The sequence below is a fragment of the Anolis carolinensis genome, chromosome 2 (genome assembly GCF_035594765.1).
Source record: "Anolis carolinensis isolate JA03-04 chromosome 2, rAnoCar3.1.pri, whole genome shotgun sequence".
Taxonomy (NCBI): domain Eukaryota; kingdom Metazoa; phylum Chordata; class Lepidosauria; order Squamata; family Dactyloidae; genus Anolis; species Anolis carolinensis.
Genome location: NC_085842.1, coordinates 99,094,559 through 99,166,647, shown reverse-complemented (window position 1 = coordinate 99,166,647; position 72,089 = coordinate 99,094,559). Strand labels below are relative to the sequence as shown.

General features: G+C 40.3%; 1 protein-coding gene across 2 annotated transcripts; it reads left to right on the top strand.

Moving 5' to 3' along the window:
• Positions 1–36,050: 36,050 nt before the first annotated feature.
• On the top strand, positions 36,051–70,297 carry hmgxb3 (HMG-box containing 3). 2 transcript variants are annotated; one of them, XM_062970285.1, is made up of 20 exons: positions 36,051–36,234; positions 38,522–38,669; positions 39,532–39,706; positions 41,823–42,386; positions 43,268–43,366; positions 45,201–45,332; positions 49,342–49,769; positions 50,074–50,249; positions 50,676–50,773; positions 52,140–52,238; positions 53,094–53,243; positions 59,094–59,395; positions 60,869–60,996; positions 61,232–61,363; positions 64,136–64,320; positions 64,641–64,860; positions 65,638–65,771; positions 65,998–66,114; positions 67,389–67,598; positions 68,499–70,297. In XM_062970285.1, exons 2-20 carry the CDS (start codon positions 38,524–38,526, stop codon positions 68,964–68,966), a joined length of 3,963 nt encoding a protein of 1,320 aa, XP_062826355.1. In that variant the 5' UTR covers positions 36,051–36,234; positions 38,522–38,523; the 3' UTR covers positions 68,967–70,297. The 2 variants fall into 2 exon arrangements, with proteins under 2 accessions (XP_062826355.1, XP_062826356.1); XM_062970286.1 differs by lacking the exon at positions 43,268–43,366.
• Positions 70,298–72,089: the final 1,792 nt, after the last annotated feature.

The window sequence follows — 72,089 nt, the reverse complement described above, 5'->3', positions numbered from 1 at the left end:
CCGAGATTAAAGGCAGCGGGTACCTATCCCGAATGGTGTATTTGTTTAGGATCCGATAATCGCAGACCAACCTAAGTTCCCCAGTCTTTTTGGCTACAAAGAATACCGGTGCCGCAGTTGGAGAACTAGATGGGCGAATAAACCCCTTGGCTAAATTTTCATCTAGAAACTCCCGCAAAGCTTGCCTTTCCGGTACAGTCAAGGCATACAGCCTCCCTGCTGGCAGTTTCGCACCTTCTGCCAACTTGATGGCGCAATCATATGGCCTGTGCGGTGGTAATTTGTCCGCTTCTCTTTTACAAAATACATCAGAGAACTCCCCATACTCAGCAGGCACTCCCTCCATATCAGAATGAGTAACATTTAGAGTGCAACAATCCTGCCTCTTTAAGATCACTTTACGTGTTGCCCAATCTACTTGTGGGTTTACTACAGCTAGCCAATCCATCCCCAGGATCACATCATATCTAGGCAAGCTCGTAATATCCCACACAAACGTTCCCGTTACTCCCTGCACCTCCCACGTTACTGCTGAGGTTTCATGGTTAACCACCCCAGTCTCCAGCAGTCTCCCATCTGCTCCTTCCACCCACACGTCGCATGCCTTGCGCACTCTAGGAATGCCATGCTTCTTAGCAAACTCAATATCTACATAGGAGACCGTAGCCCCTGAGTCCAGCAGTGCCAAAGTAGAAACAAGTTCCCTTCCCCCAACAGATAATGTAATGGGTACGAAAACATGCTTCCTCCCCTCAGTTGACTGCTTGAGGAGCCCTAGTGCGTTGGACTCACGTCGCACTAGGGCTGGCCTTTTCCCGAAAGCTGGGAAGGTTTCACATTACAATTTTTGGCAAAATGCCCAGCATTCCCACAGTACAAACACAAGCCCAGCTGCCTCCTACGGCTCTTTTCCTCTGTAGACAGCTTTTTAAAGACCCCAAGCTCCATGGGCTCTTCCCCCATCACCACAGGTGCCCTGGTTACATGCATGGGTGGCGCACACATTGCTTTTGAGTGTTTACGAGCCTCGAACCTTGCGTCTAAACGCAGCACCTTAGCTACTAAGGCGTCCCAGCTTTCAGCCGGCTCCAAGCGTGCTAATTCATCCTGGAGCATATCACTTAACCCGGCAGTAAATAAAAGCATGAATGCATTTTCCCCCCAATCCAGCTGGTGGCGATACAGGTTAAACTTATTTAAGTAATCCAAAACAGTCCCCTTTCCCTGTTTCAACCGATACAGAGCCCACCCAGCGTTCTCCGTGCGGAGAGGATCCCCAAAAGTATCAGTTAACAACTTTTTGAAATTATTCAAATTGTCCTTGACTGGGTCATTTCCCAAAATTAAATTAGTGGCCCATTGTCCTGCGGGACCGGTCAACAAACTCAAAATAAAGGCCACCTTGCTAGTGTCTGTAGGAAAAGCATGAGCACTGAGCTGAGAAAAATAAAGCTCCACTTGTGCCAAAAAGGTTGGCAACTTGCACCTGGTTCCGTCAAAGCGTTCAGGAGTCAAAACATGTCCTTTCACAGCCTGAGCTGTTTGGATAACGGTAAAAGCCGTTTGCAATTGGTCTACTTTGGCCCTTAACTCATCCATCGTCTTCCTGACGGGTTTATTGCTGCAATAAACTTTTTATAGGCGTTGGGCAATCTGTCAAGGACAGAACGCCACAAGATTCAAAGTAACAGAGTTTATTAGATTACAGAACTCAAAAATGCCCGTAAAACACAAGGGCCAGGCAGTTTTTGCCTTTAGGAGCAAAAAGGGGCAAAAGTAAATGTTCAAAAGATAAACCGGATTAAACCGGAGTTTAATCCGGGTAAAAACAAACTGCTTGCTTCAGCCTGGGTATAAACGAAACGAAAGCCAAGGAACAAAAGATACAAAGAATGCAACTAATTGGCAGCAGATTCCTCTCTGCTGCCAACACTGTGCTTAGAGTAACTTGCGTCGCTCCCCCACACACACAGCAGACAGGATCTCCAACACGAGTAAATCAGCCAAGGATTGTAGCAGTTGAGTAGACCAGTTCCGTTCCGTAGATCAAAGCCAGAAGCAGACGTTTGTAGTTTTTCCAAGTCCAAGAAGGGGGGAAGACAAGCCGTGGTCAGTTCAGTCCGAGTTCTCAAAGCAGGAGATGGCGTCCGTCAAGAAGACGACGGAAGGTCAAGCTAATAAGAGTAAGCACAGGTTTGCACAAACAAATGCCCACACAATCCCTCCCGCCGTCTGACCCTGGATTCCAATCAACTTACGTCACAGCACAGGAAAGCACACAAGTCTTCAGGGAAGCGTCCCACACACACACGGATCCCAAGCGTTTGCCCAGATTACCTTGCCCAACGCAATTTGCAATTGCTCTCAAGCCCCATTTTATGCCAGTTACAAATCTTCATCACTGTCAGCTGTCCTCCTTAACCCGGGCGTTTCCTCATCACTTCCCTCGTCAGAGCTGGAACACCTCTGACTACGCCCAACAGCATCTCCAGCTGTGGATCCCGTCCCATCCCTCCAGCTAAACCATGGGTCTAATCCTGAAGGTCCCCATTCATCTTCTGTCCCATCATGGCCAGTGGCACCCACTTCCTCCCTTACCCGAGTCCAATCCATCTCATCCTCCTCTGAGCTAACCAGCCCCTCCTCCATTCTCTCCGTAAACCCTTCGAAAGACTCCTCGTCAGATGGTGCTGCAAATATGTCTCGCAGTCTTTTTCTCTCTCGCTCCTCGAGAGTATCTGACTCTCGAGGAGTCTTACGCCCACGTCTGTCAGTAACAGAGCCATGAGGCTCAATCATAACAAGACCACATGAAGTAAGGTTATTTGAAAGTTACAGGAGGCAAGGGAAAGGAGATTGCACAAATCTCTGGGACCGCACAGTCTGAAAGAGTCCTTGGGTTCACATATGTTGCATACTTTTTTGTATTTGTATTTGACATCCATTGTAAAATAAGGGAATTTGAATAATAATAATAATAATAATAATAATAATAATAATAATAATATACAATACAGTAGAGTCTCACTTATCCAACATTCGCTTATCCAACATTCTGGATTATCCAATGCATTTTTGTAGTCAATGTTTTCAATACATCTGATATTTTGGTGCTAAATTCGTAAATACAGTAATTACTACGTAGCATTACTGTATATTGAACTACTTTTTCTGTCAAATTTGTTGTATAACATGATGTTTTGGTGCTTAATTTATAAAGGTAAAGGCTTCCCCTGACGTTAAGTCCAGTCATGTCTGACTCTGGGGGTTGGTGCTCATCTCCATTTCTAAGCCGAAGAGCCGGCGTTGTCCGTAGACACCTCCAGGGTCATGTGGCCGGCATGACTGCATGGAGCGCCGTTACCTTCCCGCCGGAGCGGGAAGCCATTTTAGATGCGGCTCGGGCTCGGGCTGTGGCGCAGGCTGGAGAGCAGCTGCAATGAATCACTGCAATGAATCACTCTGACCAGGAGGTCATGAGTTCGAGACCCGCTCGGAGCCTACGTTTGTCTTGTCTTTGTTCTATGTTAAAAGGCATTGAATGTTTGCCTATATGTGTAATGTGATCCACCCTGAGTCCCCTTCGGGGTGAGAAGGGCGGAATATAAATGCTGTAAATAATAATAATAATACTCACATTGGCATGTTTTCGAACTGCTAGGTTGGCAGGAGCTGGAGCTAACAGCGGCCGCTCCCGCTGCTCCCGAGGTTTGAACCTGGGACCTTTCGGTCTCCAGCTCAGTGCTTTAACGCACTTCGCCACCAGGGCTCCTATTTGTAATTTGGAAATTAATTTGTAAAAATCATAGCCTAATTTGATGTTTAATAGGCTTCTCCTTAATCTCTCCTTATTATCCAACATATTCACTTATCCAACGTTCTGCTGGCCCGTTTATGTTGGATAAGTGAGACTCTACTGTATTTGAAATCCCATATAAAGACTTTTGGATGATCTGCCAGGGCTCAAAGTTCCTGCTAGGCAAGTCCTCACAAATTAACATATTTATTTTATTTTATTTATACCCCCTTTCCCATAAAATGGGATTCTCTCTCTTTCTCATTAAGATGAAAGCAAACCACTGAAGCCTTTCCTGGCTTGTGTGTTGTTTCCCATTAATAATGTTTCTAATTTGGACCGCACTCTGATTTTACTTGTACAAATGTGCACTGTTTATCACATATAAAATGTTGGAAGGTGTGCAACTTCACTGACAGGGACACTCTGACAGCATCAAAGGAATTGTGGCCTTACTGTGCTGGAAACAGATAGAAAAGAACATACTAAGAAGACTTACCTTAGGGCTTTCTTTTAAAACTGATCCATAGCAGTCGAGACTCCCACTGTGTTAGCTCTGCATGCCTGTCATTTGCTGCCACCTAAGATTAGTTTTCTCTATTTCTCTCCATTCTTTCTGTTTGCATCCATTTTCCTTCAGCCTGTTAAGAAACAACAACACAAACACAACGTAACCTCTCTCCATACACAAATGTATGTAGAAGGATACTGTGATATTGCTCTGGTGTTTCCAAACCCATAGCTGGAAATTTGGCGTAGGAAATCAAAGAAATTAAAAATGAGATGACCATGAAAAGAAGTAGGTACATTGCAATATCTGCAAGACATGATGTACATGGCGGAGCAATTATGCTGGTTCAATCTTTCACTACCACACCTGCCAGACCACAGGCAGTGATGTGGTATCACTTCTGGTATCATTTTCAAACATTTTGGGTTGGGTATGGGGCATCAAAACCACACTAGCTTTTGGTGGTTTTGAATCTTTTTGTGTGTATTTTGACCCAAAATCATCATAAATTAGGGGATATCCTGGTGTGTACCAAAGTTCACAAAAAAGAGTTATAGGGTTGCATGTGGTCATGGTCTGCACATTCTACACCCCTGCTCGGTCAAGATCAAGAACCACCTAGAGATAAGGTTCACAACCATGTTGACCAGGACTGGAGACTCTCTGTCCGTTCCAATCTTTTGAACTATAGTTATCACCATTCCTTATCACTAACAATGCTGGGAAGATCTGTAGGCTGAAACATACAGGAAGACAAAGGTTTCACACTTTGCCTGTTCTTGTATACATTTTATATATGTATGCAGATTGTTTACATCATCCATTGATAAGTCTACACCAGACTTCCTCAAGCTGGCACCCTCTAGAGTTTTCAACTCCCCATTCATTGGCTAAGGCAGATGGAAGCTGTAATTGAAAACATATGGAAGCAGGCACCTAGATTGTGGAAAGCTGCATTCCTGGTTAACTCTCAGGAATGCTGGTGGGCAGTATTGCTACAACTTCCTTTACCACAACAAATTTTGTGGAAGGAGAAAGAGAATGAGAAGGAGGAGTTCTGATGGGAATTATATATTCTTCCTAATTTCTTTTTGTAATTTTACTGATCCTTGGATCACACACTGCAAGGAAGACAGGAAGAAATCTGAGTTACATATTATATTGTAATCTTCAATACAGCTACAGAATAAGCACATAAATAGTACAGGTAGTCCTCAAGTTATGAACAATATAGGTTCTGTAGGTTTCTTCTTAAATTGAATTTGTTTGTGAGTCAGAACAGGTACATTTCTTAAGTGTAACTCCAGCCACATATGGGTCTGATAGCATAGAGAAGGGTTAACACCCCTGTAATGTTTGTTTTTCTGTCTGGATTTTGAAGAATTTGGATTGTTGTGGAAACAAGGATTGGTGAGATAGCTTCAGTGGAAACACTTTTTCCCCATGAAAACTCTTCCAGGAGTGCATTTTCCTTCCAACTGGTAGATTTCTCTCACTTCTGTTGTCTCACCCTTGAGCTTAATGATGAGTCATTTGTAAGTTGGATTTGTAACTTGGGGACTGCCTGTATAATGTTTTCTTAAAACAGAAACCACAGAAACAGCTATTGTTTTTCCAGGGGACTTAAAAAGATGTACAAACATTTCACAAAGCATTTTAAAAGTGACAAAAAACATGTCAAAATAAAGCAGTAAATCTATCACATCTATAATGGATCGGAGAGCTGCTTTCCCTCAGATCTGATGGATGGGGAATCAAACCAGTTTCTTATGAGCTTGCTAACAGCCTTGTTTTTGACAATATATACAAGGCAGCTGGATGTACAACAGTATGGTAAGGATGTTAGGATTGAGTGTGTAACTTCCTTCCCTTTCTTCAGTCATTAGGTTCAAGTTTAATCAGTTTTAATCTATCTGTAGCCTTCATAAAGGGCAGACAGTGGAAACTCACTTAAGTAAGAGACCTCAAGTAAGTTATATTTTTTCAGTCTCAAAGGGAGACAGAGGCAACCTGCCCTCTGAGCAAATCTTTCTCAGAAAACCCAATAAATCACCATAACTCAGGAATGACTTGAAGGCACACAACAACAACAACAACAACAAATTATATGGAGATCAGCGTAGTGTAGTGGTCTAAGTGTTGGACTAGGACACTGGAAGAACCCTGACTCAGCCATGGAAACATGAGAGGACCTTGGGAAAGTTACATTTTCTCATCACCTTCTACACTGCCATATAAAATCTAGATTATCTGCTTTGAACTGGATTATATGGCAGTGTAGACTCCTATAATCTAGTTCAAAGCAGATAATGCGGATTATCTGCTTTGATGATCTGGATTGTATGGAAGTAAAGAAGGGGCTTCTGCTTCAGAAGAAGGCAAGGGTAAACCCCCACCTGAACAAATTCTGCCAAGAAAGCCTTGTGATGGATTGTCATTAGTCAGAAATGACTTGGAGGCACATAGCAACTAGCATACAATACCATCTTCAGCACTAAAGGCAGACTTTTATAACCACTGCACAGCGATTATTTGAGAAAATGGCCCCTGTTTAAAGAAGGGCTTCATTTTGATAGGAGTGGGAATCATGGGCCCTCCTATCAACTCTATGTGATAACGCTGCTGCTGCTGCTGCTCAGTCGTTTAGTCATCTCCGACTCTTTGTGACCGCATGGACCAGTCCATACCAGAGTTCCCTGTCAGCCGTCACCACCCCCAGTTCCTTCAAGGTCAACCCAGTCACTTCAAGGACACCGCCCATCCATCTTGCCCTTGGTCGGCCTCTCTTCCTTTTTCCTTCCATTTTCTCCAGCATCGTGATCTTTTCCAAGCTTTCCTGTCTCCTCATGAGGTGGCCAAAATACTTCAGCTTTGCCTCTAATATCCTTCCCTCCAGTGAGCAGCCGGGCATTATTTCCTGGAGTATGGACTGGTTGGATCTTCTTGCAGTCCAAGGCACTCTCAGGATTTTCCTCCAGCATCAGAGTGATATAGCTAAAGACAGGGTATTCTTGGATTTCCAATTTAACAAAATACAGAGAGCTGCCTGCCTGATTTCTATGGCATGTATAAGAAGGCAGCTGAGAAAGCACTGAGTAGCAAAAGCTTCAGCAAGAGTTGAAATTACAGATCTGCAATAGGTTAGACTTCAGCTTGTAAGAAAGGAAGTGAACAGAAAAAAACTCCATCCAGAGCAGCAGAGACTCTAGAATAGAAACAGGTAAGACAGGCAAGAAAAGAATAGCAATGGCTGGAACTACCTCACAAGCAGGCAGAGGGCATGCCTTTAGGTCTCGCAATCCATGGTTTGGATCACACCATGCAGAGACTTGTGTGCCCAAATGTGACAGCTCCCCAACAATTCCTGAAGCCTTTTGTAAATCACACTATAAAAGCGATTACACATCACTTGTGGATCCAGGCACTGTTATCTGTGAAGACTATTCTACTTTTTCTAGAAACGCATGTGTATTCTATTTGCATTGTTACCCTCCTTTGAAATAATCAGAGCATCATTTTACCCCCCCCCCCAAAGCAACCTTCAGCGACAAGTCAAAGTGACAGCTAGTTAATTTATTTTAAGCTAAACTACTGAACTTCACAAAGTTTGAACTAGAGAAAGCATCCTGTTAGAAACATAAACATGCATGAATGTTGTGTATATATGTACATCTATCTGTGTGTGTATAAGTATATGTATGTGTGTGTGTATACATACATACATACACACACACATACACAAATCTCTTTTTAAATACGATACAGGGAGCTATTCTCTAGCCCTTTGAACTCCATCCAAAACCTCATCTTCAGTAACTACAGGAAGAGGTATAAAGCCAGTGGAATGGGGATGTTTTTCATGCAGTGAAGATACAACTGCTTTTGGGTCCAAGTGGGTCCACCTGTGAGCATAGCCTCATTTCTTACCCCTTCCAAGTTGAGACCAGCTATTGCCTCATTGTCTGAATTGCTTCCCATCTTCTTCCTTTCCCTGCTGGAAAGCAAGAGCAGAATTCTGGGCATAATTTTTAAAAACACCCTGCAAGTGACTCTACTTTAAGCTGAATCCATCTCTAAATTATTGCATTGCAAATAATACACTCTCCCCATTTCTTTCTAGACAAACAATGCCATATAGATTGCGCTTGCAGCGCTTAGGGCTGGATATAGCAAGAACAATACAATTAGTCCAAGGATTTTAACAAAGGAGGTGAAGTGATATGAATAATGTATCAGGAGACAAGATAAGTTCTTCTAATACATGTCAGTGAAAGAAATCATTCTGCTAAACAGAGGTTAACGAAGGCTAAGAACTCCCCCTGAAATTAGCCATGTATCAAATTATTATTACTAACTTGAGCCAAGATAAATACAGTGTTGCCTGGGCATAATCTGTTATTATTTCAGTACCCTATCTACATGGGATTATCTTGTCTGTGACTCATTGATAAACAATGTGGACTCTAGGGCTTAACTGATATCTTGCTCCATGAAAAAAAACGCCCTTGCCAAATTTGGGTATTATACAAACTGTCTTACAACTGGGGAAAGGTATTTGGATCATTTGGTCTGAACAAACATAGCTGTGTTATCTCGTTTCAGTCCTATATCTATTTTGAGATTTTTAAGTGCCAAAAACTATATTGTATATGCTTGTCAGGCTGTTAATCTTTTTTTGAGCTAATCATAATCAAAATTGGCCACAGGACAGGAGAAAGAATTTAGCTATTTCAACACTTAATTTTGTATATGTTTTATGATAAATTAGTGGCACAGTTTTCAACGCGAAAGTGCTTGCTGAGACTATTCCTGGAGAAAACCTGCTCATAGGCACTAATCCTGAACATAGTTGAGTGCACTTGAATCATCTGAAATCTATAAATTTTGGAGGTGGCTAATTCTGGGTGACTCTGATATTTCTATTTTTATTTAAATATAACAGAAATTCCCATTTTCATTGAATCAATGGTAATTATGTTTTTTTTTAATGTTACTGATCATGTTATTGTTTTGGGATCTACATCATCTGGAAGTTGTAGTTTTTAAAAAAGCACAATTTCCCATAATCTGATGGATTACAATTAGGGTCACTAACAACATACACACAGAACAGCTTGTCTTCAAGTATGTATGTCCTGGTATCTCATTAACTAAATTATGCTTTTGATTTTCAAACCATTCTATTTTAAAAATTGTAACAGCTCTGTGTCCTTCTTGCTAATTTGGGTGAACCAAAAATGTTTTTCTGAACTTGTTTTTACAGAATAAGTTCATATATAATGATCGGCAAAGTAAAAGAACAGATGCTACCTATTGTTCACTAATGCTGATGGGGGAGTGCTATTAGTTCCTTTTGTGATCAAGTATTTTTATTTTGGTGGAAGACATGGCCTTCATTAAAATATATTGAGCACATCAAGTCCAAGGGCACTGTGTTCAAGAAGAGGATTACTCAAAGAAAATGACTTGCATTCCAAGCAGATGTGCTCATCAAAGCACAGGAAGTCCACTGGTTTCAACAGGTAATAGATTTTTCTCTGTATGTCTGAGATTCACACATCTGTTTAAAACCATTATAACTCAATTAATTTTGCATGTTTCTATTGTGTTATTGTCTTATGAGCAGATCAATTGAAAATGAGACCATGTTCCATATTGCCATTGGAGAAACTAGCAATTTAAAAAGAAATGATACTCTCTAGGTTCAAAGAGCTTTTCTTCCTCCAAGTCAGTTTTCCAGTTTGCATAGGCCCTCCCTGGCTTTCTAGAGATGAACAAAGTCTGAGCGGCCAAAGGTTCACTTTTCTGCTGTATATAGGAGTGTAGCTAAAAGTAGATTTCTAAGCATGCATGCACACACAGCTGGGATGCACAAAACCTGCATGCAGGGAAATAAAATGGACTGTGCTGAAAACACCGCCTTTGGTAGCCTGTAGTTGCACACTTAATTAGGACATACATGTTAATATATTGAATCAGTGCCACTTAACCTACTTAAGCCCTGTTGAGAAGCAGAAAAGCTCCACGAAAGGACCAATTTTCCAATCTCTCATCAGTAAAATTAATGTGAATTGTAAAGTACAGAAATGTCCTGTGGGGTTTCAGCTAAAGCTAGTAACCAGGACAGCTTTATTTTGGCTGTGCTTAACAGCTTCAGAACATGTTATGTATATTAAACCAATATTTTTAAAAGTGACCCTTTCTGAAGCAGGTAAAATTTGATGGCAGAAAACAGATGGTTGGCTATGAGGAGACTGAGCAGATTGACAATAGTCTGCTGACCCTTGAAGCTTCCAGAACTGTTGGCAGACCACTCTAATGAGACATGTTATTCAGGATGAAGGCAGACAAGAATAGTTTGGTAGTGTACTATATTTTTTCAGTCTTCTGTCCTTGTTCTTTAGACACCAGAACAATAATACTTCAGTACAGACATCAGTACTGGGTGCTTTTGATATACATCTCATGGCCGTATTTATTCAACAGATTTATACCACCCTTCATCAGTGCTTCCAAAGCAGTTTACCTTGAAGCCATGCGAAAAGTCAAAATAAAATTTTAGAAATGAAAGCTTATTAAAACATTTGCTATTTCATTGAATGAATGATCTTCCAGAAACAATAACTGGTTAGACATTTGAACATCTGTACAAATGGGTAGCTGTGGGCATCTAGCTACCTGTTGTTCTGCAACTTTCAGCAGCTGTAGGATGACTAGTGGTAGGAGTTTGTGGGATTGTTTTAAATGTGGGATGTGAGCTGCTTTGGACCCGTTATGGGAGGGGGGAGTGGAATCATTACCACCACCATCACCACCATCATCACAATAAATGCAGTCAACAACAGCTGGATGACCATAGTCATCCACTTCTGTTCTAAGCAGATGCATTATTTTAAAATCTTCAAGTTGTAAAATTAAATAGCAATGCAATCACTTTATGTGATGGAGGAAAATTTCCTATTTTCTTCCAGAAATTTTAAATAGCATATGACCAATTTACTTCCATGAGGCATAAAGTGAGTCATTGGAATAAAATGACAGTGTCTTCTCCCATTCTGTATTGGTCTTGCAATGGGGAGGCATCACATACTGCACTCAAGGCAACAGGCTAATTCTTTAGGAGGTGCCAGGTAGGCTATGTGTGGCACGCAATTCTCTCCTTCAGTGCTGTTGCCCCTTACCATCTGTTGCCTGAGGTAACCAATTCAATCTGCTGGATGGAAGGAAGGCTGATCCTGCTCTTATCATTCATATACTCACAAATACACATTTACACTAGTCATGCCTATAGTCTACTCCATCATGGACCACAAGTGGGACTCTATATCAGAGCCAGCCCTAGGTATTTTTCCAGTGTAGGCGAACAGAATTTGCCCCCCCCCCCCCCCAAACCGATCACTGAAAAATAAAAGCATTGGATAAGTGAAAATGTTGGATAATAAGGAGGGATTAAGGAAAAGCCTATTAAACATCAAATTACATTAAGATTTTACAAATTAAGCACCAAAACATCATGTTTTACAACAAATCAACAGAAAAAGCAGTCTCGACTGCGCCCCCATATATTTTGAGCCCGAAGCGACCGCTTAATTCACCTCATTGTTGGACTGACTCTGCTCTATATGCATATCTGCCTCAAAAAATAATTCCCACTGGGCTAACTTTGGTTCATCCAGCAGAGACATTTCTCAGTAACATCTCCCATTGCATTCACCTCCACTTGTCAACAGCAATCAGCCTTCACTGAAGCAGAAGGGTGGCATTTCTAAAAGCCCATCCTTGAGTGTAACACATAAAATGTAGCATGGGTAGAGAAGTGAAATATTTTTTACCTACTTCCAGAGGCAATAAATTCCAGTTGGCTGCTACTTGTAACTTGTACCAGACTACATGGATCAATGTCGGGTCTGAGATAGCAATGGCGTTCTTATCTTCTTCCTGCAGCAGTATAACAAACTGTTGAGGAATTGGGGATGCAAGAAGCATTTAGTGCAATGGTTGTATAGCAGGTCAGATACAAAGGTTATTGGTAAACTTGCAGTACCAAGAGAGCAATACATTGGGATGATTAACATCAGTCCATTTTGCTGAACTTCTGTTTCTATCTGCGGAGAATGTAAACTGGAATTTTCTTCATACAACAATAGGCGCCAGTGCAATTATTTTAGTTATTTAATTGTGTCTCTAACTCCTAGATAATCATATCTCCCAACAAATCTGTGATTCCACCATATGAGGTGTTCTGACTAAGAAAAGTAAGATGTTCAGAGTGAATAATTGAAAGCTGCTTTTTCTGAAGGGTGACAACTCATCTCTGCAACAGCAATAAGAGACTTTGTTCGGCTGTCAGCTAAGCTATTTCTATGCTCTGACTCACAAAGTAATATAAGATGCTGCTGTTTGTTAACACTGCACAAGTCCCAACATTGCAGCAGGGAAATGCAATGGAAGTTGCATTTGGAATTAGCTTGAAGCACATTTTCTGTGCAGAAAAATATGGTTAATCAAAGATGTGGTCAGTATTAAAATATTGTTAGAAATTTGTGTTTCTTAAACAAAAAAAAGTTGTGGTGGTGGAGTAGATGGGAACAATCATAACCTCTGCTTGCTTTTGACTCGATTGGGAAATGTGGAAATTCTATAGAGTTCATATAAAGTGATTCATTGTGGTTTCAAAGTCAGTCATTCTCATATCTAATCCATATGTATATGTGTGTATATATATCTATGGGAATAGTTTTGAAACTGCAATGAATCACTTCGTATAAACTGCACAAACATACACACACACAATTCGTTTATATTTTGTCTTTCTCCCAATAGTGAGACTTTAGGTGGCTAACAACATATTTAAAACAAATTTTGTTCCCAAGTATGTGAGCTGTGTATAAAAACTAGTTATTTGCTTTCCACTAGTGGAAGGGTGGCAATAACAATTATATCAATTGGTGAGAGTTACAGTTTTTATTGGCTTGAGGTAACCACCTCAAGGGTTATAAGTTAGATCAACTAGACTTCTTTGTACTGGTAGTGTCTGATGATAGTGACTGATGGAAATCTGGGGAAAGTGATGTAAATATCGTATTAGGAAATACTTATATCTACAGTACGGATGGACATGTGAGCCAGTTTCGAGCCCCTTCCAGGATGATGGCCATGTGGGAAACTGAGGTGGAAAGACAACGTCCAGAGTGTAGACCGCTCTGTCCACCTGCCAAGGGACTCTGCTGTTGCTTGGGCACAGAACAAGCCATGCAAGGCTGGCAAGGGAGTTTGAAGGGAGCCTATGTGATGGTGAGAAGAACTGGAGATGGCTCCAAGGGCAGACCAAGCTCACAGGGAGGGAAGAGCCTTTTTCTTTAAATTCTTTCATTATAATTTTCCTTTCCCCCACTATTTTTAATTGTATTTTGTTGGATAAGGTGTTCTCTTATGTATGCTTTTAATGTGTTCCAAATGATATGTTGCTCTGTATCTTTATCATTGTTATCTATGAAAAATTATCTGTTTTTTTGGGATGTATAGCTTTATCGACTCATCTTGCAGCATTCTCCCAGCTGACAAGGAGAATGCCATGGTAATCATGGAAATAGAACAGTACAAACAAAAATTCAGACAACTTCTGTATCCAACAATATACAAAAAACTAAAACAAGACCCAACTAACACAATCACTAGAAAAACTAACACTCTGATCAAGAACTCCTCCATTAACCTCGACATACGCCAACAGCTGTGCAAATCAGAAGCTCTCCCACACAGGCTTTACGGACTCCCAAAAATCCACAAGGACTCCATCCCACTCAGACCCATTGTGAGTACCATTGGATCTCCGATTTACAACCTGGCAAAATTTCTAGCTACACAGCTACAAACCCATATTGGGCTCACCATGTACTATATCAAGGACTCAACACACTTCATAGAAAAGATCAGCAACCTCAAGCTAAGCACCAAGGACCTCCTGATCAGCTTCGATGTGGTGTCCCTATTTACTAAGGTCCTGGTAGCTGACACCACCACACTAATCAAACAAAACTTCCCAAAAGACATCACAGCCCTGTTTCACCATTGTCTCACCACTAGCTACTTTCAAAGAAAAGGAAACCCAATCAACAATTGGGCCACACAGTTTACAGAAAACCTACACACATGTATAGATACCTTCATAAAAACTCCAACCATCACCCAAGTCAAAAAAAGAAGCACAATCAAAGCCCTGACAGACCGTGCCCAAAGAATCTGTGAACCTCACCTCCTCCAAGGTGAACTAAACCATCTAAACTGGGCTCTACAGGCCAATGGATACTTCACCATGGACATCAGAAGAGCTGTGAGGCCAAAAACAAGCCATGAGAGTCAAGACAAAGATCCACCCAGAGGAAAGGTGTTCTTACCATATATCAAAGGAACCACTGACCGCATAGGCAAACTGATGAAGAAACACAACCTACAAACTATCTACAGATCCACTAAGAAAATCCAACAAATGCTATGGTCAGCGAAGGACAAGAGGGATCCTCTCACCTCTGCAGGAGTCTACCGCATACCATGGAGCTGTGGACAAGTCTACATAGGGACCACCAAACGCAGCGCCCAAACACGAGTCAAAGAACATGAAAGGCACTGCAGACTAACTCAACCAGAGAAATCAGCCATAGCAGAGCACTTGATGAACCAACCTGGACACAGTATATTATTTGAGAACACAGAAATGCTTGACCACTCCAACAACTATCATGTCAGACTACACAGAGAAGCCAATGAAATCCACAAGCATGTGGACAACAGAAAGGAGGAAACCATGAAAATGAACAAAATCTGGCTACCACTATTAAAAAACTCAAAAATCAGAACAGTAAATATGAAGCAACATTCTGAAAACAGAGGAGTTCCAGACATGAATCAACCAGGGGCAGCTAACGACTCTGAACAAAGGATGCCCCAGGCAGGAAGAAGCCAGCAGATGAAGCTATTCAATGCTAATTATGGTGATTAACTACAAGATTCACACTGGCCTCCAACTGACAAGAGTTCTTCTCTCACCCTGGACTTTCCACAGATATATATTAACCTTCCTTGCTTAGTTTCTCCATACCTCACAACCTCTGAGGATGCCTGCCATAGATGTGGGCGAAATGTCAGGAGAGAATACTTCTGGAACATGGCCATACAGCCCGGAAAACATATAACAACCCTGTGATCCCGGCCATGAAAGCCTTCGACAACACATACCCTGTTTCCCCGAAAATAAGACATCCCCAGAAAATAAGACCTAGTAGAGTTTTTGCTGAATTGCTAAATATAAGGCCTCCCCTGAAAGTAAGACCTAGTAAAGTTTTTGTATGGAAGCATGCCTGCCAAACAGAACACCAGAGCTTGCAGGATTGGTAAATGTACGTACCATAGAGAATTGTACATGTAAATAATGGTAGTAACAAGAAATTCTTGATAAGATTCACAGTTTGTTTGGTTATGCTGGTTTGTGATGACAACTACTGTACAGTATATAATAAATGTTCATTTTTTTGTTCAACAATAAATGTGAATTCTTCTTCATGGAAAAATAAGACATCACCTGAAAATAAGACCTAGCACATCTTTGGGAGCAAAAATTAAAATAAGACACTGTCTTATTTTCGGGGAAACACGGTAGAACCTCTTTCATTCTCCAGTGTATTGGTGTGGTCATTTTCCCTCAACTTCATAATTATTGGGTTGTGGTCTGATAAAACCCTGGGAAGAACTTCCACATTTATGACCATTTTGACTAGGAATTTTGAAACAAAAAAACACGCCCAATCGGGCCTGTGATTGATGGCTATCTGAAAAGAAGTTGCATATTCAACTTCAACAAATCATTTTTTCCCCATTTGGAGTACAAATGGCATGCTTTACCTACACATTGATTTGGAATTGTATCACCTGTCATTTACTGCCTATTCTCCCCCATCCACACTTGGCCAAGAGGAGAGTGGCAACTGCCTGCACTGAGATCCCTTTACACCATCTTAAATGACCACAGAAATAAAATTTGAGACAAAATGTAGGCCTGTGATTCTAATATTATCACTTTTTTCTCCTGTATGATCTTTAATATCTTTGCCTGATGAAGAAACCAGTGGGGCTTCAAAGGTTGCATGGTGTATTTTCTCCACTTTGGCTGGTCAGAAAAGCTATTGGTTTTTTGAGGATTTTGGATTTTGTTGCATTGAACTACGCTATAGTAACTGTCATCCACTATCATTCATCAACCTTAGTCAAATCCTCTTACACATAATTGATTTGTAGATTTCTCCCTCAGGCAGTTTACTTATCCAAAATCATTAAATTCCTTATGTCCTTTTTAATTTAGGCTTCTGCGCTTTTCATTTGCTTATCAAATAAAACAGCAAGCCAAAACATGCCATGCTAGCACTAGGATTCTACATAAGAAACTTTTTTATAGAGAATAGCAATCACAGGATGGGGAAAACCCCTTTTTATTATGGACTTCTTAAAAATAACTTATTTTGGACCATGTTTTTGTTGTTTGATTTACTAAAATGTCATAAAACTGTTCAGAACACACGAGTCACCATAGGCGAGCTATTACTAAAGAGATAGCCATGCTAGTCTGTTTCAGTATAAAAAGGAGAAGGGAAAAGGGAAGAAATGGAAAGGCCCTGTTTTATTTTAGCATGAACTTTCATGAATCCCACCCACTTTTTCAGAAGCATTGATGGAATGCAATTTTCAAGCTGCAGATATTTATGGATATGATACAGTTAGGGAATAGGGTAGGGATAGAATATGAGCATAATAAGGAAGGATGGGTGCAAATTGTGATACTGGCGATAAACTGTCAACATCAGGTGTGCCAAGTTTTAAAGCAAAGCATTCTGCTTATCAGAAAGTCAATTCTGCTTTTTGAGAACTCCTTTGTTGCTTTGGTAATAATTACAGTCATCTCATATGCCAACAAGTCACTATACCTGTTCATACATTTGCTGAGAGATTGGAATTTCTGACTATATATATGACAGTTCTGATATTCCTGTGAATTGTTTGCTGAATAGTTCCCTGAAGGTTTGTGATTATGTCGCTAGGAAGATTGAAATGGTCTGCCAATGGCTTTGTGGTATTGACATGTTTCATGACATATTTACTCTTAGTAGTATATCCTAGAACAGTAAAGACTTGATCGTTTTCTATTTGTGAGATTTTAATAAATGTAATGATGATAAACTTTATTTCTACCCTGCCACCATCTTCCCAAAGGGACTCGGGGCGGCTCACAAATAGCACACTATAATGCTGTGACAAAATACATTTACATGAAAACAACATATATTTATATAAAACAGCATACTAATATAAAATCCAACAGACGCAGCAAAGCTGATGATAAAAAAATTAATCCATCATAACAACAATATTGCCTACCTATGGACTTTAGCTTTGTTTTGACCTAGCAGACCAATATGGTTCCCTTGGTTTTTATATTATGCTTTCTACAATGCCAAAAAAATAATTGGGAGAGTTTGGTAGCTCTTAAGCTTTAATAGGCTCTAGTGACACAGTAAAATACTATTTTCATTAATTTCTTAATTGCAATGTTCAGCCTCATTCAACAGGATTTATCTAAATTGCATTATGTTTTCCTGCTCTTTTGTATTTTTTGTTTCATGGCTGATTCTGCAAGGGTAAGCTTCTGGAATCTAGAGCGTTCCCTGTGAAATAATTGAGAGAATATAAAAGAAAAAAAAAAAGAAAACACATCACATTGCATCCTCCTCAAGTGAGGGACTAGAGAAGAAAAATGGTGCAGGGTTGTCAAAAAGGCAGCTTATAATGTCACACACATATCTTGGCAATCAGCAATGATGGCAAATGAAATTTAGAGAAAGAAGCTAGGTGACCTTATGAAGAATAACATTTATTGCATCCAGATTAGCCTGCTGGAAGGCAGGCAGCTGTGTTTCTGCTTTTAAAAGGAAGGTGATTGGTTCGTGCTCTCTTGATCTGTGTCTGCAATTGTAGCCTGCAGAAATTGGATGAAAGAGGGAAGAGGTATATAGAAGAAGATGGCGTGGAGAGAGAGAGAGATGAAATAAGAGGGAGGTGATTCATATATGGGAATAAAGATAGGGGCCAATGATTAGGTGCTAAGTTATCAGAGGTACCTGGGCTGATGGCACTAAAGACTACAGATCAGAAGACAGTGAAGCTATTTTACTTTTCCTTCCTTAACAAATTTTGTTCGAGGAAAATGACACATCAAAACAAATGATGATAAAACATACAATGCAAATGTAACTCTTTCACACTGCACAACCACAGCACTTTGATTCCATCTGGACGATCTTGGCTACATTTAGTGGAATTCTGTGCTTTGTAGTTTGATGTCGCACTAGAACTCTCTGGGTAAGAATTCTAAGAGCCCCCCCCCCCCCCCGCCCAAAAAAAAATCCCAATGCGATTCTAGGTTGCATTAATAGGAGTTTAGTGTCTTGATCAAAGGAAGTAATACAACTACTCTGTTTTGCTTTGGTCAGATGTCACCTGGAAAACTGTCCTGTTTTGGGAACCACCATTCAAGAAAGATATTGACAAGTTGGAAAATGTTCAGTGGAGGGAGACTAAAATGGTAAAAAGTCTGGAGGCCATGCTCTATGAGGAGTGGCTTAGAGAGCTGGTTATGGAGAAGAGAAAATCAAGAGATTACATGATTGCCCATTTTAAATATTTGAAAGGATGTCACATGGAGTAAGCTTGGTTTCTGTTGCTCCAGGAACTAGGATGTGGAGCAATTAAATCAAATTGTAGGAAAAGAGATTTCATCTAAACATTAGGAAAAAACATCCTGACATTAAGAGCTATTTGGCAGTGGAATATGCTGCCTCAGAGAATGACGGATGGCCATCTGCTGGGAGTGTTTTCACAGAATAGGGTTGAAGTGGGTGGACCTTGTCATTTCTCCCAGCTCTATTATTCTAAACTATCAATACCAAGAGTGTTAAAGTGGAATTGTAGTGCTATAATTGTGCTCTATGAAAGGGCAGCTGGATCTCAATAAAATTCTATGTTTGGGGCAGAGCAATTGGAGAATAAAATCTTGACTGTTGTAGTTCAGCAAGCAGCTGAGGATTTTTCTGATTTCTCTGACAGGTCAGAGGATGAGGCTATCAGTGTAAGGAGAGAATTGCAGCCAGAAGAGGGGCAATGTTTTGGATTCCAAATGGGAAAGTGAAAGTCCTGGGTCTCCTGAGAAATGGCCTTCGGCTATTGGGAAGTTTTCACAAGTAGCGAGATTAAGTTTGAGAATGGAGGGAGTGAGAATAGGCTAATTAGATGCTCTGAGAGATTCCGTGAGAAGACCTTGAAGCCCAAATGCTTTAGGCATGATCTCATGGCTACTTGGTCTAACTTAAATTAAGGAGCTCCGGCTTCATGCCTTTCAGAGGAGACAACATTGCCATAAGAATGGCTCTCCTGTCTTTGCTCTCAAGTTCATGATTCAAGTATTCTCAAATTATCTGGTTCATGTCTTTGTTTCCTGGAAGGATTTACCTTGGACAAGTTCTTGCTTTCTGGTTTATGGATTTATGTTTAAGTACCACTGTGAATTTTGGTTCTCTTGATTTTATGTACTTTGGCATTTTTAGATTTCTACTATTTTGTATTTCCTTTTCTGCTGTTTCTTTTTGAAATGCCCCTTTTCTTGCTTTACCTGCTTTCTTCAACAAACATTTTTAGATAGAATTACTGGACTCTGGTGTGGTGCTGGGTGAAAAGGTGTTTTCAGTGCTAGAGTGCAACATTTATCTGGAACCACCCCAGAAGATACTTATGTAGAACTCACAAAAAGCATACAGGTGACCTATTTCCTTCTGTGCACCTGACAAAATAATTTCTAGATGTATTTATTTCGTGTCAAAAGCATGGCATATAAATAAATTTAAAAGTGATGAAATAAAGGAAATCACAAGCAGCTAAATAGTTTTAGACCAAAAGCGGGCAACAGCGACCGCATTGTCCATAGCTTTAAACAACTCCTCCTCCGTACATGAGGCAGGAGATTGTGGGCAAGCATACATATACAGACTTGTTTGTTCTGCTCCACAGTCACACAAGGTGGAGGATTCCTCCAGATAGTGCCACCTCACCAAGACATAGAAAGACTGAGTGACTCCAGTCGGGCGTCCCCCGGGCAACGTTTCTTGTAAACAGCTAATCTTTCCAACCCAAAAGCAATGCTTTTAAACTTTTAATTTCTAGATAGAACATGTGAGAAGAAAATTTTAAAATATAGCATCTAAAATTTTCATAGAAACATGAGACTTCAGGAATAGCTTGCATTAATGTCTTTCAGTTGAATATTTATGAAGTAGTGGTGTCACAGGGTAGTATCATATATGCAACTACAATGTGCTTTCAGTGGTATTGTGTTAAAAAATAAAAGAAAAAAAACATGTTGAAATATGTTTTAAGCATAGAAGAGTTGAAAGAGACGACATGTGCCATTTAGTCCAACCCCCTGCCATGCAGGTAAAGCACAATTAAGATAGATGTTTATAATTAAACTGATATTTACTATTAAGAGTCATTCCTTATTGCATGATCCCTAAATCTAGTAAAAAATAATTGAGTGCTCAAACTTAATGATGAGCAAGGTTTCTTAAATTACGAGGATTCAGAAACAAGGAAATTTGGGGCAATTTTACTGTATATGTTAATGGAATTAGATTTCTTTCATATTGTTTGAAGATGAAAAAAAGCGCCTCTAATGATGTGTTGTTGTTCCATGCCTTCAAGTCACTTCTGACTTATGGTGACATTATGGCAAACTTTTCATAGAATATCCTTGGCAGAATTTATTCAAAGGGGGTTTGCTCTTAGCTTCCTCTGAGGCTGACAGATTGTGACTTACCTCTGGCCACCCCGTTGGTTTCTATGGCTGAGCAAGGTTTCCCAGTGTCCTAGCCCAAAACTCAAACTACTATGCCCTCTGATGATGATCACTTATTTATTATTGTTTATTTACATGTTAGGCACATTCTGTTAGGAATGTTTTTTTTTTAAAACAATTTAACTTGTATTTCCTTGTTATACTTACTACGGTTGTGCACAGATTCATTTTGGGCTCGGGCTGTGGCGCAGGCTGGAGAGCAGCTGCAATGAATCACTGCAATGAATCACTCTGACCAGGAGGTCATGAGTTCGAGGCCCGCTCGGAGCCTATGTTTGTTTGTCTTTGTTCTATGGAATTGAAGTCCCTGAGTCCCCTTCGGGGTGAGAAGGGCGGAATATAAATGCTGTAAATAATAATAATAATAAATTTGCCTTGGGCTATTTTGGCTTGTTCGGCTTGTTCAGACACTCATAACAGCAAGGTTAAAAACTTTTGCATTGCCGTTTAAATAAATGTACACTATATTTGATATGTTTATAATAATATACTGTTTAATATGTTTTTCAGTGTTTTACTGTGGATTTTAATTGATTCTTTTTGTGAGATGCCATGAGTCCCAGGAGAAAGGTGGCATATAAATGAAACAAACCCAGGGTATTTTAGATGCAGGGAAAGATAGATCATCATCCTTTCCCCAGTCATCCTGAGGGATGTCAAAGCACTATGAAGTATTGAATCTGGGCTTGAAGCTTCTGTGGAAATGGTCCATTGTTTTCTTCAGTGTTTGGAAGCTCTTTGCTGTGCAAGGCATTTTATTAATTATTTGAATCAATTCCCAACTGCAGAAGGTGATATGGTAACTCAGCTTTGATGTCTAATGTAACTGGCAGGAGTGCAGGTGAATAATAAAAGCAGGGGGCAGCTAGAGGCAAGTGCTGTGAAATGCTTTGGCCAAAAAGGAAAAGAGAAGATAAGCACTTCAGGATTAGCTTGCTCTGAATAAAAAGAAGCTGGACTGAACCAGCTTCTTTAGTTTTCTGAATGGAAGTGATCAAAATAGAAAGGCCAATGATTATTTTCAGGTCAAGTACCAGACCCTGCCTCATCTGTGCTCCAGATGTGCTAGAATGCAGTGGTTCCCAACCTGTGGGTCCTCAGATGTTTTGGCTTTCAACTTCCAGAAATCCTGACAGCTGGTAAACTGGCTGGGATTTCTGGGAGTTGTAGGCAAAAACACTTCAGGACCCATAGATTGAGAACCACTGTACTAGAAGGAGAGCAAGCAAAAGCCAGCACAAACAAGACTCAAAGGACCTGATCACATGAAAGTTGGGCTCCATCCTAGAATGTCTCCAGGGTGGAGTCCATCACATGAGCAAGAGTACTTTCAGTGGGACTCCATCCAGGCTCCATCCTGGAAACGTCCTAGGACAGTGCCCCAGGAACATGGATGGCTACTTGTGTTCTCATTACCTAAGCCAGTGACAGCACAGGGGAAGCCAGGTGGTGAGACTTTCCCTCGTGTGATGGGGAAGGCAGGGATGCAGGCGATGTGGCGTGCAGGGCGATAGTTTCCACCGTTGGCCCATGGATTTGCCCCGCTGCCTGACAGATGCCCCCCAATGTCACTCAGCTTGAGGACCTCAGTGTGATGAGGTCCAAAGGCAGCTGTACCACAGGAGGGGAGGTGTGGGCAGAAGGAGCCCTAAGAGGGGCTGCATCCAAAATGAATATTTCAAAGTTTCTCCCCACCCCATCATGTTTCCTTGGAAACATATGTAGAATGCCTCTAGACAAAAACAAAATAAACCCAACATTGATATCCTAAGAAACCCATGACAGATATCAAACCATCTTCCAAGCTGATTTCATAAGCAGTCAAGAGTTGTTGATGGTAGACTTGGAAGCTTTTAATTTTTGGTCACAACCCAGTTCAATTCTGTGTTTAGAAAACCAGTATCTCCAGAGGTTTTCAAATAACTGTGTTATTTCTTGCAGCAGAAAAAAATGCCTTAGCACCCTACAAGTTTAACATGGATCAATGTGATATAGTAGCAAAAAATCCAAACATAAACCATCAACAGAATTAGTGTTTGAATCAAGAGACAGAGTAGCATCATTCTATTCAATTTTGGTTAGACCTCACCAAGAATGTGCTATCCAGTTCTGGGCATACATGCTCTGCAAAAGATTTAGGCAGTACATCATATTGGGATGAGAAGATGGCGCCATGGGTCTCTAGCTCATTGACATGTTCCATGAAGGTGGGATGCATAAAGTCTTAGTTTACAGAGAAAGGAATGTGTTGTATGTCATTTAACATATACAATTGGCAGGACCTTTTTGCATATGAGACACACTATACTTTTTCCCACGGATTCTTCTGACTCCAACTGTGTAGTTAATTCTCTTCCCTCTTTTCTCCATAGAGTTGCACTGAGTCTTGGTTTTTCCCATATTCCTTGATACTTTCTTCCATGGCTACTCTTGTCAACCCAAAACCTCTAGGTCTTTCCTAGCATCACCTCCAGGATAGGATAGCAACAACAGTTGCTGCATTGTATCTTCACTAGTCTTGTTATATGTGTGGAGAGGGTTTCTTTGCAAAACTGAAAGAAGTTAAGGGGTATAAAGGGAGGAGATTGAGTGAAAAAGTGGTGACCATGTCTGTTGATTCTGCCTTCTCCATGCTCGTTTGGCTCAAAATTCTGTCTCTCTGTCGCCTTCCATGTTCCTTACCATCTCACCACCACCATCAAACTATACTATTGGAAAGTCATATGTTGAGTTGTGTTTCCTGTATCCAAGGCGTTGTTTTGTTTTTATGCCATTGTAGCAGTAGAAAAAATACCTGTCCTCAGCATGCTAAACATCTGAAAAGAAGGCTGCTCTGAAAATAGTTACAAGGATACCTTTCTTTAATTGCATGCCTCTGCATGCTCAGCAATGCGGTCTCTACCAAACAATCAATGAAATGTTAAATGTGAGGGTGGGGAAAAGTATTAGAGCTCCAGTGTTAGAATTAATATAAAGCACAAAAAAATCTTGTGGGTGTCTTAAGAGACTGAATACAATCATGCCACATAGTATCTACTAACATCATTATCTGGTTCAGACTCCAAGCTTTCTATTATTATTATTATTATTATTATTATTATTATTATTATTATTATTATTATTATTATGACACAGCAAACAAGATAGATATGCTGGATTTTGTATCAAAAAATCATAAGTCGAACACTTCCCAAGTGTCTAGGACTGTGTGATGTGGCCTGCCCTGGTTTTCATTGTTTTCTCCGATTTGTGTTGTAATATATATACGATGTTTTTGCACTGTTATATTGTGTTATGATTTGCTGTTTATTTTGTTATATTGTATGGTGTCTGGGCATGGCCCCATGTAAGCCGCCCTGAGTCCCCATTGGGGAGATGGTGGCGGGGTATAAATAAAGTTTTATTATAAATAAAGTTTTATTATTATTATTATTATTATTATTATTATTATTATTATTATTATTATTATTATTTTCGGATGATGCGTGCAGATCCCAGCAGGGTGGCCTTTTGCAATTGGCAGATCGTAATTTTGTCAGTGCCTATTGTTTCCAAAAGCCGGCTGAGATCGTTTGGCACGGCATCCAGTGTGCCGATCACCACCAGGACCACCTGCACTGGTTTTTGCCAGAGTCTTTAAAATTCAATCTTGAGGTCCTGATAGCGGTTGAGTTTTTCCTGTTGTTTTTCGTCAATGCGACTATCACCTGGGATGGCAACATCAATGATCCAAACCTTTTTCTTTTCCACAACTGTGATGTCTGGTGTGTTGTGTTCCAGAACTTTGTCAGTCTGGATTCGGAAGTCCCACAGTATCTTTGTGTGCTCACTTTCCAGTACTTTTGCAGGTTTGTGTTCCCACCAGTTCTTTGCTGCTATTATTATTATTATTATTATTATTATTATTATTATTATTAAAATGTTCCCATATTTTGCAGAAGCCAAAATATGAGGCAAAATATGTGAAAAGCCAGATAGCTATTGTCTTTCACCTTTTCTTTTTAAGACCAATGAGTGAAGTCATAGCTATGATGGACCCACTGATTTCTACATTGTACACAATCACATAGTATACAGTTCTGCTAACTACTATATAATAGTACAGTGTGTCCTCTGTATCATCTGTGGATAACAGTGAATCCTATATTTTGATTATACTTGGGTCAGAAGCATATCATAGAATCTCACTGAGAAACTAGAAAGGCCCATAAACACTTCTGGGATATCATTTTGGTGTGAGTAAGTGAAACAATGGATATTGAATCTATGGGGGTTGCACTGTATTACTATTAAAGGTTTAAAGTGACATCACTCAGATCTGAATGCTACGATGGACCACAAATGCAGTAAGGATTATGCATGGAAAGCAGGAGGGGAAGAAAAGGGAAACCGGTTCTGAGCCTGAAACTAGTGTGGAAATAAATGTCTTTTGTCAGAATTACTTTGTCATTCAGGCAATAATATGGCCTATATCCATTCATACAGCCCTTCTGAGAACTATATGCACAGTTTTAATTGACTATTAAAAAACAAAATTGTCATATTCTCATGTTCAGAGATCATCAGTCTTTAAACAATGTATGTGTGCATGGATGTGCACTAGAGCAGGACTTCTTAAATTGTGAGTCCCAACCCGAAATGGGGTTCCCCAGCTCAATGTTGGGGTCATGAAAAATTTGGCAAGAGTAAACGATTTCTGAAAAGATTTACACAAACCTTTTAGCAGCAACATGCAGTGTGTTGCAGCAAATGATTCACGTATGCTCCACAAAAAGGAACATCAGTCCGTTTAACAAGACTTGCAGATGCTGATTTGTTAGCAGGAAAAGTTTAATTTTTATACCTGTTTTGTATACCCATATACCTGTGGTCAAATAAACATTTCTTGGGCTAAAAGGGGTCGTGAGTGGAAAAAGATTAAGAAGACCTGTCACTGACTAGAGCAAGGGGAAAAGGTTTGTCATCAATGATCCCACCCAGTTTAGGAATCAGTTCTGCCCAGCAGTTTCCGATCTTGGGCCAAAAAAATGTCCCTCACTTTTAGTATCCCCAATGTACACACTTATTTAATGAGAATAAATTCCACCACATATAGAAGGACTTCTTATTCATAAAATAACAGTATTACTTTGCTGAACGACCTATTGGAAGTTAGGAAACTATTTAATTATACCATTTTGCGTTGGGTGAGGGCCTTGTTATTTTAAGGGTGCTGAAAAACCTTAAGAGTAAATTGATATGACCTCCTTACAAAGGCACAGCCATATTAGGATAATGGGGTTTTGCAATGGGGCATAGCTTCCATTAACTGTAATGTTTTAAAGAATTAATGGCCCTTGGCTCCTTCATAGTAGAAATTAGTAGGACTATCATGTAAATTATTGAAATGTTAGTCTTTGCAGCTGCTTCCCGGATGTTACTGTTCAAAGGTTTGAATGAATACACATAGAGATGGAACTGCTAGACATGCAGCACAGTGGAAGAAATATCTTAATCCCTGCTTTTAGTTGTCTTGATCCTTTGTTACTGTTTAAAGGAGACATGTAGGCTTCCAGAAAAATACAAAGAAAGTCATATAAGGCAATGAGCTTTCCAAATGAGTACTTTAAAATACATCTCATGGTATAAACACAAGATTTGTACAGTATCCGAATGTATGCTGGGTTTTTAAACATAAACATCTACTGCAAAATGCTTTTAGATCCTCTTCCTTTGGCTATAGTTTATGTCATGTTCGTAACTTCATTTTGAAAATGTTAGCATTCCGGGTGGATTATCATGTTTGACTTTGTTAATACATTCTAAACACAGTAAAATCTAGCAGGAAATAATAAGCACCTCTTTTCTTTTCTTTTTCAACCTATTATGCTGTTGTCATTTTCAAAATAGCAATACCTTGCTATCAGGCTTTTTATCCAGACATTTTCTCTTCAGCATTTCCTTTGCAACACTGATTACAATTATAAAGACCTTTACACAGTGTCACGAAGAAAAGAACAATGCAATTTCTGAAAACACTAGAAAGGGAAATTGGAAAACTGTATTCAAGGAAATTAGAATTTTGAGCTAATTATATCACATCCCAATGAAAAGAAGCGTATGTCTGTCAAGATGGCCAATAAAATTTATAATTAATCTTCACAATTCTTCATAATCATAGTATTAGATGACCATTGGTTACTTTAATATTTGCCTGAAATACAAGGTTGCAAGAAGAGAAGATGTGACTTTTTTTTGTTGAACTGGATTGCCCCACCTTTTCTCCAGTCTTTTTTTTTGGGGGGGGGGGGGTATGTCTCTTCTGCTGGCTGCTCTTAGCAATCACATAAATTCTCTTGACAGATCGCTCTCTTAGTAGATCACTGAGGCCTCTTCTACACTGCCCTATATTCCAAGATCTGATCACAGATTATCTGGTTTAAACTGGATTATATGAGTCTCCACTGCCAGATAATCTGGGATAAGCAGATACTCTGGTATTAGATCCTGGGATATAGGGGCAGTATGGAAGGAGTACGGCAGGGCTGTATATTTTCACCTTACCTATTCAATTTGTACGTGCAGGGCTTGACTATTTATTTTGTATATTGACCTTTTATGACTGTTTTATCCATGTTGATGTTTCTATTGTTGGTTGATTTGTTTATTGCTTTTGCTTTGATTTTGTGCTGTTGCGTCTGGGCATAGCCCCATGTAAGCCGCCCCGAGTCCCTTCGGGGAGATGGGGCGTGGTATAAGAATAAAGTTATTATTATTATTAGTATTATTATTGACTAATCCAAAGGTGGAATTAAAATTGCTGGAAGAAACATCAACAGCCTTGGATATGCAGATGATACCACTCTGATGGCTGAAAGTGAGGAGGAACTGAGGAGCCTTATCATCAAGGTGAAAGAAGAAAGTGCAAAAGCTGGGTTACAGTTAAACATTAAGAAAACCAAGATTATGGCAACCAGACCCATTGATGATTGGCAAATAGAAGGAGAAAACATGGAGGCAGTGGCAGACTTTGTATTTCTAGGCACGAAGATCACTGCAGATGCAGACTGCAGCCAGGAAATCAAAAGACATTTACTTCTTGGGAGGAGAGCAATGGCCAACCTCGATAAAATAGAGAAGAGCAGAGACATCACACTGGCAATGAAGGTCCGCATAGTTAAAGCAATGGTATTTCCCATAGTATCCTATGGATGTGAGAGCTGGATCATAAGGAAGGCTGAGTGAAGGAAGATAGATGCTTTTGAACTGTGGTGTTGGGAGGAAAATCCCGAGAGTGCCTTGGACCACAAGAAGATCCAACCAGTCCATCCTCCAGGAAATAAAGTCCGGCTGCTCACTGGAGGCAAGGATATTAGAGGCAAAGATGAAGTACTTTGGCCACATAATGAGAAGACAGGAAAGCTTGGAAAAGATCATAATGCTGGGGAAAATGGAAGGAAAAAGGAAAAGGGGCCGACCAAGAGCAAGATGGATGGATGGCATCCTGGAAGTGACTGGCTTGACCTTGAAGGAACTGGGGGTGGCAACGGCCAAGAGGAAGCTCTGGCGTGGGCTGGTCCATGAGGTCACAAAGAGTCGGAAGTGAATGAATGAATAAACAACAATGGAAGGATGGAACAACCTAAATCAAATTCTCTACAATCGCTGTATTGTTGAATGAAAATCCCAATGCTTGCTCCCAAGAGTTAAGAATCAATTTTATCACCATAAGTTAAACAGAGAATGAAAATTAAAACTGGGTTCAATAATTTGATTTTTCCCTTATCACAAGTTCATAGTGATATATTTGGGGTGATGTGATGCTCTATATAGAACTGAGTGGGAATTTAATGGATTCAACTAATAATGAGAGAGAAGACACATGGTTTTGTTTCTGGCCTAGTGAAACTAGGGAATATTAGCGGTAAAGAGCCAAGTTGTACATTTTTGTTTATCTTCTTTATATTTGACTTGGATGGCATACTAGAAAAGATGCTCATTAGATTTGCAAATAAAACCAAACTGAGAGAAGCTGCTTATGTTTCAGAAGACAGAAACAGGGTTCAGGATGACCTGAACAGACTGGAGAACTGGCCAAAAACTAACAAAATGAATTTCTGCAAAAATAAATATAAACAAAAATAAATACGTTTTATTTAGGCAGATAGACAATAACTTCTTTGAGTGCTGTGTACACAAGGGATGTAGATCTCTTTGCAGTTCACAAGCTAATATGAAATTAAATGCAATACAAATCAAAACTGAATTGCTGCAGTGATGAAGGGGGGAAGCCATCACAAGTCTAAGCTGCATCAACTCAACCACAGTGTCCAAATCAAGGAAGGTTATATTACCACAATGCTCTGCTTTAGCCACAAAGGACTATGTTCAGTTCTGGGTGCCGCAGTTGAAACAGGATATTGAACAACTGGTGGATGGTGACTAAGATGATGTAAAAGGACTAGAACTCATGTCATACATATAAAGAACTGTTGAGAGAGCTGGACATGTTTTGCCTGGAGAAGAAAACAGTGATACAAGATATGATAACCCCGGCTCTGGAACTCGCTCCCCAGGGAGATCAGATTGGCTCCTTCATTGTCCATCTTCTGTCACAATTTAAAAACATGGATGTTCCGGTGCGCCTTTGAGTGAGGAAGCCATATATCTAGCTATGTGTCTTGTTTACAACTTGCTCTGCACTTTATCACTGCCCAATTTTATAGTGTTTTAACGTCTGGTCTGCTCGTCCTTACCTTTTTATGGACCTTATTCAGAGTTCTTTTTGCACTGATCACCCCTCCCATACACAGCAATTGTTGCCTTGGTTTTTAGCTTCTCATGTTATGTCATTTTATGCTGTGTTGTTTTACTATGTTTTAATTCATGGATTGTATGTTAACGTATGTTTTGGTTGGTTGTTTTCTTATGTAAGCCGCCCCGAGTCCCTTCGGGGAGATAGAGGCAGGGTACAAGAATAATTTTATTATGACACAGCAAACAAGATATTATTATTATTATTATTATTATTATTATTATTATTATTATTATTATTATTATTATTATTATTATTACCTTCTTAAAAACTGTAACTGAAGGGATGGAGGGAGCATGTTCTCTGCTGCTTCAAAGGATAAGGCCCAAGCCAATTGATTCAGATTTTAAAAAATTTAAAAAATAAAATTCCCACCAAACATTAGAAAGATCTTTTTGTTGTTCTTGTTAACATTGGAATAGATTCCATCAGGAACTGATAGACATGCCTTCATTAGACACTTTTAACAAAGATTGGATGGCCATTTTCTACAGGATGCTTTAGCAATGTGTTCCTGCACTGAAAGGTAGTTGGATTAAATGCCATTGGGGTGAATTTCAATTCTGTAATTCTATAAATGCATATATATTTGAAAATGGGAGACATCACCATCCAAGAAGGGAACCTTCAGATAGACAGTTCTACACGGTATCAAAAAAGTCATTGCACAACCTTAATGGGTTTTCCTCTTTGATGGATTTTTAATGGAAAGAAGGGAAAAAAGACAGAAGGGGCAGAAGGGGTGGAGGAAGGTTTTGAAAGGAAAACAATCATGTTTGTACGACTTTTGAAATTCTGCAAATAAGGTTGGATGCCTATGATTAAACTGCCCTAGAGAGAGAGAGAGAGAGAGAGAGAGAGAGAGAGAGAGAGAGAGAGAGAGAGCATCAGCTTAATTTTGCCTGAGGCTATAAAGAATTCAGTTGAAAACCTTAACATTATGATTTAGCAAATATCTTCTTTCATCAAAGGCAATTGGTATTGCCCTCTTTGCTTAGAGATGTGGGCTGTAATGAAATCTTAAAATAATAGCACATTCCCTCTCCCTTTCAGATCTGTCTCTACAGCAGCACAAAGATTATATGCTGCTGTGTTCCTTATTCCCTGCTATTGTTGTATGCCTGCAGGAGAACCAGAAATAATAACATATATTAGTTGAAAAGACACTATTTGCAACAATAGGTGGACTTTGAATATGAAGAACCTGCAAAAGGGTCCAGTTTTCAAGATGATGAAAGGGATATATTTGCTTTCATTTTCCCCTCCCCTAATGTTCAGGTTGACCTGGTGAACTCAGTTATTCTTCATCATGAAATACATGGATACAAACTACTCTGGACCAGTAAACAGGCTGCTCAGAGTTGTGTGGCTTGGAAGCAACCCTGTCATGCCTCAAATAAAACCAACAGCTTGTTACCCATTATTGTGCAATCAGACCACTTGCCACGGGATTGCAGCAAACTAAATAAAATAACCTCTCATTTAATATTGTAACATTGGCTTCATATCATACCCTATTATTTAATTCTGTCTAGTTTTATTCATACACTACATTTAGAGGAAAACATGTATCTATTATGGTACTTGTAATCAACATTTAGATACACTCTTGAGATTGTACAATAAATACAAAGCAATTAAGCTGACGATGCCTTGATCTCAATAGCAGCACTGTTGTAATTTCTTTACAGAATTCTACTATTGTTTAGGATTGGATGGATTTTTAGAAGGATATTGCTCAGCTAAATTCAATTTCCTAAATGCTGAGGACTTCCTAAAGTATAGCATTTTACCCAGTTATAAAAATAATAAGATTACCTTGTGTATGAGACTTTTTATGACTGTTTTATCGTTGTTTGATGTTTTATTGTTGATTGATTTATTGTATTGTTTGCGTTTGCTTTTATATTGTTGTTCCGGGCTTGGCCCCATGTAAGCCGCCCCGAGTCCCTTCGGGGAGATGGGGGGGAGGTATGAGAATAAAGTTATCATTATTATTATCCCCACAAGCTGGAAACAAGGGACTAAAGGCAATTGAGTCCTAATTTAAAACAAGCTTAATTTAAAACATCTTAAAAACATGCAAAAGTCGACATTGAAATTCATAATATTTGCACTTACACTTAAAAACCAGTAAAACAAAGCTAGCATCCTCTTTTCCTAAAGAAAGCCTTTTCTTTACAAACTTCAAGTTCCAAAACTCTTGTCAGGACAAAAAATAACCCTTGCCCGGAAGGAGGACACTATTCTAAGGCCCCCTTCTGCATTGCCTATCCAGGATCTTATCCCAGATTATCTTCTTATCCCAGATTATCTGGCAATGGAGACTCATATAATCCAGTTCAAAGCACATAATCTGGAATCGGATCCTGAGATATAGGGCAGTGTAGAAGGGGCCTAATTTCTCTGGCAAAGCAATCACAGAGCATAGGGCAGCCATCTATTCTGCATCCTCACCAGCTGTATATCCGGGCAGAGGCCATAAGGGGGCGCTAGAAAGAGAAGGATAGTTCATTTTATGGGGGTGGAGGGTGGGTTGAAGGAGGGAAACCATTACCTCCTTTTCGCTCGTTATTCCCCCTCCCCACTTCTCATGTCATAAACAAAGACTGTTTCCATAACAGGGAAACGGGGAAATAATTTTCCTCCTTCAACCCACTTTCCATTCCCATAACATTGACTATTCTTTCCCCTCTAGCGTCCCCTAGTCGCTTCTGGCTGGATAATGGAACAATACCTAATGAGAATAATAATAATACAGTAGAGTCTCACTTATCCAACATAAATGGGCCGGCAGAACGTTGGATAAGCGAATATGTTAGATAATAAGGAGGGATTAAGGAAAAGTCTATTAAACATCAAATTAGGTTATGATTTTACAAATTAAGCACCAAAACATCCGTTTTCACAACAAATTTGACAGAAAAAGTAGTTCAATACGCAGGAATGCTATGTAGTAATTACTGTATTTACGAATTTAACACCAAAATATCACGATGTTTTGAAAACATTGACTACAAAAATGTGTTGGATAATCCAGAACTTTGGATAAGCGAGTGTTGGATAACTGAGACTCTACTGTAATAATAATAATAATAATAATAATAATAATAATAATAATAATAATAATAATTTGTAGCTGTTATCAGCCTCTCCTCAAAGCAGAGTTCAACAGAGTTGAAATACATTAGTGGTTCCCAACCTGTGGCCTGTGGACCACCAATGCTCCCCAAGAACTGAAATATGGTCCGTGGCCTCCACCATTGCAACGAGAGCGACAGTCTCGCGAAAACCTCTTATAGTGCTGAGGCAACGGGGATGTCGGTCGGGGAGATGCTGACTACCCATAAAAGGTGTGACAAGCCTCCTAACTGCTACTTCTCCTCCTCCGCCTTCCCCATGAGCAGAGCCATTCAATGTGGCACTTGAAAATGGGGGTGCCTTGCTGTCAATGTTTTTAGGCCTGGTCCTGGGGTTATTTGGGGTAGTCTATCCATTGTATTGGATAGACTACATCAGCTCTAGATTATTAAATATGGTTTTCTGTGGGTGAGCAGATAGCGATTGCTGGATGGCATATGCTCTGTATCAGAAACCAGAGCTGATGTGGTCTATCCAATGAAATTTTCTGAATCAGCACCCCAAATAACCAAACTGAATCTAAAGTTGACCAAAAAACTGATTCATCACCCTTTTGGTACTAATATTGGAGAGTGGTCCCTGGTCAAAGTGGTCCCTGGTCAAAAAAAGGTTGGGAAACACTGAAATACATAAAGAAAGACCACACACCTAGAATACTGTATCAAATTCTGAGCACTGCAACTGAAGGGATATGTTGATAATCTGGAATGTGTCCAGAGGAGGGTGACTAAAATGATCAAGGGTCTGGAGAACAAGCCCTATGAGCAGTGGCCTAAGGAGGTGGGCATGTTTAGTCTGCAGAAAAGAAGACTGAGAGGAAACATGATGAGGGCTATGTTTAAATATGTGAGGGGAAGTCATAGGGAGCATAGAGTCATAGAATAGTAGAGTTGAAAGAGACCTCATGGGCCATCCAGTCCAACCCCCTGCCAAGAAGCAGGAAATCGCATTAAAAGCACCCCCGACAGATGGCCATCCAGCCTCTGCTTAAAAGCCTCCAAAGAAGGAGCCTCCACCACAGTCCGGGGCAGTTCCACTGCCGAACAGCTCTCACAGTCAGGAAGTTCTTCCTGATGTTCAGGTGGAATCTCCTTTCCTGTAGTTTGAAGCCATTGTTCCGTGTCCTAGTCTGCAGGGCAGCAGAAAACAAGCTCGCTCCCTCCTCCCTATGACTTCCCCTCACATATTTGTACATGGCTATCATGTCTCCTCTTAGCCTTCTCTTCTGCAGGCTAAACATGCCCAGTTCTTTAAGCCTCTCCTCATAGGGCTTGTTCTCCAGACCTTTGATCATTTTAGTTGCCCTCCTCTGGACGCATTCCATCTTGTCAACATCTCCCTTCAACTGTGGTGCCCAGAATTGGACACAGTATTCCAGGTATGGTCTGACCAAGGCAGAATAGAGGGGTAGCATGACTTCCCTGGATCTAGACGCTATATCCCTATTGATGCAGGCCAAAATCCCATTGGCTTTCTTAGCAGCCGCATCACATTGCTGGCTCATGTTTAACTTGTTGTCCACAAGGACTCCAAGATCTTTTTCACATGTACTGCTGTCTAGCCAGGCGTCCCCCATTCTGTATCTTGGCATTCCATTTTTTCTGCCGAAGTGAAGTATCTTGCATTTGTCCGTTGGACTTCATTTTGTTAGTTTCGGCCCATCTCTCTAGTCTGTCAAGATCGTTTTGAATTCTGCTCCTGTCTTCTGGAGTGTTGGCTATCCCTCCCAGTTTGGTGTCGTCTGCAAACTTGATGATCGTGCCTTCTAACCCTTCGTCTAAGTCGTTAATGAAGATGTTGAACAGAACCGGGCCCAGGACGGAGCCCTGCGGCACTCCACTCGTGACTTCTTTCCAAGATGAAGACGACGCATTGGTGAGCACCCTTTGGGTTTGTTTGCTTAGCCAATTACAGATCCACCTAACCGTAGTTTTGTCTAGCCCACATTTTACTAGTTTGTTTGCCAGAAGGTCGTGGGGGACTTTGTCGGCCTTACTGAAATCTAGGTATGCTACATCCACGGCATTCCCCGTATCGACCCAACTCGTAACTCTATCGAAAAAAGAAATCAGATTAGTCTGGCATGACTTGTTTTTGGTAAATCCGTGTTGACTATTAGTAATGACTGCATTTGTTTCTAAGTGTTTGCAGACCACTTCCTTAATGATCTTTTCCAGAATCTTGCCTGGTATCGATGTGAGACTGACCGGACGGTGTTTGAGCAAGCTTGTTTTCTGCTGCCTTGGAGACTAGGATGCGGAACAATGGCCTCAAACTACAGGAAAGGAGATTCCACCTGAACATTAGGAAGAACTTTCTATGAGAGCTGTTCAGCAGTGGAACTCTCTGCCCCAGAGTGTGGTGGAGGCTCCTTCTTTGGACCCTTTTAAGAAGAGGCTGGATGGCCATCAGATGGGGGTGCTTTGAATAATTTTTTCTGCTCCTTGGCAGGGGACTGGACTGGATGGCCGACGAGGTCTCTCCCAACTCTATGATTCTATATATCAGAAGACACAGGTAATATTAAAACACACCATTTGTGAATTTAAATCCATAGTTTAAAGTGGCCTGGGCCGACCTGTTGGGAGAGATAGCCCTCCAGTTGTGTTTCAAATCCTGACAGGGGTTGTTAGGAGTTGTGGGAGGCACCTGGAGCAAGGCCAAAGCTTGCCTACGTCTGGTCTGTAGCGTGGAAGGCCACCTCTTGGCATGAGACAACAAAAGGACCACAAGACAACTCTGTGGTCAAATCCCTTTCCTAGATCGCCCGGGCCCTTCTTTCCGGCGGCTGGCTCTGCAACTCTATGGTGCCGGCTCGTCTTCGCAGCCGTCCCAGGAAGGACTCGCGGAGGTCGCACTTCCGCCCTTGTGCCTGGCTGAAGGTGTTTCCGGCAAGGCGTCCTGATTCCGGCGCCGGTTTCCCTCGGCATGCAGGGGCAGCAGCAGCAGCGGCGCAGGGGCAGCAGCAGCAGCGGCGCCTCCGGAAGAGCAGCAGTCTCTGGATGTGGTGGAGGGATGAGTGGCTGGCCCCGCCCCCGCAAGTGAGCATGCAGTTCTACACTGGAGGGAGGCATGGGCAAACTTGGGCCTTCCTCCAGGTGCTTTTGGGCCTCAACACTCACCATTTCGAACAGCCTACCTCAGGCACTTTCCTTTCCCCCCTCAGGCCTTTAAGCGGCTGAGGGGGAGAAGGAAGAGGCCTGAGGTAGGCTGTTTGGAATGGTGGGAGTTGAAGCCCAAAACACCTGGCTGGCAGGCCCAAACTGCATTCATTCTACTATGTAGATCAGGCATGGGCAAACTTTGTCCCTCTTAAGTGTTTTGTACTTCAACTCTTACAATTCCTAACAGCTTTAGGTGCCAACTGAAGCGGCTAAGGGGGAAAAGAGAGGGGCCAGAGGCTTTTAGGAATTGTGGGAGTTGAAATCCAAAACACTTGATTGGCCAAAGTTTGCCCATGCCTGATGTAGATGAATCTCCAGTTTCTTTATTACGCTAAAGCCATCATTATAAAAAAAATTGTTGTTTTGTCAAAGTGGGGGGGAACTGTCCAGGAAAAGAGATTCTTGGATATATATGAGGTAAAGGTAATGGTTTTCCCCTGACATGTAGCCTAGTAGTATCCAACTCTGGGGGTTAGTGCTCATCTCCATTTCTAAGCCAAAGAGCTAGTTGTCTGTAGACATCTCCAAGGTCATGTGGCTGGCATGATTGCATGGAGCACTGTTCCCACTGGAGCGGTACCTACTAATCTACTCACATTTGCATGTTTTCAAACGGCTAGGTTGGCAGAAGCTGGGGCTAATAGCGGCAGCTCAATCTGCTCCTTGGATTTGAACCAGCAAGTTCAGCAGTTTTAACCACTGTGCCACCAGGGGCTCCACACACACACACACAAAACTGTCAATAACCAGCACGAAAAAAAAAAGAACAAAGGTCAAAATAGGAACATGACATGCATTTTGGTATTAGGAAACATTGTCAGATGCAGAGTTTTAAAAAACCAGTATTGAATGTGATAGGTAAAGTAAAGGTTTTCGCCTGACGTTAAGTCCAGTCATGTCTGGGGGGTTGGTGCTCATCTCAATTTCTAAGCCGAAGAGCCAGCATTGTCCATAGACACCTCCAAGGTCATGTGGCCAGCATGACTGCATGGAGCGCTGTTACCTTCATTATTTTCGAACTGCTAGGTTGGCAGGAGCTGGAGCTAACAGCGGCCGCTCCCGGGGTTTGAACCTGGGACCTTTCGGTCTCCAGCTCAGTGCTTTAACGCACTTTGCCACCGGGGCTCCTCTATTGAATGTGATAGCTAATAATAATAACTGTGTTCTTATACCCTGCCACCATCTCCCAAACGGGACTTGGGACAAAATGTCCATAGACACACATAACAAACATTCCATCAAAGCAAAAACATAATTAAATAAAACATAACAAAATAAAATAACAAAACAGTTGAAAATGCAAAATCAATAAAACATAAGAATATAAAACAGCCGCATGATCAATACTCGGTGAAACCAGTTGCCGTAGTACAATGGGTGTGATCAGGATTTACAAGGGCTGAGCATGGGGTAGCGCAAACAGCATAAGATAGAGCCGGGTATTGGATAAAGTGAAGAGAGCAGCATATTATTGTGGAACCTAAGGACTCGGCATTTGTGACTAGGAACTAAGTTAAGGTAAAGTTTTCCCCTAGCATTAAGTGTAGTCATGTCCGACTCTGGGGGTTGGTGCTCATCTCCATTTCTAAGCTGAAGAGCTAGCATTGTCCGTAGACATGTCCAAGGTCATGTGACAAGGGACTAAGCTGAGAATCTGCATCCTGTTGTGACTTCCCTGCATTGGCCTTGTGACAACTCTTGTATAGAAGCCAATCAGAATAAATGTGTATTAGGCATACATGCAGTTTTAGAAATTGATATCTATATTAGTAGTATTTAAAGACATAGCCATGTTAGTCTGGAATATTAGTATATAGAGGGATCTTGTAGTACATTAGAGACTGAGAGAACAAAGATAGCCTCAGCTTTTGTAGAATAAATCTACTTCAGATGCAACAAATGTGTAGTTCTTTGGCACAGAAGACATACCAGTTTACAAAATCATCTGTCATCCTGAGTTTCTCTTTAAAGTCAGAAACCATCAGCTAAAGCTACATCTAGTTTTACAGTTTGATACAGTACCTTCAGGACAGGAACGTTTAAAATTACAGTTTTTTTCTATACTGTACTTTGAAACAATATAATGTGAACCTGAAGTATGCACCAGTGTTTGTGATTTCATAGTGTTTAGGGGATTGAATAACTGCTTGGATTTTCTGTCTAGCAATGGAGGCGTCATATGATGGCAGTGAAATAACTGTAGTAATGGAGGAAATAGAAAATGCATACAGCTATGCATCTCCAGTGCCTTCCAAAAAGAAGAAGAAATACAGAAGTCCTGGAGATCAAGGAGAAAAAACCAAAAAGCCCAGGTATGTGATTTCTCTCTTCTGTGTACTGTGATCAGCTTTCCTTTTGAGATTGCAGTTCCTTAATTGTCTTTTACCTAAAAGTCACATTTCTGTAAAATGAATCTTATCACACAAAGAAGCAAAAAATAACTGTCACAGAGGTTTCAGCTTCCTTGGGAAGGAATACATCAAATTCGCCACTTGCCAGGGCCGCTCAAATTGAGATGAAGGAGTCATTAAGTTTAAAAGGGAGAAATTTCCCAGTAAAAATCGCTACAGAATAATCTTCATTGGCACACAGATGCAGACTTGGTAGGATCCTGGTAAGTAGTTGCAGAAAGAGCTAGGAAGGGAGACACTGGGAGAGTTCCAAGGAGCAAGCAAAATCAATAAAACCCTGAAACCCCCTTGTCTCCCAGTTCCTGCTAAATCCTTCTTGGCTTTTAGCTCTCTTGGGGATCCTCTCAACTCAGGCAGCCAATAAAGACTTTACCAAGCTGTTGTAAAAGTTCTTGTTCACAGCCCGTGATTTCCCTGCAATTCAGGCCCAAAGTCTATTGTCTTTCTTTCTTACAACTTATGCCATTCTAGCTCCTCCCACATTTCCATACCAAAATGGTTGTGTTGTTAATGGAATAGAAGCTCCACAGGCCTTGACAATCATTGTAGAGTTACCTCAACCAGGCTGAGTTGATAAAATATTAAAGAACATTGTTTGCAGCACCATGCATTGCTAACATCTTTTTTGTATTCAGAATATAATTTGTTAGAATTAAACATACTCTTTAGTAGACGTGTGTACAGTGCTCTGCCAGTTTACAAGTATAGGATGAAAGCACTATATCAGAAAATGATTTTTGCATTGTCCTTTTTTCTCCTCCAGATCTGCATACCTTCTGTATTATTATGACATATACCTGAAAGTTCAGCAAGAACTCCCACACCTTCCTCAGTCTGAAATAAACAAGAAAATCAGTGAGAGCTGGAGGTTACTCAGTGTGGCTGAGAAAAGTTATTATTTGGAGAAAGCAAAGTTGGAGAAAGAAGGCCTAGACCCGGTAAATTTCTTTTTATGGCATTTGCAAGTATTTTTGTGTCTATATATAAAATCCAAAAGAGATTGCATACTACTTAGTAAGGTAATGAGGAAGAGTTTTGAAAAAAACTAGGATGAATTTTTCTTTAAAGAAGATCTTTGTTTCTTTGAGTATTTTTCATTTGGGTCATGGTCATATGACTCAAGAGGAAACCATCAGGTGGTTCAGGATTTAAACGTCTGACAGAAACATCTAGGAACTTGAAGTGTGTTTTCAGAGACAGTTCACGGCATCAGGGTCAAGAGTGTATTACTAATCAACAAATAAGTAAGAGGGCAATAGACCAAGTAACTGCTGCAAACTTGCATGCTGTCATCTATAGCATTGGTAGGAAATGCATATAACTGATTCTAAAAATATCTATCTTTGAATTATAAAAAAGAAAAGTGTTCTATATAGGGAGGAAAGACAATTTAAAATCCAAACACAAATAATTCTTTTATTATGATCAGCTATAAAATCACAAAATATGCAAGGTTTTTATAAAAAGTAGCACTACGTTGTCATTCTTCTGGGTTTTGCTGGAGTTCATGATAGACTTTCATTACTCTTTGAATGTCAAGGACAGAACGCCACAAGATAAGATATAACAAAGTTTATTGGAGTTACAGAACCAAAAATGCCCGTAAAAGACAAGGGCTAGGCAAACACTGGCCTTAAAAGAAAAAGACACAAGAAAAACGCTCAAAAGATAAACCGGATTAAACTGGAGTTTAATCCGGGTTAAACCAAAATAGCTTACTTCAGCCTGGGACTTAAACAAAAGCTGGTGAACAAAAGATTCAAAGGAATGCAAAAAACTGGCAGCAGATGCTTCTCTGCTGCCAAAAGCTATGTTTGAGTAACTAAGAGGTTACTCCTCCACACAGCAAGCAATTTCCCGATACAAACACAGCATTCAAGGGCAGAAGCGGTCAGCGAAGTTCCAATCCGGTCCGAAGGTCGTAAGGCAGGTACAGACGTTTGTAGTTCACCAGGTCCAACGATAATCACAGGAAGGAGAGTCCGAGGCCGTAGTCAGTCAGTCCGTAAGTCCAGAGTAAACAGATGGCGTCCGTCAAGAAGACAACGGAGGTCCAAGCTAATAAGATTAAGCACAGGTTGCACAACAAAAGCCCACACAGTTCCTCCCGCCGTCTATGCCCAGTGTCCTTGGTAACTTACGTAGTCAGCAAACGAATCACACCCGTCTTCAGGAATTTCCCACACAGAGCCCAAGCGTTCGTCCAGATTACCTTGCCCAACGCAATTAGCCATTGCGTCCAAACCCCATTTTATGCCAGTTTACAACTCCTCATCACTATCAGCTGTTACCCTAATTCCAGGCGTTTCCTCATCACTTTCCTCATCAGAACTGAAACACCTTTGACTACGCCCCACAGCATCCCCAGCTGTGGATCCCGTCCCATACCTCCAGCTTGTCCACGGGTCTAATCCTGAAGGTCCCCAATCGCCTTCCATACTATCATTGCCAGTGGCACCCAAATCCTCCCTCACACGAGTCCATTCCATGTCATCCTCCTCTGAGCTAACCATCTCTTCCTCCATTCTCTCAGTAAAACCCTCAAAGGAATCCTCGTCAGATGGTTCTGCAAAGATATCCCGCAGCCGCTTCCTTTCTTGCTCCTCAAGAGTATCTGACTTACGACCACGTCTCCCAGTAGCGGAGCCATAAGGCTCAACCATAACACTGAATTATCAGACAAAGTTGTCCATCTTGTCACTAATTTAAATAGCAGACAGTGTCTTACAACATCTGCTGAAATATGTTTGGACTAACGTGCTGCCCCCTCCTACACTGCCATATAATCCAATTTCTGAATCCAAAGTATCTGGTTTAAACTTGATTATATGGTAGTGTAGACTCATATAATCCACTTCAAAGCAGATAATTTAGATTCAGAAACTATTATATGGCAGTGTAGATCCAATCTCAGAAAGAGCAAATGAAGTTAAAAGCAGGAGAAGGCTTGAAAGTTGTGCTAGAAATGAAAATTTATTAATAACAGTTTGCTTTTGAAAGCTGACATATGAGTATGTTTAAACAATAACTTGTCTTTTCTGCCCTTTCCCATAGAATTCAAAGTTATCCTCCCTGACTGCTGTAGTCCCAGACATTCCCGGTTTTCGTAAAATCCTCCCTCGCTCAGATTACATCATTATTCCAAAAGGTAGTCTCCAAGAGGAAAGGAACAAGCAGCACGTGGAACTCTGTGTGACCCAAGGCCAAACTACATTAGAAGGACTTACGGCCTCTGCTAATGTGACAAATGTTTCCCATGGGACTGTGCATAACATATTCTCTGTAGACTCTGGTCACGTTGGTTTTTCCGAGCAGTGCATTGCCATTGAAGGGGTTTCGGAGGACCCAGTTTCATTTGTTCAGTCGGATGCAATAGAAGAAGTTGTTGCATCAGAGATCTTGACTCATTGTGGCAGATCTACTGCAAACAAGGTGTCTGGAGATGTCCTTTTGGATGAGGCCTCTTTGGATGTAGGAGACAGCTATCCCTATCAAGCTGCTAGCGTGGTTATCGAAGAGACTGTGGTAAACAGCACGGATGCATCCAGTGGGACAATTGCTGTGACACAACCTCAGGCTTCAGATGGTATCTCTGTGGTAACAGTGGTGACCAGAAGAGTGAGTATAGCATTTGGTAGTTTTAACTTTTGATTTAATCCTGATTGATTTAAGTCACAGTTTTGTATGGCTTCAGAGCCCCCTGACTCATCTCATACGGCCTTTGTGTTACAAGGAGAGGGATCAGTGAAGCATCTGGCAATGTTACCATAACCACACGCAAAATGATTACTTCAGTGCTGAGATGCTCTAGTTTTCTCTGGCGGTCTCAGCACTATTTTAATTATTTTACTTCTGAGTATGGGGATATACATAGATTTTTCTCCAATTCTGTTTATTTCCTAAGAGGCATGGAAGGCCATGCAGGGGGAATTCAAAGGCTGTATTAAGTCAGGGGACCTTTGATCACTGTTGAGGGAGTGGGGAATACCAGCCTCCACAATATCCAGAAAACAAATACACATGTGTAAGGAAAACCTAATATGTGTGTAATGCCTCTAACAAGATGCCAGCCATAGAACTTGATCTTATACATGTTTATTGGCAAATCAATAGCAGTAAGTATAACTGATTATGTATAGGTTCTATGCCTCATTTCTCTAATTTAATAGTATGTTGGATTTCATGAAATAAAATCTCCCCTGTCTTACAATTTACTTGTTGATAAATATAACAGCATCTGTTGGATTTTTTGTGAAATGTGTGCTGTGAATTTTATAAATTCTCAATGTATGTGTGTGTATGAATCCGCCCTGAGTCCCCTCGGGGAGATAGGATGTAATATAAATAAAGTTGCTATTATTATTATTATTATTATTATTATTATTATTATTATTATTATTATTATTATTATTATTAAGGGTGGGAGGGAAGTGATGCAAATACAAGTGTTTCTAGTAGTTTCCAGCAACTTTATTTCAGCCTTTCTCTTCTCTATATAGGACAGAGAAGAAAGCAATTCTTTAACTCCCACTGCACAATTCATCATGCTTCCTTTGCCAGCACATTCAGTTTTGGAAAATCCATCATCAATCAAATTGGTCAGTAAAGAAAATGCTGATGCTATCTTTCTTGGGAAAGCATTATATTAATTATGTATGGTATATAGAAAGGAACTTTCTAATGTCAAACAGACTACTAGTCTATTAGACCAATTGTTTGTCCTGCTTTGCAGCTGTTTTCAAGAGTTTCAAGCTTTCTCAGCTTCAGTAATTAAGATCCCAAAGGTGTTACCGTTTTGAACATGGAATCTCTGGATATATGTGGAGTGTATCCTCAGCACAGAGTCATTGATTGGGACTCAAGTACAAGTTTTTGCATGAAAATGTGAGCACAGCTCTCAACAAAAGACTTTGACCTGTGTGGAGGAAAAAGTTAGATTTTTGAAAAAATGTAGGTTTATAGGAATTGCATAAGTGTCCATTGTTAGTGGCCTATCCACATTGCATTTAGTGGAATGTGCCTTTGGATGTACATCAAAGCACACATTTTTAACAGCTGAACATGGCTGGGTAAAACTGCATAAACCCTGCTTCCTGGTGACCCAGCAGGCCAGAGGCCCTGAGAACCGCCTTAGTTTGATGCTAGGTAAGCTCTCTCGATATAGTCCCTCTCTTTATACTGAGGAGTAATTTGAAAGCAGGATGGAAGGATTGTATTAGAATTCTTTGCCCTGTTAGTTTACTGGGAAGAAGCATGTATTAATAATATATTTATCAAACAGTCAATCCTATTTCATGAAATAGGCAAATATTAATACTTTATGAAGTAGTTGGTTCCTTTGTTTATTGTATGATATGAACAATATTTGTGAGTGATGCTAATGATAATTAAACTTTTTGCATTATCTCTGCAAAATACGTTTTTGGACTTTAAATTGTTTTCCAAATAAAAATTGATAGTATTTAGTTTATTGATCTCATTTACTGAGTGCTTTTGTCCTGATGTTCTTTGGTTCTCTGCTTTTCAATGCTGGCAGTGGTTTTTTGCTCATGTCTTTTAGTTGTTCTGCAAGGATCATTCGTTGTTTTACTTCTTATTCTCTGAATTTATTCCCTTAAGAGGCATAAAACTTTGTGATTACATCTTTTAAGCTATAAACCAAATTTGCTTCCAATGTATTTAAATGTTTTAGACTAACAGTATACAAATTATAGAATTGAAAAATATGAGCTGAAATTTCAAAAGAAAGTTGTTATTATCAGCAATCCAAAGTGAAAATGTAGATATTGTCTCATCTTCACAAATGTAACCTTTTAAATCAGGGCATTTGAACCTAAATATTTTAAGGGAACTAGATCCTGTCTAATCTTGGAAGCTAAGCAAGGTCAGACTTAGTTAGTGTTTGGATACAAGGCTGCTAATGCAAAACCACTTCTAAATATGAAGTTCACGCGGTTGTCATAAATTGGCAGGTAACTTCAAGGGAAAAACACACAAGCATTTTGAGCTGAATTTGTGACACTTTGAAGCTGAGTTTCAAGTGAAGATGATCTTGTACTACTGGCTGCAGTCTCCCACCCTCATTGCCTCTAGCATTAAACTTGTTTTTATTACATGTTTAACTAGTGAATTTCATTTATTTAGTATGTTTTCTGTTTCAGACTTTTTTCTCAACAAATGAAGCAATTTCTTATTGTTATTACTGCCACATATATTTATACAGATAATATTATATGGCTAAATATCTTGCCTTCTCACAGGGCTTTTCCTGGTAAATTACTTTTGTGGACAATCAGCATTTCTAAACATGGGGCATTTATTACCCATAGAACACAAAATGACTACAGTAACATTTGAATACACTGAACATCAGGATGGAAATTTCCTGTTGTGATGTTGATGTGTAAAATAATTGATTTCCTCTTTCTTCAGACCACTACCTACACCCGCCGAGGGCATGGAAATTGCACCAATCCAGGCTGTTCCTTTACTTATGTGACCAGACACAAGCCACCCAAGTGCCCTATGTGTGGGAACTTTCTGGGAGGGAAATGGATCCCAAAGGTATGTTTCAAATGATAATAAATGTATTTATAAAGTGAACATGTAGGTCCTCTGCGAGGAGAAGATGGTGAAATGCTAACTGGGGATAGGGAAAAGGCAGAGCTGTTTAACACCTTCTTTGCCTCAGTCTTCTCCCAAAACGTGATTGGAGTTCAACTTGAGCAATGTGGAGCGGATGAGGTAATAGAGGAAATACAACCCAAAATAAGTAAAGAAGTAGTCTAGGAATACCTGGCTACTCTAAATGAATTCAAGTCTCCAGGGCCAGATGAACTACATCCAAGAGCATTGAAGGAACTAGCAGAAGTGATTTCAGAACCTCTGGCAATAATCTTTGAGAATTCTTGGAAAACAGGAGAAGTCCCAGCAGACTGGAGGAGGACAAATGACCCTATCTTCAAGAAGGGGAAAAAAGGACCCAAACAATTACCTTCCAGTCAGCCTGACATTAATACCAGGAAAGATTCTGGAATCTTTAAGGAGGCAGTCTGTAATCTCGTAGAAAGAAATGTTGCGATTATCAAAAGTCAACATAGATGTCTCAAAAACAAGTCATTCCAGATTAATCTTATCTCTCTTTTTTTTTTTTTTGATAGAGTTACAAGCTTGGTAGATGCAGGGAATGCTGTGGATGTAGCATATCTTGAATTCAGTAAGGCCTCTGACAAGACCCCTCATATCCTTGCAAGAAAACTAGCCAAATGTGGGCTAGACAATACTACTATTAGGTGGATCTATAATTGGTTAAGTGACTGAATCCAAAGAGTTCTCACCAATGGTTCCTCTTTATCCTGGAAAGAAGTGACTAGTGGACTGCTGCAGGGTTTGGTCCTGGCCCCAGTTCTGCCCAACATCTTTATTAATGACGTGGATGAAGGTTTAGAGGGTGTTCTTACCAAGTTTGCAGATGACATCAAATTAGGAGGGATAGCTAATACTCCAGAGGACAGGATCAGAATTCAAAATGACCACAACAGATTAGAGAGCTGGGTCAAAACTAACAAAATGAATTTTAACAAGGACAAATATAAGATACTACGCTTAGGCAGAAAAAATGAAATGCAAAGATACAGGATGTGTGATGCCTGGCTCGACAACAGTCTATGTATCTAGGAGTCTTCGTGGACAACAACTTGAACATGAGCCAACAGTGTGATGCAGCTACTAAAAAAGCCCATGAGATTTTGGGCTGCATCAAAAGGAGTATAGCGTCTAAATTTGAGGGAAGTCATTGTGCCTTTGTATTCTGCTTTGGTTAGATCTCACATTGGAATACTGTGTCCAGTTCTGGGCACCACAGTTCAAAAGCGATTTTGACAAGCTGGAAGGTCTCCAGAGGGCAACTAAAGTGCCCTATGAGGACCGTCTTAAAGAACTGGGTATGTTTGGCCTGTAAAAGAGAATGTTGAAAGGAGACATGATAGCCATGAATAAATATGTGAAAGTGTATCATAAGGAAGAGAGAGCAAACTTGTTTATCCTGCCCTGGAAACTAGGACTAGGAGCAGTGGATTTAAATTACAGGAAAGGAGATTCCACCTGTACATTAGAAATAACTTCCTGACCGAGCTATTCAACAGTGGAACTCTCTGCCTCAGAGTGTGGTGGAAGCTCCTTCCTTGGAAACAGGCTGAATGGCCATCTGTCAGGGATACTTTGATTATGCTTTTCCTGTATGGCAAGGGGTTGGACTAGATGGCCCATGTGGTCTCTTCCAAGTCTATTATTCTATGAATCTATGTAAAAACAATGGACTTTTGCACTTAACAAGACAGAGGTGTCAACACCATCCTTTTTTAAAGTCATGAAGCAGAAACATTCTAGAACATTACTCAAAGTCCCTTGAAAAAAGGTCAGATTCCTATAGAATCAGCTGATTTTTGTATTAAAAAACTGCACATTCATTTGCTGTCTTCATGTAACAATCAAATACATGGAGGAATTCTACCATTGGGATGTTGTGTGGTTTCTGGGCTGTATGGCCATGTTGTAGCTGCATTTTCTCCGGATGATTCGCTTACATCTGTGACTAGCATCTTCAAAGGATTTGATGGTTGTAAAGCAAGTGAAGTATATATGCATGTGAGTAACTATGAGGATAGCACAGTCAATTAGTGATGGCATCTTCATAGAAGTAACCTGTGTATGGGTGGTGGTCATCAGCCAGGGCTGTAGTCCCGGGGGAAGGGGGGGGGGGTAATCAATGGAGCCTGATTTCTAAATTAGTTCGCATTATGGAATTATGGCCCTGTCACCAGACACTGTCTTGATTCTGGTGTTTCTCAATATTGGTAGCCAAATTTTGTTTATTTTCATGGTTTCTTCCTTTTTGTTGAAATTATCCATGTGCTTGTGGATTTCAATGGCTTCTCTGTGTAGTCTGACATGATCCAGAATTTCTGTGTTCTCAAATAATATTCTCTGCCCAGCCTGGTTTAGCATGTGTTCTGGTATTGCTGATTTTTCTGTCTGAAGTATTCTGCAATGTCTTCCATGTTCTTTGATTTGTGAATGGGCGCTGTGTTTAGTGGTTCCTATGTAGACTTGTCCACGGCTACACAGTATGTGATAAGACTCATGCAGTGGTTAACCATTTTGCTTGTAGGGTCCAGTTTAGGTGATTCAGTTCATCTTGATTCTGTTTGCACGATCTACCAAAGCTTTAACTGTGCTCCTTTTTTGTCCTGGATTATGACTGGAGTTTTTATGTAGGTATCTATCCGTGTGCATATGTTTTCTGTGTACTGTGTGTCTCCATTTTTAATTTGGTTTGCTGATGACTAAGACATCTAGAAATAGGAGTTTTCATTTGTTTTCTTTGGTAAATGTCTGGTGGATATTGTTGCTATGGTCTAGAAACTTTAGTATGGTTACTCACATGCTAATAGATGGATCCCACTCAACACACATCTAGTTTGCTAATTGCACCCTTTACACCTATTTAACAGACAATGGTTTTTTTCTCCCACCCAGGACATTCCACTGATATATATATAGTCCACTTGCTTTAGTACCATCAGATCCTCTGAAGATGGCAGCCACAGTTGCAGGCAAAACGTTACGAGAAAATGCTGCTAGAACATGGCAATACAGCACGGAAACCACACAACACCCCAGTGATTCTGGCTGAGAAAGCCTTTGACAGTACAACGATACAATTGTTTTATCACTGTAGCCAGTTGAGATTGATCTTTCTACCCCCTTTAAGTGAAGTTACTTTTATTCCTTTCATGTTTTGTTCTGCTTTTTGTCTAATGGAAAAACAATAATAACAACAATAACAACAACAATTTTATTTATACCCTGCCATCATCTTTCGAAAGGACTCGGGGTGGCTTACAAAGCTAACATAAATATCTCACTTCACAAAAACTCCTGGTTAAAATCAGTAAAATACAACAATAGCTCCAGGTATAAAACATGATTTACTAGATACTATAAACCCATAAGGCAAACTGAGCCCAAAACACCAGGTCCAAATAAAGTTGGGAGTCAGTATGTATATTTCTTGCAGCCTCACATTAATATGTAATAATTCATATTTCAGAGAGACGTGTGTTGTACTGGCTAATTCTGTGTATATATCTTTGTACTATTAATAGTAAAAGGGAACATGGCGAATGGTACCAGGCATTAAGATGGCATTACAGCGAAGCATTATATGGTTGGCCTTTCACCTTTGCAGATTTCATTAGGAATCTCTCAGTCCTCCAGTGCAATTCTGTGGCCATTTTCTGATTGAGTCATGGCGGAGAACCAAGAGATTTCTAGAAAAGTATTCCCTCAGGTAAAAAAAATACTATTTAAAAAATTGTGAGTTTTCACTTTCACTGAGCCCACTGCTCCTAACCCTAGCAAATGTGGAGCACCAACTGTACCCGATTTCCTTGGATAGTTTTTATTTCTCAAATATTAATAATCTATTCATTCCTTTTACTTTTGAGGTCCATCAGTCAAACTTTAGCATTTTAACCTCTGTGTATCTTCTTGTTTTCTTTTTACATTTCAGGAGAAACAGCCAAAAGGCAAATCTGAACCAAATTCTGGGATTTCTGTAAAAACACTGGGGCCCAAGAGAGGTCAGCAGCCCTTAGCCTTGGGGCCCGCTGTGGTTCGAGACAGTACCTCCAAGTCTGCACTGGAAAACTCTGAAGCAGTTACTCAGTTTTTAAATGCTGTTCCTGCTGTGGGACAGGTACAGGAGGCTGAATGGGAGGAAGTAATCATCTCTGAGGCACACATCCTTGCAAATAATGTGCAGCCAGAAGAGCAAAGAAGCCTCACTGCAGTTATTCAGCTTCAGAAGGGTATTGCACAGACAGACCCTCAGTTAGAACAGAAGGAGAATGGGACCTTGGAGACACAGACATCCATTGAAACAGTAAATACGGGTAACTCACTTTCAAATCCAGCTTCTGCCATGAAGCATCCAATGGGGTAAGTCACTTATATGCAGGCTATTGATGAGTATGAGGAATAACTGGAAGCATTTTGTAGTGTAGATAATAACTTAGATCACCATGAAATAGAAGTTCTTTTCAGTGTACTCCTGGATTGTTTTTCTCTTCTATCTATTTCAAAGAAGTTCATAAGTCAAATCTGGCTATTTCTCAATGTTTCGTTTTGACAAACAGCATAGTAAGATTAATGTTGAGGGGGCAACTTGCCCTTGGAGCATGTTGTGACTTTCTGTGGCTGAATGATCGATGGGACTCATAACTGCATTTCTTTTCTTTTTCAGGGCTGATGCTGTTGGCACACCGTTCAAGGGGCAGGAGCAGAAGAGCAAAACAAGACCTAAGCCATCCTTGCTGGCTGCTGCAAGACCCATGAGGGCGATCCTGCCTGCCCCTGTCAGCTTGGCAAGAGAAACCAGCACTGAGCAGCCAGTTGGCAGGCAGCCATGCACAAACAATGGTAAAACAAGACCTTCAGTTTTTGTTTTGTGAGGGAAAATGTTTTCAAAATTATAGGCTGTGACTTGTTTGCATTAGAATTATGTTGGTCATATGTGACTCTTAGTGCCATTTTGGGAAAGTTGATAAAAGCAAGGCTTGGAGCATGTGTTCCTATCCCTAGTAGCTTTAAGCAAAGTTGGGCAGATGTGGTCTCTAATTGTTGTATTGCAGTTACCATCAGCTCTACCTAGTGGTGAGGGATGCCATGTGTTTTAGTCTGACAGTATCTGAATGACATTGACATCCACTCTGGTCTTTTGAGATGGAGAATGCTTTGGTACAATATGCCCCATACTGCATTTCTTAAAAATGTAGTGCAAGAGTTTACATACTGTACATACATTGTTAAAAGATATTTAACCTCTTTGTGTGTTCATTATTGAAGAAAAAAACTCCCCTGGAAGATTCTCCGGACTGAAGCCTAGTACTTTGAAGCAGCTGGGCCAGTCCCCCCTGCAGCCCCCCTGCACTGAAGAGCACAAGGTAAGCTGAGGATTTTACAGAATGTTTCCTGTTCCATTTTGTTGAAATGTTCTTGCAGGCACACTATGTGGTTTTGTGCTCTAATGTGAAGTGGGAGTGGAATCAGAATTAATTTATGTAATTGTTTTTGATGTAGCAGCAAAAGTATCACTGATATCACATCTTTGGTATTCATGAAAAATGAAGAATCCAGAAATTGAAAATGTTTATCACATTTTCTTTGGAAAAACTAAAAATAACTTTGTTACAATCTTAATTTCACAATAAATAAATTGTGGGTTATTATCAAGGAAGCTGAGGAAATGTATTTTTTTCTGTTCCTCCCTCTGTTTTACCCTGTGTTTCAAAGTCATTGAGTGACATAATAATAATAATAATAATAATAATAATAATAATAATAATAATAATAATAAATTTTATTTCTTACCCACCTCTTCCTGTGGTTCAAGGCAGGTTACAACACAATTAAAAACACAAACATTATAAAAATTGAACAAATACACATATTTCTATAAAACATCCACATTAAAACTGCATTTCTATGACATAAATATTAAAGACACACAGAACTTACATCAGTAATAATAATTTATTAAATTTACCAGCTGATTCACAATGTGAAGTGATATTAGGCAAAAACTTAAAACCTGTCTTCCCCCACTTGTTTGAATCTCTCTCACTTATATATCACCAGTCCATTATGTCAAATTTCATCCCAGAGGCTAATCTTGGATGCCTGTAATCTGTTTTATGACTAGAGGATTCCTATTCCTCTGAAGACCACTTTGTTTAGCTTGAAGGTTCTACATTGATTGAAGTATAGGAGCAAGGCTTGTCTTGAATGCCACATTCCAACTATCCATGGCATGAATTTAGAGATACCAATGAAGATTTTTAAAAGTGTAGACTCCATGCAAATCATCCATCTATGCCTGTTTTCTGGCAGCTGGTTCCAAGTGAGCAAGGCCTGCTTTAAAGTTGAAATATGCACTTGGAGGTGTTGGTTCACAATGCACTCAAGAACTAGAAGAGAAAATTAGGCATAGTTTTCAGAAGATGCAAGATTAATATTCACAGGAGCAGTATTCCCTGAATGAATGTGGCCTTGTAGTTGCAAGTTCTAAGCCCACTCCTCAATTTATTTAATTTACAGACTGATTCACAGTATGAAGTGATACTTAGGCAAAAACTTGATATTCTATTCTATTAATGTGGAATGTTAATGAACAATGAAATGCTGTAAAGAAGCCAGAGGCCTAGTGATACATGGAGAGGGAAATTATCAAATGTCATTTAGGGAAAGATGGCAGTTCTTACAGTACACCTGACTGTGTTCTTCTTTTGCCCCCTTGCTGTCAACACAAAGCTTCATGGAAGCACAAACAGTTCAACATCTCATGTCAAAGTGGTAGAAGTCAAACCAGATGTGTTCCCTTCCTATAAATATAGCTGCACTGTAACCTTGGTAAGTCTTTGTTCTTTAGATAATTCCTGAGAATGTGATGTATGTATTGTTCTGGTTTTCTATAGTTAGGTACAAAGGAGCATAAACACAGACCTTTTATGTCCCAGGAAGGCACGAAGCCCTTTTTTGTTTAACAAACAGTTGTGCATGAGCTGTGGCTGTCAGTTTCAATGTTCAAGTACTTTATAAAATTTTGCACGCTCTTTGTTTTAGAAGTGTCAAATCCAGCCCGTATAAACGGCTTAACTGGCATGACCTGAAAACTCTGGGTCTCCACCAATCTTAGCCACGTCATGGTGTCATTACCCACGCTTTGATTCACACAACCCTTATGGCTTAATTTCTAGGTCAGCTTTTTCTTTCTCTTTCTTCTTGTATTATATCTTTTGGCATAGTTCCCTCTGCTAAGCTCTTGCAATTTGATTTACCCAGAAACAGCACAGCTTCTAGCTATAGAGCATGTGTGGTTTTCATTTCTTACCTGCTGGTGGCTGATAATAATGCAGTGAAATGGAAAATGTCCAGGTGTTATCTGATTTGACACTAATCCTTTATGAACTTCATTTTCCTTGGAATCCTAATGGAATTTGAGTACTTCCCTTTCTCTATTTTGCCCTTCATTAATGCCAGCATCCGGCACTCGGTTTCCTGAGTGTTTTCTAATTAATTGCTTGCTTGGGGTTAAGACTGCTTTAGATATTTGCCAACAGGGCAATAAATGCCATGGCTTTATTGTGTTGATCCTTACATATTTTGGGAGAACAGGTAAATAGTGTCTTGTTAGGTCAACATGTTAGGTGCTTCCTGTTTTTAAAAAGCAGAATAAATAATTGATTAGTCTTTTTGTCCGTATAGGATTTGGGTTTGGCAACATCACGTGGCAGAGGGAAATGTAAGAACCCTTCTTGCAGTTACATATACACTAATCGGCACAAGCCAAGGATCTGTCCCAGTTGTGGCTACAACCTTGCCAAAGACAGAGCTGAGAAAACAGCAAAATCCCTGGTGAGCTGTTGCTTTTTAATATTCTGTACATTTGCAATCTATTTCCTATTGCATTTTATAATATAGCGGTAGATAGGAAGGCATATATGTATGGGTTAATGCTGTGGCAAGTTTTTTCTGCTGTATATTTTACATATGACTTGGGGCCAGATATTTTTTTCAGTGATGTCCCCCTGCTTTGGCTTTAGGTTCTTTGTGGGAAAGTTCTTCCTTGGGTTTTGTCACTGTCAGAGGCACATTTATAGTGAGAATATGAGTGAGCACTTTTTCAGAAGCTGTGTCTGGGCTCTGTGATGCCTTTGGCCTTTGCTAGAAAGTTAAATGTGTTTTTATTTAGACAGGTTTCTCACATCCTAGCTGAGTTGCTGCTGGAGAGGTTTTAGTTGTTTAAGTGTTGCTCTTTTTACTGATAAGTTTAAACTGCGTCTTTAGCATTTCTGATGTTTAGTTTTATTTCTGTTGTCTTTTAATTTTATTGTCAAAATATTGCTTTGAGTGCTGTTTTCAGTAGAATTAGGGGACTTGCATTTCAGAGAAAGCCTGTAAATTTGGCAGAGAAATTCTGAGGCATTTTTGGCTGCATAAAAATGCCCAGTTTTTGCCATCAGTACAGGTGGCCTGGTGAAACATTCTGGGGCTGCTTTCTGCTGTCCCATTTTACGGAAATCAAGTGATGCCTAGAAATTGTAAGACGTGTTGCTCAAGGTGGAGTAGAGTTGACTGCTATATCTTTGATCTTGGGCTGCTTCATGATATGTACAATTTTCTGGTGGGACCTGGGATGATATGTTCCAGCTACAGGGCTCCCTTTTTTGCGAATTAATTCTTCACTTTCTTCCCTGCTTCCCTGCTATGGCTACTTGGTTGCTAAAGGGGTGTTTGATAATCAAAATTGGAAAATGGGAATAAATGCTCATTGCAGATTAATTTGACCATTGCAGACACACTTGGTAAGTATTGATAACATTAAATGGGAACAGGGATTGGTAATCCCCCCCTTTTTAAAAAAAATTCATAGTGAGAGCAGGGAACCAAGTTCTGAGAAGTGAAATGAGTCCAGTGCTTTTCTGAGCTTTGGCACTAAAGAGGATAGGAGATTAAGCTTATCCTTCTTATAATGTCACAGACAGAACGCCACCAAATAAGGTTCAACACAGTTTATTAAAGTTACAGAACCAAAAATGCCCGTAAGAAACAAAGGGCTAGGCAAACACTTGCCTTCAATGTGAAAAGATACAAAAAGACTCCGCTGGTACTAAAAACGGTTCAAAAGATAAACCGGATTAAACAGGAGTTTAATCCGGGTTAAATCAAAAATGCTTACTTCAGCCTGGCACTTTAAACAAACAAAAGTTGGTAAACAAAGATTCAATGAAACACAAATAACTGGCAGCAGATTCCTCTCTGCTACTCAAAAGCTACGATTGAGTAACTAAGTTGTTACTCCTCCGTGCAACGAGCGAACTCCGGGTCCAGACACATCAATCAGGGTAGCAGTGGTCAGCAGGGTCCCAATCCGGTCCAAGGTCGAAAGCCAGGTACAGACGTCTTTAGTTCACCAGTTCCACTGATAGCCACAGAAGGGATAGTCCGAGGTCGTAGTCAGTCAGTCAGTCCAGCGTCAATCCAGAGTAGGCAATTAATGTCCATCAAAAAGACGACGGAGGTCCAAGCTATCAAGATTAAACACAAGTTGCACAGGAAAAGCCCACACAGTTCCTCCCGCCGTCTATGCCCAGTGTCCTTGGTAACTTACGTATTCAGCAAACGAATCACACCCGTCTTCAGGAAATTCCCCAACAAGAGCCCAAGCGTTCGTCCAGATTACCTTGCCCAACGCAATTAGCCATTGATTCTAAACCCCATTTTATGCCAGTTCATAACTCCTCATCACTATCAGCTGCTATCCTAATTCCAGGTGCCTCATCATCATCATCCTCATCAGAGCTAAAACACCTTTGACTACGCCCCACAGCATCCCCAGCTGTGGATCCCGTCCCATCCCTCCAGCCCGTCCACGGGTCCGATCCTGCAACCCGCCAGTCGCCTCCCATGCTATCATTGCCGGTGACACCCAAATCCTCCCTCACACGAGTCCATTCCATGTCATCCTCCTCTGAGCTAACCATCTCTTCCTCCATTCCCTCGGTAAAACCCTCAAAGGAGTCTTCGTCTGTTGGTTCTGCAAATAAGTCCCGGAGCCGTTTCCTTTCGCGCTCCTCAAGAGAGTCTGACTCTCGAGGAGTCTTACGACCTCGTCTCCCAGTATCGGAGCCATAAGGCTCAACCATAACATATAACACCAAAGTTTAGTTGTAGCATGGGAGCTCTGCTGCCCTCACTCAAGCTCTGTTGAGGGGCCAGACTTTATATTCTGCCACCTTTCCCATTTTCCTCTTTCTCTGTTGAGGTGAAGAACAGGTTTCCTTTTAAATTTCAGAGATTTAGCAGAAGATCAGAGACATGAATCTGCCAGTGAATGTTTACTTTTTTTTGTAGGATTTTTTTTTGGTAAGACTTGCCAAAGGTCTTATTCTTGTGTGGCTCCAACCCACTTCTGACTTACATAGTAATCCTATCTCAGGTGTTTCTTGGTAAAAATTTGTTCAGAGGGGGGTTGATCTTGCCTTCTTCAGGAACTATGGCCATTCAGTAGTTTCCATTAGGCATGTGCAATCCAGAAAAAAAATGGTTCTAAATTCTCTTCAAAAGTAGGGGATGCTGGCACTTCATTTCTAAAGTCATTTCCAAATTTTGCAGACAAAAAGTTTCAGAAACTTCAGAATATTAGTAATTAATTTCTTAATGGCAGACGCATATGCGCAATAGCGAAAAACAGGACTGAGGGGGAGAAACTTTAGAGGATCTCCCTCCCTCATTTTTGAGCTATCTTGATGAAACTTGCTACAGTGGTAGAACACATTTACCACTGTTAGGTCAGAACGTTTCCCTTATCCTCTTATTTTTGGCAAATTTTCATAGCTTTTATAAAAATTATTTTTAATAATTACAGAAATCTGTTCCTGATTTGAAAGTGTTATTTCCTGTTTCATTGGGTTGTCTTTACTTTGAAAGTCGTTCTACTTCAGAAAACTTGTTTTTTAGCTGAAACTGTTAAATTGGTGGACACTTAGCAAATCATAATGTGCTATTTATAGCACGATGTCCCTTGCACAAAGACAAAGTTTTGGCAGTGTAATAAAGTTTTGCCATGTTTTTGTGACAGAACCAATTAGAAAATGACATTTATCAGCCAGGAACAGAAATCATAGCACACCAGAGAGAAGTTTGGGGAATGATGGGAGGCGCAGTGTTTTCAGGCCAAACTAACAAAGCAAACAGAGGGCTTGAACTCAGAGAAGGATTCAGCTATATAACGTCGCTGGGCTCCCCAGGCTAAGAGAATACAGCAGAGAGGGGTTTTGGAAATGATGGGACACGCAGTGCTTTGAGCAGGACAAAGGCATCAGATTTTTAAAACAAAACAACCCTTTTTCCCTCCCCAAACTTCCAACCCCCACTTTTGTCTCAAAAAATAAAGGCTTCTTCTTGCTCCTTGATTTTAGAAGAAAATGCATCAGATTTTAAAAATAACCCTTTTCCCTCTCCCAACTTCCAACCCCCACTTTTATCTCAAAAAATAAATGCTTCTTTTACTCCTTTATTTTAGATTTTTACAGCAAAAAACAACAAGCCCTTTCCCACCCCACCCCACCCCCAGAAATGCCTTCTCTCTAAAGAGTTGACTCCTTTTTTCAATGGCTGCCAGTGTCTCTAGGTCCCGCTGCAACAACAACAGGCCAGGCAGGCAGACACAGGAAGCAAAAGACCAGCCACCCTCCTTGCTCCAACTTCCAAGCCAGAATGAGCCTCATGGCATGCAGCAGATGCTTTTAAAGGAGGACGTCCAAACTCCTCCCCTTACATGAACGTCCACACCGATTGGGCAGGGAGGCAAGCCCAGGCTAGGCTGATCCTTCCTGCAAACAAGTTTGGTTTCTTCAAAAACACTTTCTCATATATCCGATCTAAATTACAATCCCATTAAATGAATGGGCTTCAACACTTCGGAATTGAGGGTTAATTCCGACGCGCTAATGCGCATCGGAACTCCATTCAGAAATTGGAATAGATACGATTTCATTCTGAGGAATCCATGCCTTGTTTTCGTGGCTGAGTGGAGATTCAAATACTGGTTTCCAGTGTGCAACAAAGATTCAGAAGCTGTGTCTGGGCTCTGTGAAAAAAAAAAAAAAAGATTCAGGGTTAAGAACAACCCGGTTGTTTCTGTTTCATCATCTGTTTCCTCTTGGACTTCCTTCCCCCACAAGCTTTTATACTTCTTTGCTAAAACACACCTCTCAGCTGTGACAGGAATGCACTTTGAGACCCTGGGGTGGGTAGTTTGTTTTGTTCAAGTGAATTGCCATGTTTTTTTATTGTTTTGAGGAGCCCCCTAGTGTTTTGCTTCTTCTTTGACGCTTGTGTCTGCTCCAATTGTTCAGTGACATTTAGAGTGGCTATTGTATTTTTCTAAGCTGGATTCAGTTGTTTCTGAAATGAGCTAGTTTCTGCTTCTCTGGGACTGCATTCCACACTGCTCTGATGATACTTGAATGTTGAGAAATAGCTACATTACAGTAGCTGCTGTCACCCTAGTTTCCACATTCCCCAAGGGATCATTTAACTTGACAAACAGGAGGTTGTGAATAACATAAAGAGGATTCACACATACAAACCAGAACGCGACCCATGTCTGTTGGTTTTTCTACAGCTGAATTTTGTAAGTAATTCTCTCTTTTCTCTGGCTGGGATGTGAGTGCACTTTTCATTGTCAGCATGCTTCTGATTGATATCTGTGGATTGTGGAGGCATATAAGCATACAGGCACCAGGAGATTCTGAATTCTTTAGTCCCTGCATTGTTGTAAGCAGCTCTACTGAAAGTTTATGTGGTGATATAATAATAATAACACTTTATTTATATTCCGCCCTATCTCCCCAAGAGGACTCAGGGCGGATCATAGTACACATACACAGCAAACACTCAGTGCCATTTTAAAGACGAGACAGAACAGAATAAGACAAACAGAAGGAGGTATGTGGTCTTAAAATCCAGGTTTTTTGGTTCCTTGGAGGTTGATATTGCGCTTGGATTCAATCACAGGTGGTGCTGTTGCTTCATTCTCTATGACGAAGAGCCACGGGAACTTCCTCATTCCTCCTCCTTCCACTTTCCTTTCGGTCACCGCATTTCTGGTCTTATTTATAGTGTCGTAAAATACCTCCCCTGCAATTTGCGGTACCTAATTTCTCTTCTTACAGCTTATAAACTGTTTTCGAACTGCTTAGGTAAACAGTGAGCTGGGCTTTGTGGTCGAGTGCTCACCCTTGACCGGGCTTCGAACTGGCCACCTTTTGGTTGGTAGATCTTATTACTGCTGGTGATTTACCAGCTGTGCTACAGCCAAAGGTATATCTTCCTTTTATTGACGTTATACCATGGAACCACTTCATCCTCATTTGATACATTTTGTTAGTGTGATTTGACAAAAGCATAGTGAAATACCCCACACCATGTACTTATAATCTGCCAAAAGAGTCATCTGATGATCCTGTTCACCAGGTCATTTTAATCAACAGTGAGATCAGGAAGTTTCCATGGTGGGAGTGTTGTGTTGTTCCATTGTGCCCCTGGCTTGACTGTATGAACTGGGACTAACTTGAATAGTCCTGCCTATTTCGGCCATCAATAAGAAATTGGATAGTTTGCCCGGCAAATATTAATTTTCATGAAGATTTAAAACCACAGTTGTTTTGCCTGATAATCCATACAAGACTTTCTTTACAGGAGGTCATCTCTAGCCCTGCACAAGTATTGAACACCAGTGAACCATTAATCCAGTCCCAGAAAGAGATCCAGCGCCAGTCCACTTTGCAACTTCTGCGAAAAGTTGTACAGATCCCAGAGAATGAATCCGAACTTGCTGATGTCTTTGCCCTGGTTAACGAACTCAACAACTCACGGCTTATCCTGTCCAACATGAATGAGGAGACAGTCACCATTGAGCAAACCTCTTGGTCAAACTATTACGAGTTTCCTCCATCCCAGTGCCTTCTCTGTAGCAGTCCTTTATTCAAAGGAGGACCAAAGTAAGTAAAGAATGATATTGTTTGCTGTAAGGCATAATTGAAAAGGTGAGCATCTGGTGACCCCCTGTAAGTTGTTAGGCTGCAAGGCTGGTAGGAATTGGCAGCCTAACAGCATCTCGAGGGCCACATGCTTTCCCCTCCTTGTATTGCTAATATTTATTTGGAATAGTTTACCAGAAACCCATAGGAATGGAAGTGTTCCTGTGCTGTTTTCCACACTTTACTATAGCTGTATTTATTTATCATGTCAGAGCGAATTGTATCATGTATTTAAAACACACAAAAAAAGTTAAAAACTTGGCGTTATACTAAATGTCCTTTGACCAGAAGCTGGCCTCTGGTGTCGCTGTAAGAAGGTTTTCCATTGTGCATGTGGCAGGGCTCAGGCTGCATTGTAATAAGTGGTCTGTGGTTTGCTCTTCACACTCACATGTCATGGACTCCACTTCGTAGCCCCATTTCTGAAGATTGGCTCTGGACCTCGTGGTGCCAGAGTTCAGTCTCTTCAGCGCCTTCCAAGTTGCCCAGGCTTCTGTGTGCCCAGGGGGGAGTCCCTCATCTGGTATCATAGCTGTGATTCAGATAGATTCCAATTAGAATGAGATTTCTGTCAGCGGGGATGATGGGTAGCAGAGTGAAATCCAAAAATTCACCATCCCTCCAGACTCCACCTTCACCTCCTCCAGACTGTCTCCCGGTGTGGAAAAAACAGCACTGGACAAACACACTCCAGCAGACGAGGATTTGGTTGGAAATCCAATGGCAATAAACTTTTATTTACAAGACTATATACAAAGTAGAGTAAATCAGTCCTTCCTCCATGAGTGCTTGCAGAAGCGACTCATGCACACACACAGCACACTGCTCAACGCTCTTCTCAGGAAACTCCTCTGCATTCCACAGGAACAGGAAAGAAAGTCCCGGCCAAAACAAACTTGACCCCATTGGTCCTGTAATACATCAATCATAGCAGACTCCCATTAACTCCATAACTGCTGGAATGCCTTGCCGAAAAACAAACACATAAGGCATTTCTAATAACCCAGATTGATTTTAACATTTCACAAAACACAATACCCTGACAATTTCTGCTGCTCAGAATCTCAAGAAGAGGAACTATGATCTGGGTTTATTGGTCCTTTGTTATACAGATTGGGATCAAACAAGAGTCTTGAAGGGAGAAAGGCAACTTGAATTGTTTGCACACGTTCAGGTTCCAGCTTGCTTGAGAAACAGAGATGTGAAAGATGGAGGTGGCACCTGACTGCATTAATTAAGATTTATGTCTGACATGGCTTTCCCATCAGGATGTCTTATTGAGAGTCCTGCTTACCTAAAGCTGAGGAAACTTGTGTTCCGTGATATACATGGAATTTCAGTAGTGGCTGTTCTCAACATTTCTTTGATACCTGTAATACTTTTAGAACATTCCTTGCATTTCCTAAGTAATTTCTCCCCATTTTATTGTTATAGTTCACTTGCAGGCCCTCAGGAGTGCTGGTTGTTGACAGCAAATCGCCTTCAGGTGGTCACTGCTCAGCTCAAGGTCTGTGTGAATGTGCAGTGCTTGGCTCTCCATAGCTTCAATGATATCTACAGTGGTAAGAGAGCATATTCATGAACTTGGTTTTAGGAGGTTTAACTTTCAAATGGGAGAAAAATGAAAAAAAAAATGGGATGTGCATTTCAAATCCGTTTATATTCCAGTATAGTTTTATTTTATTTCCTGTGCCTGTATAACTGCATATATTAACAAAAATATCTGAATATTGAGCTTGGCTCCTTAAAACTTTAGTCATAATCTGTAGTAAGAGCTGTTCTGTTTTTTGATTGCAGGTTTGTTCAATGTGGGTAACAAGCTTTTGGTGAGCCTGGATCTTCTCTTCACTGTAAGAAATCATATAAAACTTGGTGAAGATCCTAAAGTGGCGGTCAGCAACATTTTGGAATCTGTGCAGGAACAGACAGGTATTGATATTAGCCCTTTCTAATTTTTAGCCGTTCTTTCCACACATAGGCAAGGGGTAACTAGATAGTATTGGACTTCAATTTCCATCAGACCTAGTTAGCATAGTTAATACTAAGATAACAGGGGCACTACTGATTGTTCCCTAACCCTATAAAAGAGGATAATTTTGTTATGAGTGGGTTTTTAATGAAATTGGTCTTTACCACCAACTCTGTTAATCACTTAACATTCTTGCATATTGTTCAGTGGAACTAAATTCTATCATTTACCCATCTCCAACTCTTTCTTCTATGTTGATCTTTCTTTCCACTCTCATACTCATCCAGTCTTTACTATTTTGCCTTGATTTGAAATTTGCCATCCAGTCCAACCCCCTGCCATGCAGAAAAGCCAATTAAAGCACTCTGACAGATGACCATCCAGCTTTTGTTTAAAAGCCTTCAAAGAAGGAGCTTCCACCACATTCCGAGGCAGAGAGTTCCACTGTTCTTCTTTCCCTCCAAATCAAGCCTTCTATTTCCTGATTCTCCCCCCTCACCAGCAGTTCATCAGTAGCTCTTCCTCATGTTTCTGCATTACCATATTATTCCCACAATCCAGATAATCAAATTTATAATTATGCAGATAATTTGTCATTATGTAAACAATTTTGCTCATTATGTAAATTATGAGTTGCTTCATGAACATATTTATCAGCAGGCACATGCACTGCTAATTTTCCATTTGATACTATTTCTTTAAAGTTGCTTTAAAGCCAGAAAACTGAAAGATCCAAAGATATATATTTCTTTTACCATAACCCCTAAAGAAGCCTTTGAGGTCATATTTATGTAGCAGCAGCCTTTGTACTTGGGATAAGTTTTGTCCTCCTAAGCCAGATACAAATGACCCAGACAGAAGACTAAGAAGAAAGACTTGTGTTTCCCCTGTTCTTCCCAGGCACTAGACGTTTCTCCAAATCCAAGCAGCTGGTAGTAATCCAATGTTAAATATTTTTTTCCTGGGATATGCAGATTTGCATCTTTTTATCTTTGCATCTTTTGGAGTGGTGAACAAGCAAAGTATCGCAATAGTTAGGTATATACAATTTTCAGCTATCAGTTTTCAGCTATCTGTTTATAGTTGCAGTATTTGAACCAAATCCCATCCTCTTGAAGAGCTCTCTTCTGAAGTGCGTGTTCCTGCTGGCTGACTTCATATGTTACTCCAGGCTGCAGTTTTTAATTAATTAAAATTAACTCAATACACACCCTCAGGGTTCCTTCCGTAACCATGGTAAATTTCAAGTGTCTAGCTTTCACAGACGTGTATGAACAGACAGTTTTATTGTACATCAGTGTGGTAGCTCAAGAAAAATAAAATTGTATTAACAATTGACTTGGATATTTGGTTAAACCAGCTGACTAATGTGAATTAAAGACCTAGGTTTGCAAGCATAGATTGTGTTGTAGTTCAGCTATATTGTTAGTACATAGATAAGCTTATAGATATGAAGCTGGCAGCTAGAAGATTAGGGCTGAAAGTTTTTATTCCACGGCTGTTGGAAGAACACAGTGCTGCAGATGTAACTTGGGAAGTGGGAGCCTGAAAGAAATGTAAGATTAGACTGCAGATATTAATGGAGACACAGAGGCATACTGCGTCTCATCCTGGACAGGTTATATATTCTTCATTTCCAGTAGCTGTTAATAATCCATTTTCCATGAATTTGACCAGCACCCTTTAAGAAATCATCAAATTGGCAGCTACCAGTATCATAGAATCATAGAATAATAGAGTTGGAAGAGACCGCATGGGCCATCCAGTCCAACCCCCCGCCAAGAAGCAGGAAATCGCATTCAAAGCACCCCCGACAGATGGCCATCCAGCCTCTGCTTAAAAGTCTCCAAAGAAGGAGCCTCCACCACAGTCCGGGGGAGAGAGTTCCACTGCCGAACAGCGCTCACAGTGAGGAAGTTCTTCCTGATGTTCAGGTGGAATCTCCTTTCCTGTAGTTTAAATTCATTGTTCCTGCAGGGCAGCAGAAAACAAGCTTTCTCCCTCCTCCCTATGACTTCCCCTCACATATTTGTACATGGCTATCATGTCTCCTCTTAGCCTTCTCTTCTGCAGGCTAAACATGCCCTTTAAGCCGCTCCTCATAGGGCTTGTTCTCCAGACCCTTGATCATTTTAGTTGCCCTCCTCTGGACACCTTCCAGCTTGTCAACATCTCCCTTCAACTGCGGTGCCCATAATTGGACACAGTATTCCAGGTGTGGTCTGACCAAGGCAGAATAGAGGGGTAGCATGACTTCCTTTGATCTAGACGCTATACTCCTATTGATGCAGGCCAAAATCCTATTAGCTTTTTTAGCTGCCGCATCACATTGTTGACTCATGTTTAACTTGTTGTCTACGAGGACTCCAGGCGTCCCCCATCCTGTATCTTTGCATTCGATTTTTTCTGTCAAAGTGAAGTATCTTGCATTTGTCCCTGTTGAACTACATTTTGTTAGTTTCGGCCCATCTCTAATCTGTCAAGATTGTTTTGGATTCTGCTCCTGTCTTCTGGAGTGTTAGCTATCCCTCCCAGTTTGGTGTCATCTGCAAACTTAGTGATCGTGCCTTCTAACCCTTTGTCTAAGTCGTTAATAAAGATGTTGAACAGAACCGGGCCCACTTGTAATTCACTTGTGACAGTGAATTCCAGAGTTAAATTATGTGCCAATAAAATAAATCCTTTTATTATCCTGAGTTCTCTCAGGTACACACCATCTTTTTTTTTCCTAGAGAGAAACCTGAGCACAGAAGAGTTGAGTCAGCTAGAGGAGCTACTCTGCAATGGCTATTGGGCCTTCGAGTGCCTCACTGTCCGGGATTACAATGATATGATTTGTGGAATCTGTGGCATTGCGCCCAAAGTTGAAATAGCCCAAAGGAATGTGGAAAATGTTCTGTCACTGAAAAACATTGAGGTAGGACCTATCATAGACCCTCTAGCTTCGTTTTGCTGAGAAGGTTATTATGTCCTGGATTATTGTCCATAATTATTTCCTTCAAAAAAGGGACAGGTTCATAGGGCATTCTTTACTGTGCCCATCTGCTGAAATCAACAGATCTGATTTCTACTAATTGTTTACCTCTCACATGTGTTCATGGTAACAAAAACAGAGTAGAATGACCCCATTTTCTTAAAAGTAGTGAGAGAAACTTTTTTTCTTTGTAGGATTGAACAGAATGTATAATTATTTTAAATCTGCTTGACACTTACCTTTCCATCTTTCCCCAATGTTAGTTTACCTGGCCAGAATTCTTGGCATCGAGTGAGGTTAATGTAGAAGATTTTTGGTCCATTATGGAGACAGAAGTGATAGAGCAAGTGGCTTTCCCCTCCAGCATCCCCATCACCAAATTTGATGCCTCGATCATAGCTCCTTTCTTCCCACCACTGATGAGGGGCACCGTGGTTGTCAACACAGAAAGAGAGAAAACCTTTGAAGCACATGCAGTGCCAGGTAGCTTGTCTTTGCGGAAATTCTGGAACTGTTTGTTCAGTTGACTAGTGACTTATTTTTGGAAGGAATCCTAAAATATTGAGAAGGTAATAAATTTTGCTTTGGAAAGGTCTAGTTTGCAGTGTTTAATTGTATAGTTTTTGAAATTATGAGCTGCTTTGAGTCTCAATCCCAAGAAAAAAGCAGGGTCCAAAGAAATATAACAACAACAATAATGGAGTCTCTGAGGATTGATTAAAATGTTCTCATTGGTACATGTACATGGCTGAAAACATTTTTCCTGTGATGTGAAAGCATTTTGTGTATTATATTGTGTGATATTATGCATGCTCATCACTGCTGCTTTTGCAGGGGATAGTCACATGCTAGTATGTGTACACTCTGCATGAACAATTTTATTCATCAGGAATATTTAAAGGTCCAATATTAAAGGTTTAATTTGTCTTTCTGTAATACTATGGAGATTTTTAAAATGTGTATGCTGCCTTCTAGCATGGGACCCAAGGTAGCTTACAAAACAATTAATAGAAGATAAACTAAAAGCCTGAAAATAAAAAACCGAAAACACTGTTAATGAAGTTATAGTTTTAAAGCCCATTGAATTTATAAAAAGTAAAATAATGTCAAAATAGAGTTAAACAACAAAATTACACATACAGCACCCCCCCCCCCCAATTAAAAGTCTCCAGTGGCACAAGGCCCATTTCCTCACTTGTGAAAATCATTTTGACACTTCTGTGCTGTATGCCTCTTAATAACCATCATCTTTCTCTTTAGGTAATGCTAGTGTTCTAGTGAGGCTTATTCAGGATGAAGCCTGTAAAATGGAACAGATTGGTTCTTATAGTGAAGAAGAACTACAGAATTTCTTGACCCAGTGCAGCATTCCTTGGGAGGCAGGAGAGTCAAAGGTAATGAGCGTTTTCTGAGAGGCAACTTGTCACTTGTAAAAAAAAATTAATTTGGAAGTTAGAGTAGTAGACAAATTAGATGTACGCCACATTTTGACTACATATTTTGTGAGTATTTGTCTGCCCTGTAATTATCTAAGAAAAGCAGCTTATTATAAGTAAATTACACATTCGGATTGTATTGACATACCACATCCTTCCCCATTCCCATTTGTCTGTTTCCTAGGAGCAGCTCTGTCTTTCTCTTCTGGCTCTTTATGATTTTGTCCAGAATGGAACACAGGTCAGGCAACTCCCAGCAGACTTCACTGGAGGAAAAATCTACAAAGTGTGTCCACACCAGGTGAGAAGGCAGCAGTTTGACTATGGTGTCTAAGCATACTCTTTAGCCTAGTGGTTTCCAAACCTTTTTGAGTCCTGACCCCATTTTATAGAGGCAAAGTGACCTGTGACCCTGATACATTAAAAATAGGCTTTTTAATAGGTAAAATGAAAACACATCAAAGATAGATTTTTCAGTATAATACGACATATAATTAAAATAGTAACTCATTAACAAGCTTAAAAATTCACAATTGAGTTTTCGTTAATACCTACCTCATGTCATTCTTAACATTTAATCTATTTCTTGTTTTGGTTTTCAATTGAAAAAGCATTGAAAATCCTCTCTCACAGAGATATGTAAAACTCGAAACACAAGCATGGTGACATTTGGATATGACCAATACGTAGCACAGCATAATTGAGTCAGCAGTTTTTCATCAAATAAGTTGCGGGCTGAGGAATCGTTCCGCAGATCCTGTGCAGGATGTGATGATGTGATTTTTTTGTTTTCCCTTTTAAAAATGTTCATAGCTCACTACTGCCTGGCAAACTCGCAGAAAGCCCATGGGTTGGGAACCACTGCTTTAGCCTGTAACCTGCATTGTAAGCCAAAATTTGACTTACAGTGCACATCTAAAAGTTAAACCTACACTTTTCATTCTCTGACTGTCTAGTATCAAGACCTGCAGGCAGCAATACCTCTCACCAGTGCAAAGTTATCAATTGTATTTTTTTTTTTTTTTGTAAAATAGGATTTCAGTGAGGTTTCTGTTTGAGGCTTCAGCAGTAGAATAGAGGTGGGGAAAAACACACAGACCAAGTTTCTGCAGGATCATTGGTTTGTGACACAGTGTTTAGCATATACAGTCTTCCCTCACTACTTTGCGGTTCGCTTTTTTCGGATTTGCTGTTTCACGGTTTTTCAATAAATTCTAAAATAATATTATAAATCATAAAAATTACAATTTACAGCTTTGACAATTTTGATGAAAACTATGCACCACCCTAAGACTCATATGTATAATTTGTGTATGCATGCATATATATATATATAATTTGGCATAAAATATCTTATTGCTTTGGATGGAAATTATTCTTCATTGGTAGCATTATTTTTGTCAGTGTTTATATCCTACCTATTTTTTCGAAATCGGGGCTCAAAAGTGATGTTTACTCATTCTGGATGTTTACTCAGGTCACGTTGTCCAAATGGTGTTTGAGAAGCTTAAGTAGAAGATATGTTCTGGGTATGTTCTGAATGCTTGTTCTCTTTATACCTTCTTATCTTCCCAGGTCTTGTGTGGGTCAAAATACATTGTCCGAGCAGAAAGCCCCCGAGACCACGTGGACCTCCTAGTCTCCTCACGTCATTGGCCACCAGTCTATGTGGTAGACATGGCCACTTCTGTGGCACTGTGTGCAGATACCTGCTATCCAGAACTGACTGCTCAGATGTGGGGAAAGAACCAGGGTTGCTTCTCTGACCCTATGGAGCCTTTAAGGGTTAGTTGCTGTACTGTTCTTAAAGTGAATGAGAAAGTTGGTGGTCAAGGATCTTCTTTTTCTGAGAAATAAGAGAAAGTAATAAGGGCAGATGAGTCCCTCTCAGTCGTCCCAAGAGTGTTTTCCTGTTCACCTGAAATATAACTTCTTTTGTAATTTCTGTTCTAGCTTTCAATTGTTCATTTTGCTTACCATGGCTTTGGTAACTTCCATTTTTTAGCAGTTTACTTTAATATCCCATGCTTTGTGGAAGAACAATAATTTCTGCTTCTACTACAATTATTCCACCACCAACAGCAGCACTGCTACTACTATTACTATTCCCCCAATTTGGGACTCAAGGTGGTTTACAACTGATTTTTTTTAAAGCTAAAAATTTACAAAATACAAAAGTTAAAAGCGATCAAGCCCCAATTAATAATGCATAGCATTAAAACAATATTACCACAAGGGAATAAGAAATTGAAAATCCAGTTTATTGATTAGCAGGGGCAGGTCTTAAATGACCAGTCCCAAAAGCCTGTCAAAGCAGCAGAAGACTTGTCTGTGGAAAGATTGTAAGGAGGGTTACTAATAGTAAAATGAAGTAACTTGATAGTAAATTACGTAGTTTGAAGATAGTAAAGTGGTTTTTTTTGGGTTTTTTTGGGTTTGCTTTTTAAGCTTGTACAACTGAGACCTTTGCAGTCTTGTTCTGTCTCCTATTCCACTTTGTGATGTTCACAGTATTGCATTAAGCGGCAGTCGTTGTTTTCTGTGCGTGTTTTTAGCTAATTAGTTTTAAGTTGGCCAGGAAGTATGTGAGCCATTCTCTTGGGTCCTCAGATTTGCGTAAATTGATAAGAACACAAAGATGTTTCAGGATGGAAGTCATTTTCTTTTTCATCTTTACTTCCTCAGTATGTGTCCTGCCCTGAACTCCTTGACAGGCACTACAATGTGGACATGAGCAGCACTGAGCATTCTGTTCAGCACCCAGTTACCAAATCAGCCTCTCGCCGAGTCGTTCACAGTGGGACAGAGCAGAGCAATCAGTACGACCCAACCAGCCGGCACCGGTCCCTCTCATTGTGCCGTGAACTAGAACCCTACAGTGCTGTCATTACAGCCATCAATGGGAGCACCACGAGCAATGCACGACAGAGACCTATTACCTTTGACAGTGCAACCCACTATTATCTCTATAACCGCCTGATGGATTTCCTCTCTAGCCGGGAGATTGTGAACCGGCAGATTCATGAGATTGTTCAGAGCTGCCAACCTGGTGAAGTTGTCATCCGGGATACACTGTATCGTCTTGGTGTTGCCCAGATCAAGACAGAAATGGATGAAGATGAAGAGATCCAAGGAGAAAATGGCATGATTTAATTTGCTTTGTGGTGGCTGCCTTGTTCCTAGAGATATGAAAGAGCTTGGCTGCAGATGCTCCAGTTTGTTGCTCTGATCTGATAAAAAGAAAAAAGGAAAGGTTGTGTGCTTCTGCTGAAAAATAGGTTTGGATTGATTTGCAGACAGCGTGTTGTAAAAGGGTGGGTTGCTCCGTTCTAGGGATGATGAGGTCCCCCATCCATGCGGAGACAGTGTGTTGGGAGAGGAGAGTGCTAGACACAGATGGCTGGGAAGAGAAGGCAAATGGATGAATAGAAGATCACCTTTTGGCAATGTGTGCATTTTGGGGAGTTGAGAAACTAAGTAGAAAGAGGAGCATAAGAGAAAAATCAGTCATAATACTTGAGTGGATCTCCCAAAATTATATCCAGAAGGGGAAACCATAATAGACCAAAGAACATTTGGACCCTGGCTGCTACCTTTTTGATCAGAAGAAAATTTTCAGATTGACCTTCATCTCCCATCAATATTGGAGGGTTGAGAGCAAACTGTTCTTACGTCTCATTCTGCCTCAACCAGAAGAGGCATTATCCCTTTATTTAATTATTGAAAGCCAGAATGATTTGATCTTAATGACCCTGTGCATTAATGTAAGGATTGACCTGTAAAACTAGTATAATTGTTGCAAAGATTCTTCAGGGATTTGTACACTTTGGATGAAGCAACTGGACTCTTGACCAGGAGAGGAATTTCAGGCACTTTACATTATATCCTGTCCATGGACTTAATAGATGATTGTCCATTTCTGTGTCATAGACATATTTGTGCAACAGTAGTTAGATTCCAACAAGATAGGCTTTTCTGATTATTTCCCTCACTGAAATCTTTTTGGGAGGCTACATAATACTTCCCTGTCTGGACCCATTGCAAACCACTACTTGTTTTCCAGCTTCAACATTACAAAACTGATTTGGGGAGTTTCGTTTTGTCATACTCCTTTTACAATTGGTCCTGAGGAAATCACAATTATTCTTCCTGTGAAATATAGTGACTCCTGATATGTGAACTGCTTGCATTGTCTCCTGATTCCCTCTTTCTCTTACCCATCAACACATCTGAAAAGTGACTGTAAAAACAGGTGGTCATGGAACTTAGGGGGGAATTCCCTCTATATTTTTTATTCTGATTTGTGTTGTTGATTTTAAAATTCCCTTCTGTGAAGGATTCTGGTGTGCTGTCAAAACAAAGCAAGAAGGAACCATACAGAATTTCTAAGCAAAGCTTATGATTTGCTGTTAAAGGCTAGTGTATGAGAAACACTTTCTCAGTCAGTAATAAATTATCTCTTCCAGTGTTGGAAGGTGAAACTATTCAGCCCCGTGACTATTCCTTGTTTCCTAGCCTCAGGATTTTTGAACTGAGTGGCAAATACTTCTCACTTTTGTTGCTAAAGATTGCCATTTTCATGACATGCATAGGGGTGTCCGGGGGGTGGGGGTGTTCCTTTAGTTTGGTAGAATTTTAAGATTAATTTCAATGTCTGTGAAAAGAACAGTGTTTGGATACTTCGTTAGAGAAAAAGAACATCACCCACTTGCTCTGTGTAATCTTTATGGATTTCATTAATGATGAAACACTCGTGAAGTCCTTTTCTGACATTCTAGTTTCAAATTCTAGAAAAGGTGGACCACATATGCCCACTCCTGGGGCCTCTGCCTTTCCAGACTCTCAGATGTCTATTTTAAAACAATACACACTTCTCCACAGCACTAAGGCTTGTCTCCACACTAAATGTTTATGAACTGGCAGTGGGTATCTTTTCCTTTCTGATTTCAGTTGGTGGGGGCAGCCCAACTAAGCAGGAAAAAATTGGTCCCAGACACAAGGACACAAGGTATCCATCCCTGGCATAGAAGCACATGGAGATGTATCTTTCAATCCCACTCCTGACCTTTCTGTGTTGCTGTAGAAGGTCTACAAAAGAGGTGTAACTTCATCTGTCTGGACACTGTTACAGAGCTCCATGTGATTGGAAGAACAGAGAAAGCTGGATTTCTGGTTCCATGGACTTTTATTACCAGATTTGCTTGAATGTAGTTACAGCTTCCATGCAGATCTTTCCCTTCAGCACAGGGAGGTTTGAAGTGGATATGATAGGATTGGAGAACACATTTTCTACTATTTGTGTAGATTTTTAAAATTAATTTTCATTAGGGTTTATTGAAGGTTAAAAGAGCCAATACATAGACAGGAAAGGGTGGGGGTGGGATGGGATGTAGCGGAAGAGAAAAAGAAATCAAGAAAAGGGGATGGATAAAAAAGGGGGGGTTGGGTGGATTTGACTTGAGTACTCCTCAACAGGCCTCTCAAATAGACATAAAGAATATTTTGTTTCTGTGGAGGGGAGCATGTGCCATCTTAGAAGAGGAATATACATTTGTGTTTTAGCTCTTTTCTGAGTTTCCCCAGATTAAAAAAATGAATGAAATGATCATCTTTCTTGGTCTTTTGAACTTCTAAGACCAGAATTCAGTTAGTGACATATGGGCATGCAAGTGTGACTTGTTCACATGTCTGGTTTTGAACGAGGCACAGGGAACTATTAAGTAATCTGGTGTACCATCCAATGTCTTTCTAGCTTTATCGATGGTAAGAGTGAGAAAACATTTTTGATGAAGAAAATGCAGTTGATATGGTCATAGTGGAGGGGATAAGGTTTTTGGATAGAATAATTGACACAAAAATCAGACCAATCTTATCTTCATCATTGAGATTGGTTCCCTCTTTCTTACCTCCACACAGGTATGCAATGACATCTCTCCCAGGAAACAGCCTGGGATGGCTGGGGATGGGCAAAGGAAATGGAGAGTTATGCTTTACTTGGTTGATGTTGGATCTCAGCATAGATATCCCAAGTGGATTTCTCAGATCTCATTTTGAGAGATCCATAAAGTCCGCTGAAACTTTGTAAATCCAGTTTTACAATGGAAACAGGAAAAAAATAGAAGACATTTCTGACCTTTGCTGACGCCTTTGTAACATTTGGGCTTCTGACCTTGAATTTGGATCATGATTTCTATAATGCTGTGGCACCAATCCATTTGTCCAGTTAGATTTTCTTAATTGAAATGTGTTACACAGTGAGTTTCCCACCCTAAGTCA

Bases quoted from the DNA above. Each gene is read 5' to 3' on its own strand.
- hmgxb3 (XM_062970285.1), top strand. From the start codon at position 38,524: ATGGAGGCGTCATATGATGGCAGTGAAATAACTGTAGTAATGGAGGAA. The intron at 38,670-39,531 runs GTATGTGATTTC...TTTCTCCTCCAG, and splicing joins GAAAAAACCAAAAAGCCCAG to ATCTGCATACCTTCTGTATT. The intron at 64,321-64,640 runs GTAGGACCTATC...CCCCAATGTTAG, and splicing joins TGTCACTGAAAAACATTGAG to TTTACCTGGCCAGAATTCTT.